The following is a 72,089-nucleotide window of genomic DNA, read 5'->3' as shown; positions in this document are numbered from 1 at the left end:
GAACGAGATTGCATCTCTTTCTCAGAGCTGGGAGGTGAAGAGGGGCTGCCCTGGTACAGAAAGAAAGAGTGAGGTTGGGAGACAGACTCCCTTCCCTCTCTATTATTCAGCAGTAAAGATGGGCACAGACAGTGATAGATTTGAAACCATAACAGCCCTTTAATGGGGCAGTCAGTGATCTATAAATTTTGAGGAGTACCTGGAAAATACAAAGCAGAAGTGATTGTATGGACAGGAAACATAAGAGAAAACAGCTGTTCATTCACTACAGTAAAAATGTCCTTGACATCTGTGAACTATTTGTCTTCTTGTTTTGGCAGCTATAATTTCCGTTTTGACACACACACCCAAAAAAATTTTTTGCTACTTCTTTAGTAGCATATTTGATGTTAACTTTCTTTATAGATTTTAAAAGAAGGGAAAATGAGATGAGTGACAAAATAAAAGGAAATTGGATATTAAGGAATAGCAATTCGGCACACATAGGGTGTCTGAGTCATTTAAAGCAGATTCTTTTTTTTCCCCATGTTTGGCAGGACTCTAGCTTTTTGACAGCTGTCGTTTTGTGGTAGCATCCAACCACTCATTCACCTAGTATTCTCTAGCTTATTGTTGAACCAAACTTTTGGCGATGGAGAGAAAAGATAAGTAGAGAAATCAGAGGGAAGACTTTTGGCTCCTTGTCCTAAAAACCTCACAGAAAATGAAGGAAACTAAAGCAATTTTTCCTCAGGCCTCTTATTTTCTTCTTCTTTTCCTGTTTTTCCATCTCTCAATAATAGTGGAAAATAGAAGCCAAGATGAAAAGTTTGTTAATATGGTGGCACACCTGTTGTTTTGAGTTTAGGGAATCCTATATGAAGTAGGCTGAATAATGGCTCCCAAAGATATCAGGTCCCAATCCCTGGAACCCGTAAATGTTACTTTATATGGCAAAAGTGTCTTTGCAGGCATGATTACACTAAGGATCTTGAAAGGGGAGATTACCTTGGATTATCTGGGTAGGCTCAATGTAATCACGTGTCCTTATAAAAGAAAGGCAGAGGGCGATTTCACACAGACAGAGAAGGCAATATGACCATGGAGACAGAGATTGGAGTGATGCTGCCACAAGCCAAGGAATGCTGGCAGCCATCAGAAGCTGGAAGAGGCAGGACAGATTCTTCCAGAGAGCCTCTGGAAAGAGCATTGCTCTGCCAACACCCTGATTTTGGTCCAGTGATATACTCATTTCCGACTTCTGGCCTCCAGAAGGGTGAAAGAATAAATTTCTGTCGTTTTAAGCCACCGAGTTTGTAGTAATTTGTTCCAACTACCGTCAGAAACTAATAGACTATGTAAACTTCTACTCTGCAAGCTGCCTTGAGCGGTTTTGAGCCTCATGAAGTTTAAATAGTGTAGCATTAAAATGAACATCTTGGATCACGTGTTTACTTCTCTCATGAGCAGGCTATGGAAAGAAACCAACAGAATCTGTATCTTGGAGGTGCCAGGAGTTGAACCTGAGGCCTCGTGCATGCAAAGCATGCGCTCTCCCACTGAGCTACACCCCCTTCCCATCAGCTTCACTGTGGCGGTTTTTCAGGAAATATCTTCCTATATTCTGTGGGCCCCTCTCCTCCCAATTCCTGTTTGTTGTTTCAGCAGAGTTGGGTGTAGGAACAGGATTTGCGACAGCTTTAAGATAGAAGACCCCAGGGTGCTGTGGGTGATACTGATTCTTTCAACAAACAAAGCTTAAAATGAAACACAAAATATTGAAAACATGCGTCAGAAAATTGATCAGCTTTTCCCTGAATAAAACACTATTTGCTGTTTGCGCCACAGGAATGTTAGGGGCAAGATTTTGATGGGAAAACCCGAAGTGAGAATAAAAACCAAAGGCAATTTGTTCCCAATTCATTATCAAGGATCTATTCATTTTTATTAAAGCCTGAAGGCAACTAAGAAGGTTTGTGAAAGAGTCCAGGAGAATAATGCTCAAGGCATAAACTAAACAGCGGATTCAGAGATGGAAAGAAGTGCGGAATTTTGAAATCAAGTTAATAGGTAGCTAGACATAGGTTGAAGAGACCTGTTGGATTTGTAGAGCAAGAAGGAAAGTGGGAGTGTTACCGCCAAAGCGTATGTCCACTCGCCGCAGGAAAAGGCAAACATTCGAGAGGCAGGGTGGTGAGAGAGAAGGGTTTTTTAGCTGCAGCTTGCTAGCAAGCGGAAGATGACTGGACTAATATCCGAACAAAAAAAACCCGTCTTACAGCTACAAAATCTTGAAACATTTGTATAGGGCAAATGGGCTGAAAAAGGGAGTCTTGAAATGTTGACCTTCTGGTGTAGTAGACCTTGAGACGTTAGCTCATCTCTTTTTTTCTGTCACTGGTGTTGGATATCGGCATAGGGCTCTTTCCCGAAGGTCGTTACCTTCCTGAGAAAACTTAAAGAACAAAGTTACTGCCGTATCGCAACAGGGAAGTTAATGACTAAGCCAGGGCTAGGAAAATAGTAGAGCATGCGTTATGTCTCCGGGAGCAAGTGCTTGCTTATCTAGGCTACTGCAAACTAAAGCATTACTGGAGCTAAGAGGAGGTTTGGTGAATCAGGGTCTGGCACAGTTTCAACAGGGCTCCCCTTATGCTAACTTATCTTAACCCTTGGCTGCATTTATCTCAACTGTTTTAGGCGTCACTGACAGGAGCATAAAAAATAGCCCAGTCATTCAACTGGAGGAAAACCCAAAAAGAGAGATTTGTCATTGTTTTCATTGTTCTGTGGGAGATTGTAAGAGAGATTAGGAGAAAGAGAGGGGTTTTGTTTTAGACATGTCAAATCTAACATATTTATCTATAGGATCCCACCTGTCAATGTAGCACAGTGAACTCAGCCCAGTAGTCTGATCTGAATACTTGGAGATGGGAGTGATCAGAAGGCACAAGTATATAGAGAGTGCATAGAATGAGAACTGAAAGTGTCCTTTGAGATTTAGAGATCAGGAACTCACTTACAGATAGTTGCGTAAAGCAAAAAAATGAACTTCTTTCTAGACTGATCTTGAGCCCTAGGATTCACACTGGTTAGCAACATGATCTTGAAACTTCCATATAAGACCCTGAAAAACTCATTTCCTGATACTAGACTCCTAGTAGTTGTTATCTCTTCCTCATTCATCTATGTCTTTGCCTATATCAGTAAGTATATCATTGAGTCTCTTTTGAAGTTGAGAGAACCTTATCGCTTTGGCAGCGTTTCTCTTTCAGTTGGCTCATAGGGCTGGTAGAATAGATAGGATGAAACAGAAGTGGCAGGTTTCAGTGAAACTGAGCTCTAGAGAAGTGGCCCCCACAAAAGTCTGCAAGGTCTGGTGTGTGTGTGTGTGTGTGTGCGTGTGCGTGTGTGTGTGTGTGTGTGTGTGTGTGAAAGTGCTGAGAGGATGAGTGGGAAATTGTCTAGGCTGTTTGATGGTGTGAGAGCACAATTACGAAAGTTTCCTGAGTTATCAAATAATTATCCTCTAAATTTCGCCTGGAGAAACCTAGCTCCCGGTTAGATTACCAGAAGCTCCTCATACAGAGGTTGTGTTTTGTTTCTGTTTGCCGTAACATACACTGAACACCAAAATTGTTTATTAATTTTCTGTGATAGCATTCAGACTCTCTGTCCATAGTATGCTTGAAATATCTATTCATGGGGAAATAGTAGGATGAGTTCCAAATATATAAGATTCTTCTGATGACAGAACCATTTATCTTGGGTGATAGAACTCATTCATACCCAATTACTCTATTCAGGAAATCTGCAGACATATGAAGTGCATTTCTAATGCCTCTAAGACCAGAAAGAAATTTGTAACTGGTTGGGTGCCATTTTTAAAAAGTTGACAGACCAGGATGAATGGATAAAGAAGATGCAGTATATACATATAATGGAATACTATTCAACGATGAGAAAAAAGGAAATCTTGTCATTTGCTACAACATGGATGGGCCTTGAAGACATTATGCTAAGTGAGATACGTCAGACAGAGAAAGACAAATACCATATGATATTCCTTATGTGTGGAATCCAAAAAAAAAAAAAAAACTGAACTGGAAAAAATAGAGAGTGGAATGGTGGGTACCAAAGCCTGAAGGGTGGGGGAATGGGAGAGATGTTGTTTAAGGGTACATACTTGCAACTAGTAGATAAATAAGTCATGGAAATCTAGTATGCAGTAGAAAGATTACAGATAACAAAATTGTATTATAAACATTAAACTTCTAAGAGACTAGATCTTAATTGTTCCCACCACTAGAAGAAATTATAATTATATGACGCGATAGAGGTGTTAACTAACACACACACACACACAAAGTTGACAGATGAAAAGGGGTGAAGTTTTCACATGAGGAGCTTTTATGTTATGCTCTGGAATTTGAATTCACATTCATGATTTTCTTTGGTGTTTACAGCATCTCAATTTGTTGATATGGACAGGAAGTTTTAGTTATATTGCTCTAACCTCCCACCTCGATTGAATATGAAGAAACTGTTCCCAAAGTCGGCAGTAAAAGATGAAGCAATCATTTTTCTCCTATTAAATATGTCTTTGCAAAAATAAAGTACTGCCTTTTGAGTGAGAATGACTGCATGGCCTAATGGATAGTGTCTGTTTCCACATTTCTGTGCAGCCAATGGTCCTGCCCAACTGCCACCTCTCACACATTCTCACCGGTCTCACACACATGGCCACATCTCCTTTCCCTCAGAGCTCCTTAATCTTTAATTTCTCCCTGAAGAAAGATAAACAAAAGACGAGCTTGTTGAAGGATAGAACCCCAAAATAAAACGTAGTTGACTTTTCAGAATTCCTCTACAATGTACTTTAAAATGAGTCTTTCTTGTCCTGGGTCAAAGTTATACACAGCTGGATCTCAAAGAAGTACCTCAGTTTGTCACATGTTTTTTTTTTTTTTTTGACATATAATTTTTTGAAATTTCCATCCTGTGGCTTTCTCATCCTAAGCTTTTCGCTTCTCCCGTAAGTTACAGAGGTAGATTTCCTTGGAGAAGTCTATGGTTGCAAGGGAAAAAAATTTCTATTGGGCCTGAGGCCTAATATAATACAGAAAAATAATGGCGATAATTTATGATGTTCTTTTTCATATTTTGTCTATTTTCCTTTTGCAACTTGATGAATTCCCTCAGTTGGAGCATGTGAATACTTTTCTCCTGACACAGTGGGTATAAGTGGCAAAAAGACATTGTGAAACTATACTTTGAAAACAAGGAGAGAGAAAATATGTCAACAGAACATAAAATGACCTATTGCTCCCATTAAGGAAAGTCTGGCTCCTGAGCACTAGTTCTGAATCTTTCTTTGAGGCAGTAAATCCCAAAGCCAAGACATCTTAACCTGGGAAAGATCTTATCCTGGTTAAAATGTTCCCGAGTGGAAACAAAGATACAAACTTCCCAGTTCATACTGGAAGTTAGCATGGTCTTGATTGCAAAACTTGCAAAATTTTTATTAAAAAGTAAAAGAAACGTCACATCAAATTCAATTGTGTATATTGATTCAAAAAATATTAAAAAATATATTGTCAAGGAGGGGCAACAATGTCAGATTAGAATGCAAAAATGGTTCAGGAATAGAAATACATTTTTTTGATTATTTTTTTCTACATTGGAATAGGAAATTGGAAAATTTTTAAATACAGCTATATGTTTATAATATATGCCCTCTTGATCCACGTTACAGCACTCAAACCGGTGGTTCTCAATCTTTAATGTGCAAAGGAATCACTTGGGGATCCTGTTGAAATGCTGGTCTGGTTCAGTAGGTCTGGGTTGGAGCTGACATTCTGCATTTCTAACAACATCTCAGGTGCCACTAGCTCGTTTGGTCCAAGGACCACACTGACAAGCGTCTGGAAAATTTCTTTCCGGTAGAGGGCGCAACTGTCTTAGGTAAAATTACTTCTGTAAATCATCTAAGTCATCTATTTAAGTCCAATTCTCGGGTAAGAGTAAAGACAGAACAAAACTGGAAATTAATCTGTGCATTTTGAGATCTTCAGCCGAATGTACTTCCCAATGGAACTATCGCGGCAGCAGTGTGGTTTCTCCACCTTCATTGATGAACATAAATTTCTCAATTTCCCAGTTTGGAAGGCTCCACTTTTCTCCTTGTTCAACCTGCAGTCTGATTACAGCAAACACGGCTCAGGAGACAAAAGAAACTAAGAAAAATTCTCTGAAAGCCTGTCGTTTTCTTTTGTTAAATCTTTCCATCCTTATCTTTTCTTTCTTGCTTTATTAATAATACTGCAAAATGGAACCAAAGGCAAAAGAGCTCGTCAGTTTGGTGACGTGCTCGTTGTTTCGGAATCTCGAGCTGCTGAGTGAGTCGCGTCTTTGTCTTCTCCTTCTGTCTTTTCCTCCTTTTGCTTACGCAGCCACACTCGGTGTTACCAAGCACGAGTTGTAGAAACGGGGCAGAAATAACACCAAAGGCAAATCGTTGTGAAATACGTTTACGTTCTTTCTGAGCAGGGAAGAGAGTAAGTGGAAAAGAAAAGCACAGCACGAAAATGGAGGTGCCGGGGATTGAACCCGGGGCCTCGTGCATGCTAAGCACGCGCTCTACCACTGAGCTACACCCCCTCGAACGGGTTGTCCCCTCGAGAATATATTCAAGATAGAATACAGCCATTTTGGCTGGGTTTTGCAAAAATTAGAATTAAGTCAAAATCCATTCTATTTAATTTCGTTATTTCCAAAATCTTAAATCTAAGCCTGTGTCACGTTTTGCTGAAAAAAAAAATAAACTGCATTCTAGACCGAAAGCTCCCATTGGTGATCCTGGGATCTTTCCGCCCCTGTCAGTCTAGAGTCACTTCCCTGCCGCCACTTTCTGTCGTGTCTTCACTCTCTCCCTTCCTCTCTCTCTCTGCTGCTTTAAAGAGCTGCGAGAAAGCCACAAAGTATAATGCAGGAGATATAAAAACAAAGACCATATTAGCTCCAGAAGGGGAGAGAAGACGGAAGGACAAATGCAGAGCTGTTAAGTGTCTGTCACCCGGGAGAGAGGGCGCGCGGGCTATGATCGGGCCCCGTCTCGGGCAGAATACTCTCCGCGGCAAGGAGTGTGTCTGGATGACCAGTTAAGCGCGGGGACTACACCACCGACGAGCATTAACCCTTTGTAAATCTCTCCTTGCAGCTGGACCGGTTCACCAAAAGCAGCCTTCTCTGAGGCTCTGAGTCTCTCCCTTCCAGCCCAACAAACCTACAGAGCCTCAGCTAACATGGGGAAGTCGCTTATATGGGCAAAAGACATAATAAGGTAATGTGGTAAATAATACTTCTTCAATCAGAAATTAAAAGGACGTTAGTAACAATGAAAAATACATGAATCAAATAACCAGCTCAAGATATTAGAAAATGAACAAAGTAAACCAAAAGAATGCATAAAGATGGGGTGATAAAGACAAACTCAGGAAATAATGAGTTAAAAAAAGTAGAAATAATTGACAAAAACCTGACTATTTGAAAAGTCAACAAAATAGACAAACCTCTAGCCAAACTACTCAAGAAAACAGAAAATAAGTGCAAATACACAAAATTAGATTTGACAGGAGGAAATAACCATCAAAACAGAAGAACTTTTTAAAAATCATAAGAAATCTTATAGCACAATTCAGCAAATGATTTGAAAACTTAGATGAAGTGGATTTTGTAAATACAGCATCCCCAAATTAATCCTTGTAGAGACAGAAAGTCTCAACAGACCATTACTCTAGAAAAATAGATAAAATAGTTGAATAGGCACACCCCAAAAAAGGGCACCAAGCACAAATACTTTCACAAGGAAATTCTGCCAAACTGCTAAATATCAGAAAATCATGATGTTACTTAAATTATTCAAAGCATAGAAAAAGAAGGAAACTTTCCAATTCATTTATAAAGTGAATATAACCACCATGAACTTTTTCAATCTGCACCAAAAATGAAAACTACAGGCCAATTTCACCTAATAAAGATGTCCAAGAAATTCCAGAAATGCAAAGATCAGTCTTTATTAAGGAAGATATTGACATAGACTTTCTCCTCTACCAAACTCTACTCAGAGTCCCCTGAATTCTTTTTCAACTAGGCCTTGACTTTTAGACTTCTGTTTTCATCTTTGTATTGTCCAATTTTAGCAAGAATCCTGCTAAGTTGGGTTAGGAGAATCCTCCATCCTCCGTATCTGATCACCCTCCATATCTAATTGGGTTCCTCATCCCCCACCATCCTCCAGGCGATCTCTGATCACCTTGGCCTGCTTTCAGCAAGAATCCCATGAGGTCTCTTTAGCTAGAATCGTTTCTTACCCCGATGTTTCCTCTTAGTAATTGTCTATCCACTGACACCATGCCTACCCCCTACCCCTGCTCCTTGGCTATAAATTCCCACTTGCCCATGCTGTATTTGCAATTGATCCCAGTTCTATACTGAGGCCTCTTCTCCTCTATTGCAATATTCCTGAAAGATATCTGCTTTGCTTTAGCTACTGTCCAGCTCTGGTTTTTCTTTAACAACATTAATATAATCCATCATACTGATAGAGGAAAGGAGAAAAAACATACGCGATTATCTCCATAGATGCAGAAAAGCTATTTGACAAAAATCAACAAATATTTAGTATTGTAGTGAGTTGAAGAGTGTCCCCCAAAACTCATGTCCACTTGGAACCTGAAAATGTGAAGTCATTTAGAAATAGGGTCATTGTAGTTGTAATTAGTTAAGAGGAGATCATACTGAATTAAAGTGAGCCCTAAATCCAATGACTGATATCTTTATAGGAAGAGGAAAATGTACAGAGACAGAGATACACAGAGGGAAGAAGGCCACATGACAATGGAGGCAGAGAATGGAGAGATGCAACCACAAACCAAGGATTGCTGGGAGCCATGAGAAACTAAGAGGACACAAAGAAGGATTCTTCCCTAGAGACTTCAAAGGGTGCATGACCCTCCTGACACCTTGGTTTTGGACTTCTGGCCTAGAGAACTGTGAGAGAATAAATTCCGGTTATTTTAAGCCACGCAGTTTGTGGTAATTCATTACGGCAGCCTTAATAAAATATGCTAAAAGCACTCAATAAAATAAAAGAGTTGATGGACACATCGCAACATGATAAAATACTTATATACTTCAGGCCAAAAACTAGCATTTTAGTTAACTGGGAAACACTAGTGTCTTCGCTACTAAAGGCAGGAACAAATAAGGATGCTCACTATTTCCACTGCTATTTAATATTATGTTGGAGACAGTGGTCAAAGCAATTAATAAGACTGTAAAAGGCATAAGAATTGAAAGAAGTAGGGGAAACTATGTTATGATTCAGAGTTATGATTAGATATCTAAAAGAATAAATGAAAAAACTACCACAAAACAATAAGAGATTTTAGTAAAGTGGTACATTAGAAAAATAACACACAAATGTCAATATCTTTCATATATATATACACAAAAAAAGTTAAAATATGTAATTCAGAAGTTCCATGCCAGGAGAGGGATGATGAAACCTGAGGCTATTGCTCCCTGCCAAACACCCAGCTAAAACAAGGGAGTCACTCAGAGAGAAATATGCCACTGTTTCTGCCCCCAGCTGAAATGCTGAACAGAATCCTTCAAGTTGAAGCACAAAGATGATAAACAGCAACACAAAACTGTATAAAAATGTAAAATTGTTTGGTAAAGGTAAACATATAGACAAATATAGAATCCTGTAGTATTGTAATGTAGGTGTACAAATCACTTTTAAATGTGGTATAGAATTTTAAAAAACAAAAGCATAAAAAGTAATTATAAGTCTATGTTAATGGTTACACAATATAAAAAAAGATTATTTGTGTCATCAAAAACATGAAATAGGAGAGGGCAGAGATATAAAAGATTAGAGTTTTTACATGCAATTGAAATTGTTATTGTCAATTTAAAACAGATTGTTATAACTTTAAGATGTTTTATGTAATGGCAATGGTAATGACAAGTAAAATATCTATAGAGTACACAAAAAGGGAAATGAGAAGAAAATCAAAACATGTCTGTCATAGTTGGGGCTGCTATAACAAAATACCATAGATTAGATGGCTTAAACAACAAGCATTTATTTCTCACAGTTGTAGAGGCTGGGAAGTCTGAGATCAGGGTGCCGGTAGATTGTTATCTGATGAGAGCCCACTTTCTGGCTTGTAGACACCCACCTTCTTGCTGTATTATCACATGGTGGGGAGAGAAAGAGAGCTCTGGTTCATTCATCTCCTTGCAAGAGCACTAATTCCATCATGGGATTCTGTCCTCACGTCCTTATCTAAACTTAATTACCTCCCACAGATCCCCCACCTCCAAATACCATCCCATTGAGGGTTAGGGTTTCAACATATGAATTTTGGGAGGACACAAACATGTAGTCCATAACAATATCACTATAAAAAAATCAATGAAACACAAAAGAAGGCAGCAAGGTAAGAAAAGAGGGACAAAAAAGCTGCAAGACATACAGAAAACAATTAACAAAATGGCAATAGTTAAGTCCTTCCTTGTCAATAATTACTTTAAATGTACATGAATAAAATACACACACAGCCTAAGCGTGAAATGATGGAAAAAGATATTCCATGCAAACTGGAACCTAAAGAGAGCAGGGGTGGCCATACTATATAAAACAAAGTAGACTTTAAGACAAAAACTGTCACAAGAGACAAAGAAGGACACTATAGAATGATATAAGAAAATCAATTTACTGGGGAGATATAATGATTATAAATATATATGCACCTAATATTAGATCTCCCAAATATATGCAGCAAATACTGACAGAACTGAAGAGAGAAATAGACAGCAACATGATAATAATAGGAGACTTTAATATCCCACTTTCAGTTATGGATAGAACAACTAGACTGAAGATCAATAAGGAAACAGAGTACTTGAACAACATTATAGACCTGTTGGACCTAACAGACATATACAGAACACTCCACCTAACAACAGCAGAATACACATTCTTCTCAAGTGTACATGGAACATTCTCCAAGATAGACCACGTTAGGTCACCAAAAAAGTCTTAACAAATTTAAGAAAACTGAAATTATACCAAATATCTCTCCAACCAGAATAAAGTGAAACTAGAAATCAATGGCAGAAGGGAAACTCATAAATATGAGGAAACTAAACAATTCATTCTTAAACAATCAATAGGTTAAAGAAGAAATCATGAGGGAATTTAGAAAATATCTGAAGACAAAAGAAAATAAAAATACAGCATACCAAAACTTATGGGATGCTGTGAAAACAGAACTAAGAGAAAGATTTATAGTGGTAAATACTTACATTAAAAAAGAAGAAAGATCTCAAATGAACAATCTAACTTTATGCTTCAAGGAACTAGAAAAAGAAGAACAAACTAAACTAAAAGTTAGCAGAAAGAAAGAAATAAAGATTAGAGCAGAGATAAAATATAAAGAATAGGAATACAAAAGAAAAGATCAATGAAATCAAGAGTTGGTTTTTTGAAAACATGAATAAAATTTACAAACTCAGGCAGACTAAGAAAAAAAGAGAGAAGACTCAAATAACTAAAATTAGAAATGAAAGAGGGGACAATACAACTGATATCATAGAAATAAAAAGGATCACAAGAGACAATTGTGAACAATTACATGCCAACAAATTGGATAATCTGTAAAAAAATAATAAATTCCTAGAAACATACAACCTACCAAAATTGAATAATAAAGGAATAAAAAATCTGAACAGACTCATAACTATTAAGGAGAGTGAAGCAGTAATCAAAACCTCCCAACAAAGAAAAGTCCACGAGAAGTCGACTTCATGGGAGAATTCTACCAAAGATTTCAAGCAAAATTAACACCAATACTCCTCACACTCCTCCAAAGAATTGAAGAAGAGTGAATGTCTCTGAACTTATTCAATGAGGCCAGCATTACCCTGATACCAAAAACAGACAAAGACACAACATGAAAAAAAAACTACTGACAAATGTTCTTGATGAATATCCATGCAAAAATCCTCAACAAAATACTAGCAAACTGAATTTAAATGCATATTAAAAGGATTATACACCATGACCAACTGAAATTTGTACCTGGAATGTTAGGATGGCTCAACATATGAAAATCAATGTAACACATCACATTTACAGAATGAAGGGCAAAAATCACATGATCATTTCAATTGCTGCAGAGAAAGCATTCGACAAAATCCAACACCCTTTCATGATAAAAACACTCGACAAAGTAGGAAGAAGTAAATTACCTTAACATAATAAAAAGCATATATGAAAAGCCAACAGTTAACATCATACTCAATGGTGAAAGACTGAAAGTGTTTCTTCTAAGATCAGGAACAAAGTAAAGATGCTCACTCTCACCACTACTCTTCAACATAGTAAAGAAATAGTCAAAGCACTTAGACAAGAAAAAGAAATAGAAGGCATACAAATTGGAAAAGAAGTAAAATTATCTGTTTACAGATGACATGATCTTCTATGTGAAAAACTCTCAACACTCCACCAAAAAACTGTCACAACTATTAAAAAATTTCAGCAAATTTGCAGAATACAAAAATCAACACACAAAAATCAGTTGCATTTCTATATGCTAACAAAGACTAATTCAAAAAGGAAATTAAGAAAACAATCTCATTTACTATAGCATCAAAAATGGTGAAAGACTTAGGAATAAACTTAACTGACGAGATGAAAGACTTGTACATTGAAAACTACAAAACATTGCTCAAAGAAATCAAAGAAGATACAAATAAACGGAAAGATATGCCCTGCTCCTGGATTAGAAAACTTAACATTGTCAAAATATCCATACTACCCAAAGCAATCTACAGATTCAATGCAATCCCTATCAAAATCCCAATGACAGTTTTTGCAGAAATAAAAAAAAAATTCTAAAATTCATATGGAATCTTAAGGAAACCTGAATAGCCAAAACAATCTTGAAAAAGAAAACAAAGTTGGAGGCATCACACTTCTTGATTTCAAAACATAGTACAAAGTAACAGTAACTAAGATGCTATGGTACTGGCATAAAGACAGATATATAAAACAATGGAAGAGAATCCAGAGCCCAAAAATAAATGCTTGCATATGTGACCAAATGATTTTTGACAAGAGTGCCAAGACTATACAATGGGGAAATGACTGTCACTTCAACAAATAGTATTGCATAAACTGGATATGCACATGCAAAAGAAAAAAGTTAGACCCTTACCTTACACTCACACAAAAATAATTCAAAATAGATTAAAGACCTAAAACTTCTAGGAGAAAGCTTCAGGACATTGAATTTGGCAAATATTTATTGGATATAATACCAAAAGCACAGGCAACGAAAGCAAAAACAGACAAGGGGGATTTCATCAAACTTAAAAAATTCTGTGCAGCAAAGGAAACAATCAACAGAGGGAACAGACAACCTATGAAATGGGAGAAAATATTTGCAAACCATATATCTGATAAGGGGTTAATATCTAGAATATATTACACACACACATATAAATATAATATACAACACAACAAAAACAAAACAAAAATAACCCAATTAAAAAATGAGCAAAGGACTTGAATAGACAGTTCTCCAAAGGTGATATACAAATGGCCAACAAACATATGAAAAGATGCTCAACATCACTAATCATAAAAGAAATGCAAATCAAAACCACAATAAAGGGCGGGCCCCACAGCTTAGCGGTTAAGTGTGCGTGCTCCACTGCTGGCGGCCCAGGTTCGGATCCCGGGCGCGCACCGATGCACTGCTTCTCTGGCCATGCTGAGGCCGCGTCCCACATACAGCAACTAGAAGGATGCGCAGCTATGACATACAACTATCTACTGGGGCTTTGGGGAAAATAAATAAATAAATAAAATTACAAAAAAAAAATCCACAATAAAGATATCACCTCACACCCAGTAAGATGGCCATTATCAAAAGAACAGAAAATAACAAGTGTTGGTGAGGATGTGGAGAAATTGCAACTCTTGTACACTGTTGGTGGATATGTAAAATGGTTCAGTCATTATGGAAAATATTATGGAGGTTTCTCAAAAAATTAAAAATTGAATTACTATATGATCCAGCGATTCCACTTCTGGGTATATATCCAAAAGAATTAAAAGCAGGATCTCAAAGAGATGTCTGCACATCTATGTTCATTGCAGTATTATTCACAATTGCCAAGAGGTGAAAGCAACCCAGATGTCCATTGACAGATGAATGGATTAAAAAAATGTGGTATACGGGGTCCAGCCCAGTGGCATAGCAATTGGGTTCCTATGCTCCGCTTCACCAGTTCAGATCCTGGGCATGGACCTACTCACTGCTCATCAAGCCATGCTGGGGCAGCGTCCCACATGGAAGAACTAGAACAACCTACAACTAGGATATAAAACCATGTACTGGAGCTTTGGGGAGAAAAAAGGAAGAAAACCAAAGAGGAAGATTGGCAACAGATGTTAGCTCAGGGCCAATCTTCCTTAAAAAAAAAAAAGTGGTATATATGTACAATGGAATATAATGAAGTCTTAAAAAACAATAAAATCTTGTCACATGCTACAACATCGATGAAACTCAGGGACATTATGCGAAGCAAAATAAGTCAGCCACAAAAGGAAAAATACTGTATGATTCTACTCATATGAAGTACGTAAAGTAGTCAAAATCACAGAAACAGAAAGTAGAAAGGTAGTTGTCAAGGGCTAGGTGGATAGGAGAAGGGGAATTAGTATCTAGTGAGCATACAGTTTCACAGTTGAAAGATGAAAAAGTTCTAGAAAGCCATTGCACAACAACATGAATATACTTAACACTACTGAATTCTGCACATAAAAATGGTTAGAGTGGTAAATTTAATGTTATGTTTTTTATCACAATAAAAAAAATGTTAAGTAAAATAAAGTGAGCACATAATACACAAAAACATATGGGTTGCAGCTAAAACAATGCTTAGAGGCAAAATTTACAGTTGTAAATGTCTATATTAAGAAAGAAGAATGATCTCAAATCAATAACCCTACCTTAAACCTTAAGAAACTATAAAAGGAAAAGCAAACCAAACCTAAAGCAAGTGGAAGGATGGAAATAATAAAAATTAAAATGGAAACTAATGAAGTGAAAATAGAAAAACAGTAGAGAAAATCAATAAAATCAAAAATTGGTTCTTTGCAAGATCAACAAAAATGGCAAACCTTTAGCTAGATCGACAAAGAAAAGAGAGAGAAGACCCAAATTACTAAAATCAGAAATGAAATAGAGACATCACTATTGACCCTACAGAAATAGAAAAGTATTATGAAAGAATACTATGAACAATTGTATGTCAAAATATTAGATAACTTAGATGAAATGGAAAAATTCCTAAAAAACATAAACTACTGAACCTGACTCAAGAAGATATAGAAAATCTAAATAAGCCTATAGCAAGTATAGAGATTGAATTAGCAATCATAATCTAACCTCAAAGAAAAGTTTAGGCCCTGATGGCCTCATTGGTGAATTCTACAAAACATTTAAAGAAAAATCAATACCAATTCTCCACAAACTCTTCCAAAAAATATAAGAGAAAGGAACACATTCAAACACATTTTTATAAAGTCAGTATTACCATAATGCCAAAACCAAACAAAGACATTACAAGAAAACTATTGACCAATATCTCTTATGAATATTAACATAAAAAAATCCTCATTAAATACTAGCAAACAGGATCCAGCAACATATGAAAAGAATCATATGCCATGACCAAGTGAGATTTATATCAGAAATGCAAGATTGGTTTAACATCTGAAAATCAATTAATGTAATACACCACGTCAAAAAATAAAGAAAAATCACATGATCATCTCAACAGACGCATAAAAAACATTTGACAAAAATCCAACATCCATTCATTAAAAAAAAAAAAATTTCAACAAACTAGGAGTAGAAGGAAACTTCCTCAACCTGGTAAAGAATATCTACAAAAAACCCAAAGCTAATATCATAATGCTTAAAGACCGAATGCTTCCCCCCTATGATCAGGAACAAGACAAGGATGTCCACTCTTATCTCTTCCATTCAAAAATGTATTGGAGGTTCTAGCCAGGCAATTATACAATACAATAAAATAAAAGGCATCCAGATTAGAAAGGAAAAAGTGAAACTACCTCTATTCACAGATGACATGATATATATAGAAAATCCTAAGGAACCCAGTAAAAACTTATTAGAACTAATAAAGGAGTTCAAAAAGTTACAGAGTCAGCATTAAAAAATCAATTGTATTTCTATATACTTACATTAAATAAGCCAAAAATGAAATTAATGGAAGAAAACCATTCCATTCACAGCAGCATCAAAAAGAATAAGGAATAAATTGAACAAGAGAAGTTCAAGACTTGTACACCAAAAACTACAAAAAAAATCATTGAAAGAAATTAAAGAAGATCTAAATAATTGGAAAGACATACTAAGTTCATGGATTGAAAGACTTAATAGTGTGAAGATGATAATATCACCCAAAATAATCTACAAATGCAAGACAATTCCTATCAAAATTTCCCCTGGCTTCCTCATATAACTTAACAAGCTGATCCTAGAATTCATATGGAATTGCAGGGATCCAGAGTACCCAAAATAGTCTTGAAAAAGAAGAACAAAGTTGGAAAACTTATACTTCCCAATTTCAAAACATACTACAAAGCAACAGTAACCAAACCAACGTGGTACTGACATATATATAGATATATATATATATATATCAATGGAGTAAACGTGGTAGTCCAGAAATAAATCCATCTATATATTATCAATTGATTTTCAGCAAGGGTACCAAAGCCATTCAATGAGGAAAGAATATTTTTTTCAACAATTGGTATTGGGGCAACTTGATATTCACATGCAAAAGGATGAAATTTTACCTATACCACACACTATGCGCAAAAATTAACTCAAAATGGATTAAAGACATAAATGTAAAAGCTAAAACTATAAAATTCTCAGGAGAAAACATAAGTGTAAATTATTCACTGTGACTTTCTGTTAGGCAATGTATTCATAGATATGACACCAAAAACAAGCAACACAAAAAAATAGATACATTGGATTTTATCAAAATTAAAAATATTTGTGTGTCAAAGACACTCCAGAAAATGAAAAGACAACCCACAACATAGGAGAAAATATTTGCAAGTATATAGTTGTTATAGTTGAGTGATGGAATGGGTACGTTCGGTTCATAATACTATTGCCTCCACTTGTGCTTATGTTTGAAACTAGAATAATAAAATTTTTTTCATAAAATACTATTTTTGCAGTTATGCAGGGTTCCTTTACACCTTTCATGGTAGACACCATGCCCCCTTGATCTCCTGGTTCCTTGTTTACACATCCCTTCTTCCCCATCCCATAGCCCCTCAGTGGTCGGCAGAGTCTTCTGTCCTCCCTTGGGTTTCTTCCTCTCATTTTATTCCCTTCTTTTGAAGGATGAGAAAAGATGGGAGACAGCCCAGGAAAACAAAACACCTCCTCTTGTTTTGTGGCCGGAATCCTACAGACTGAAGACTTGAGATGGATCGGTTTTATTAGACTATGAGGGTACTCTAATCACTACTTCCTTTTTCTTAATAAATTTGCAGATGAGGCAAAATCACAGAGTATATATAGTTTTAAAATATTAAACTTAACTATTCTCAATTGCCTACAGATTGGCAGAATTTGTGCTAGAGATACATAGATAAGTGGCACAAATATTTTTCATAAGAAGATCTTAGAACTCGCTGAGGATCAAATGCCATGGGTGACCAAAATTGGTCACACAGACACTATAAACTCAATCTATTTTCCTGACCCATAGCACAACGCTCAGTGTTTACACAAAAGTAACTTCAGTAAGCTATGTTTTATTCATTTGACTTTGTTAGTTGGTTAATTGATTGATTTGAAAGCTTCCTCCATCATTTTGTATAGTGTTCTTACACTGAGCTTCCGGATATGTGCTCCGTATCCTCTTGAATTATAGAATTGATTCCCCTCCAAGAAGTTCTCTTAGAAGAAAACTTAATATTTCCTTAGACCTGAGTCCTGATATATTCATTCATGGTTCTGACCCCTACTGTTGCTTTCATTTTGTGACAATTTTCCTTTTGTGACATGAAATATTTCCATGGTTTGAGCACTATGAATGAGACCGCCAACTGAAAAAGTGAGTTAAACCGTGATGCAGACCTACCAAAGTCTCAGTCAGCACGATAGGGAGCTCTGGAGTATATATGACCCAAGAGCAGTCCTGTGGTGGGACAAAATGGCAGGCCCTTATATCCCCACTGCAATCAGTTATTGGAGGTTCGCCACCCCAGGAAAAGTGCGAGATTGGGAGAAATGGCTCTCTGCAGCTCTCCCAGCAACTGAGGCAATTAAGTCCTTCCTTGAAAGAGGATCTTGGTGGCAGTTCTCCATGTCCTCCATATCTTAGTTATTATCTCCTCAAATATTACCTCTGCTTTATCCTCTCATTTCCATTAAGGACTCTAAATAAACAAATAATAAATCTTCTTACAGTATCCTCTACATCTAACCCTTTCTTTTATTAATACCATTATTTTATATCTCTATGCCTTCTTTTGGATATTTTCTTCTGAATTCTTCTCTAGTTCACTAATACTCTCTTCAGCTGTGTCTAATTTGCTCCCAATGCCTCCTTTGAGTTCTTAATTTTGGTTACTGTATATTTCAATTATAAATAACTTTTTGGTTTTTTGTTTCAAATCTGCTTTGTCAGCTTTTATAGTTTTCAATTCTCTCTTTCAAAATTTAAGCTTAGCTTTTGTTTCTCTGAACATAGTAAGCAGCTGTGATACACCTTCATCCAACATCTGGAGTCCTGGTGGTTCTATTTCTTTTTATAAAGAACACCTTTATTTCAAGTGTTCTGAAACACTTCTCTACACACATTACAAAATGAGTGCCACTTCCATATACCAATATAACACTCTTCTCAATATAGTAAGCATGTAGTGTTCTCAGAAACTTCTTTTTTTTTTTAATTTTATTTATTTGTTTTTCCCCCAAAGCCCCAGTAGATAGTTGTCTGTCATAGCTGCACATCCCTCCAGCTGCTGCACGTGGGACGCGGCCTCAGCATGGCCGGAGAAGCGGTGCGTCGGTGCGCGCCCGGGATCTGAACCCGGGCTGCCAGCAGCAGTGCATGCACACGTAACCACTAAGCCACAGGGCCGGTCCTCAGAAATGTCTTTATTACAAATGTTCTTATACAATTCTCTACATGCATTTCAGAATGAGTGTCACTTCCATATACTGAAAGAACACTGTTCTCAATGTAGATATCAAGTAGCATTGTTGCAGTGAGAGTAATGACATGACACAGTAACAATAAGCAATCTGCCATGTGTCCATTTTATTGTGACAAGGAGTCCAATATGGAATGATTCCATCATGACTGACTGTCTAGCAGCCTTCTTGAAGTAGCTAAAGAAGCACTCCTGCTTGTGAGGCCACTAGGTTTCCAGGGCCCCTGGCTACTGGTGCCCACTTCTTTTCCATAAGTGTTCTCTAAATGCATGTTTGCGTGTTTGTTATTGGGGGAAAAAATGTCCCATTTTTCGTGTCAGAATCCTTACCTATTCCCTCTAAAAACAATCCCCTCTCATTCCACTTTACATTGAGTCTGTTTGGCTCCAGGGGACTCTGTGGAGTTACGAGAAACAAAATTATGATATGGAACAGGTGAGAGACTTTGACAAAACGGGGACCAGATATTCAAGGGTCTGTTTCTCTGGGTCTGAGACTCCATGTCTCTGGGTCTGTACTGAAAATCAGGAATAAGTTAGAGGGTAAAATAATTTGGTTGAGGAAGAGCAAATCATTGATTCCATATACTGTACTTGGTGCTACTGTAGCTGTTTTAAACAAAAAAATGAAAGAAAAAAATGTTCCTAGATGACAAGAGTTTTGTTGTCTTTTTTGTTTTCTGGTTAAAGGACTAAAAGGAGATTCTGATTTCAATCCCAGGTGGTCCTCCTTAGACTTTTGCCCTGAAGCATGATTAAAGTAGGTGGGGAACTGCTTTAATGCACTAGGTCCCTCTGAAGTCCCTGAGATGGAGACCAAAGCAGTCATATTCATTGAGAACTAATAGTGCATTTGTTAGTCTCAGCAGTCGTCCCTCTGTGCTGTAGGTAGCACTCGGTTCTCTTTCATGGTAAGGATAGTGCACTTAGTGGTTCTCCCTAAGGAAAGCTTGTAGTTAAACCTAGCCCAGAGGAGAGGATGAGGGAAATACTGAGGCAAAGAAGAAAAGCTTTCTCTGCTTCATTACTTTTCATAAGCTATGAAGAGACATGGATGATATGATCAAGAATACATAAAAGTGGAAATTCTAAAACAGAATCCTGTTAGGATCCAGGCTAGAGCAGACTGTTGCCTGTGCTGACTGCCAAGCTTTTCAGAGGTAAAAGGTCTGGTGAGGTCAGGCATGAGTGTATTTAAAAGCTGGTGAAGAAGACTGAGGTGACCAGAATTATCTATTGATATGAATGTAGTAATGAGCTTCCTTTGATGTCTTTATCAGATAGATACAGGGGGACTATATCCTGACTGCCACCGACTGACTGATATTCCCCCTAGACAACTTTGGTTTGTTGATGGCTCAAATCCTTAAACATTCAAGGTATACTTTGTGCTGAATATGCTGCAACATCTTAACTCTGTAAAGGAAGCTACTCCTTTGCCTACATTTGCTCAGATGACTGGACTAATAGTTCTAATGTGAGCAGGACACCTTGCTAAAGGTTTAAGGGTTAACATCTACACTGAGAGTACATATGACTTCAGGTTGTTTGCGACTTTGGAATGCTGTGATATGGAAACGCTGAGATTTTTAACTGTCCTGGGAACCTCAATTAAAAATTGGAAAAGTACAATTTACTAGAGGAAAATCAACATCTGAAAAAAAGCTCCATTGTGAATATTGAAGCCCATTCTAAAGAACTTTTGAAGCAAAAGAAAATGCCCTAGATAACTACTATTGGTATTGTAAAAACAGTTTTCAATATGATTTTGAGAATCCAGAAGGGCACATTCAAAAACAACAATCTACCGTTACGAAAAGATATTGGCCATCTCAAAACTCAGCAACGGACTTTGGTGTTCCCAAGATGGCCATTAGGTGGTGCCTAAGTCATTCTCCGGACTTTTGATGCTTCTATTACAGGAAAGCACTCATAATGGCAAGGACAAATTTCTGAACTTTCCAAAGTTACTGTTAGGAAAACTTTACCCAAGAAGCTCTATGGATGGCTGATTCTTTTCCATCTGTATTTATCATAACCCCCCCAAAACTAAAGCTATGGCCAGGCTTCAATTCTCCACCTCAGGGACCATTTGGACATCTACAAATGGATTTCATTCAGTTGTCCAAATTTTTAAAAAACTGAATATGTTTCAATAATATCTTCAAAAGTAAAATTATATAGTTTTTAGTTGGATTGAAGCCTTCTCTTCCAAAAAACTAATACTTGAACTTAGTATTATCCAATGGAACTTTTTACAACAATGGAAATATTCTGTAACTGTGCTTCCAAATGGTAGTGATTAGCCACATGTGGCTGTTGAGCACTTGAAATGTGACTTGTGCAACAGCTCTATTACCAAAAAATAATAATAAATAATTTAAACGTTTACAGATTTGCTTTTTCTACTTAGGAAATACCTTTAGCACTCTTAATTGACAGAGAAATCCACTTTAGAGGTGAAATTCTTAAGATTCTCCCATTAAAATATACACATCATTGTCCTTATCATTATCAAAACTCTAAGAAAGTACTACAAATTTATGGAGTTTTTTTATTTTTGTTTCTGTGAGGAAGATCAGCCCTGAGCTAACATCTATGCTAATCCTCCTCTTCTTGCTGAGGAAGACCAGCTCTGAGCTAACATCTATTGCCAATCCTCCTCCTTTTTTTTCCCCCCCAAAGCCCCAGTAGATAGTTGTATGTCATAGTTGCACATCCTTCTAGTTGCTGTATGTGGAACGCGGCCTCAGCATGGCTGGAGAAGCGGTGCATCGATGCGCACCCGGGATCTGAGCCCGGGGCCGCCAGTAGCGGAGCGCATGCACTTAACCGCTAAGCCACGGGGCCCGCCCCTATGGAGTTTTTTTAATCAACATTTTCAAATTTTCAGAAGAGCTTTCTTTAGCCTAAAATTCTACCATTAGTTCTAAGATAATATGATCTATGCCACAAAATCCCTATAAATCTTTACCATGTAACATTGTTAGAGAAATTTATAAAGTTTCGATTGATTCTTCCGCTGACAGATTCTACCTTTTTACTGTTGAGGTTCAGGACATGTTACCCCAAAATATGGCACTTTGGCATATTGAATATTTTAAGCTGAAAGAGTTTGAGAAAATGGCAGAAGCAGGAAGGTCACTCTGACTTCCCCCCTTTGCCCTTCTTCTCTGAAGCAAGTCATAAAAGGTGACCTGTGAGAGGCGCCCTCCCTATGGAGAGAAGGAACATCCTTATCCCTGAAGACAGAAGGATGCCAAGAATACCCCTAATAAACAGTTTCCCCCAGTTTATTACAATTGCCTCATCCTCCTTAGTCTATCATATTCCTCCACGACTGTCCTCTCTTCATGAACCTAGCATAAAATACTCAGGTCTAACTGTTTCTTTGGGTCTTCATTTCCCTATGAAGGTTCCCATGTCACATAAAACTTTGATTAGACATATTTGTATCCTTTTCTCCTGTTACTCTATGTCATTTTAATTTTCAGACCCAGCCAGTGACCCTAAGAGGGTGGAGGAACCCCCACCCCACAGACACACATTACTATCTAATTTTGCAAGTATTGTCAAAATCTAATGTCAAGTATACAGTCCTATGCCCAACAGGTACAAGTTGCATTGCCAAAAGAGATACTACTAGACCCACACATACATGAGTCAGAAAACAGCATTTTGGAAAAGACAGCATGGAAGGTTAACCTTAGAACTACATCGGAAAGGATCATTTCAGATATTGTTAAACACAAATATCCACTTAAACTCTGGAGCATACACCCAGTATCACGTTTAACCCTGCTTATGCCCTGGGGCCGGTCCTGGCCAGGTATCTTCCTATGGATATGGAGTCCACACTATTTACCAGGGCTCCATATCCATAGGAAGAATTCTCTGCCCAAACAGTCCTGATCCTCTCTTCTTCCAGGGCCTGCACAGGCCTCTTTCCTGACCCATCCTTCTGAGGGCAGATCATGCCGTTAGTGTGCATGCTCCCAGGCCTCGGAGGTGGCCCTGGAGTGGCTCTTTGCCAGGGATGTGTGTGATGCTTGGAACTGTTCACCTGCATGTGTGAGGCCCTTCAGATCCAACAGTGCTAAGAAAAGTGGTGGTGGTGGGGGGGGTATCTTTATTTTGATTCCCCTCCTTAACTCATCTTTTAAAATTAGGCAAGCAAGTGCTGCTTCAAGTCAGCCAGTTAAGAAGCCTAGAACTTATTTAACACAGTAAGAACTTCTCTCTAATCTGAAGCTCACATCACACTTTAAAAGTTATTCTAATTAGAGTCAGGAACAATGAGGCAAAGAAATGTATATAGAGTATAAAAACGGAGGGAGGGGACAGGAAAAAAGGATGGAGAAAAGAAGAAGGGGGAGGCTATAATGGGAAGAGAGTGGTAGGGAAATCCACAGGAAAGCTTTCCACCCCTCCGGTCTGTTCCTTGACCCTGGAACAGCTCAGAAAACGAAGAGATCTACAGAAAACTTCCTGTTGACTTCGCATTTGTTTTTGTCTTCTGGGTTTTTTTCTTTCTGTGTGTCTTACTCTTCGACACTACTGCGAAATGTAATTATTGTGATTGTGCTTGTTTATTTGGTGCCTCGCTTGTTTTTCGGGTTTTGGAGCGGGTCGGTCCTTCCCCAGCCTTTTATCTCGTCTATCGCCTGTTGACGCATCACCCAGGGCGGCGCCAAGTACCTACCGCAGAAATGCGTCGATGTTAAAAGCAAAATACAGTCGGCTTGTTCCCCTTGTTTTTCGTGTGAGTTAAAAGAACTAAAAGTGAACGAAAGAACCAGAAATAGAGGCCAGCAGCGGACATGTTTCTGCAAATGACCAGGGGAGGATTTAGAGCAAAAGTGAATTTTAAGGGCAAAAAAAACAAAAGTGGAGGTGCCGGGGATTGAACCCGGGGCCTCGTGCATGCTAAGCACGCGCTCTACCACTGAGCTACACCCCCTCACATTAAAGGAAGCTCAGAAATAATTTTATGACCCGATATACCATTCTCCATAGCGACAATAGAAATTTTATTTTGTCAAATTCAATTTTTGAACTTTCTATAGTGGATACTGTCTCGCGGCTAAGCTGGAAAAAAGAAAACTAAACATTATACCGAAAGTCCCTGTCTGGTCCTGAGATCTCCCACTATCGGTCACCCTCTCGCGGACATCACCTCGACGGCCACTGGCCGGTGGGGGAGGGGGCAGTACCGCCTGGCCGACCCCAGGGAGAGGTCTGGGATAAAGCCTCTCTGCTTAAAAAGGTCGCCAGAAAACCGAGAATATAACACAGGAGGATTAAAAAGAAGAAAGGCCTAAACGCTGCCATGGGGATTTAGGTCCAGGTGGGAGAGAAGACTGGAGGGGAATTGCAGAGCGCCTCGCGTCGGTCGCAGCCCCCACTCCGCGAGGCTCCCGCGCTCCAGCCTCCTATTCGAGAACCCGCGCAGCCAACGCGTCTCCCGGGCTCCGAGACTCCGGGCGTGAGAACCACCGAGACGCGCACCGGGAAAAGAGGACGAAAAGGATGGAGCCGCCTTTATAGCGCCCCCTTTCGGGTGGAGGCCTCCACGGACTGAAAACGCAGAAGAAAGGCGTTTTAAGCCCTAGGCTTGATCCGCAAAACGAATTAACTGTATAAACCCTCCGCGCGCCTTCAGTCTTTAGACCCCTTCCGCTCCGAGGCGCAACCATCCAGCGCTTCCCGCCGTTCGCCGATCTCTGCTACAACGGTCAACCCAGAAATGAGTATTTGGAGGCAATCCCAAATCCTTTTCTGTCTTAAGTTTTCTTCTGGTTGTCTCTCACCCCTGTGAGACCCTTGCAGAGCTGAAAACGCCATCTCCTCCCCAGCTCCGGGTCTGGCGCTCCCGCCGGATCAGACCCTACCGAGACCTGGGGCACCTTTGCGGCGGGGGGCGGCGGGGGGCGGCGGGGCAACGAAGAAACGGGGTATACAATGCATGGGCCACGGGCGACCCTCAGACGCAGAGAGTAAAGGGACATAGAAGTCCTTAGTATAAGTGCTTTTTAGACAACACTGCAGGGGTCCCTAAATGTGGTGTAGGGAGAGGGGAAATTGCCCGCTTACCCTCCTGTAGTTATGGCTGGAGTAATACACATGAACAGATTAACAGGGGAAAACCAATTTAATACATACTACTGGATCATAAAAATGATGCTCAGAGAATGAACGAAGCAAGTAGTTTATATATGTTTTTACACAAAGAAACAAGTTTGTGAGGATTTGACAGGACAAAGAAATTTAGGTTTAAGGTAGTAATTAGCGAGGAACTGGAGCAGTTTAGGCTTGAGATAGTAAATTAGTAAAAGTAACAGGGTTTGTTTATATAGGTGTTAAATGTTATAAGAGAAAATGGACTCTCTGCCTTGCTAACTGAGGCATAAATTCTTTTCCGTTGACCCCAGGTCAGTTTCTCAGGAGAAATGGAAACTTGAGCAATGTATATGTAACCATTAATCCGTAGCTTGTGACATTCTGTTTTACAACCCACACTTAATCAGTGTTCCTGATATGCTGGTTAAGATAAAGACAAAGACAGACTGACGCCAGGGGTCAGATCACCAGACCGAGTCTGCGGGCCCTGTTTTTCCTAAATAGTCGCCATGGAATTTGAACTGACACCAACATCCTGCCTTTTCAGCCTATTATAATCTTTTGCCTACTCTTGCCCTTCTGAACAACCACACAGGACCTCCTTGGGTCAGTGCTTTCCCAGCCTGCAGACTGTAACTGGATGAAATAAACTTCAACTTTCCTTGAACCTCTGACTGTTAATGTTTCCTTCCAGCTTAACATAGGCTTCTCTGTCCTGAATTCTCTAGTTCTGGTGATAAGAATGTCTCTATCTCCTGGGGGGAGAGGAGGGTACCTTTCCCAGGACAGATTTACTTCCTGCTTTCAGGGAGAACAGAGAGAGGAGTGTCAAAACTTTAAGTCAGGGCCGGCCCTGTGGCTTAGCGGTGAAGTGCGCGCCCCCCGCTGCTGGCGGCCAGGGGTTCGCATCCTGGGTGCGCCCTGATGCACCGCTTCTCTGGCCATGATGAGGCCTTGTCCCACATACAGCAACTAGAAGGATGTGCAGCTATGACATACAACTATCTACTGGGGCTTTGGGGGAAAATAAATAAATAAAATATTAAAAAAAAAAATTTAAGTCAAACAAGTAACTTTAATTCAAAATAATATGTCATTGTGGGGTATTTTGGGGTTGTTACCACCCAAAAGGGGGTTCGTCTGCCCGCTGCAAGACATGCCAATAGTCAAGAGGCAAGGTGGTAGGAGAAAAAGGACTTTTTATTATCACTTGCCAGCAAGATGGAAGATGGTCAACTAATGTCAGAAAAAAACATACAGAACAAAGACTACAGGCCAGTTATACACCAGGCTGGTCTCCGAGTGGTGGAGGCAGCTGGTCTCGGCATGAGGGCATCCATCTGATCTCCAGGTGGGATCTGGTATTAGTTCCTGACAGTCTTTTGTTTTACTTGATATGCATCAGAGACTGGAGCAACGCCCTATACCTTGATCTTTCAGTTGTCATTGATGATGGCTATCAGCATAGACTCTGCCCGGGGGTCATCACATTCCTAAGGAACTCAAAAGAACAAAGTTATCAGCATATAGCAGCTGGGAGGGGCCAGAAAGTCCAGAGTTAGCCAGAGGCCATCCAAAGTTACAATGTGGTTTCTTTTCTACAATATGGCTTCCCTTATGTCAACCCTGTGTTAGGCTGGTGTCAGGGTGGCCTGCCTTGGGTCCCAAAATTGGAAAATCATCTAGGGGAGCTTAATAAAAATATGATTCCTGCGTCCCACCATGGAGACACTGAGCGCTCTCAGAATCTCAGGTTTGAGAATCCTGTGTTAATTAAATCTTCCTCAGTTGAATCTGTGGAATAAAATGAAATCAAAAAGACCTCTGAGAACCAGATGGACTCTATGTGGAAAAACCACAGAATGCACTCTTAGGCTTTGAGTCTACCAAAATTCCTGATTTTACAAAAACCCTTAACAGCCACCTGGAACTCACCAATAAAACTGTGACCTACACCAACCAATCAGGACTAAGCAAGCTGGCATCTCTCATTTGCATAAGCAGACCTGAGTGGGAACCTGGGGGGAACTTTTTCTTTAAAAGATCCCCTTTCTACACATCTATGGACAGCTAATCTTTGACAAAGGAGCCAAGAACATACAATGGGGAAAAGAAAGTCTCTTCAACAAATGGTGTTGGGAAAACTGGAGAGCCATATGCAAAAAAATGAAAGTAGACCCTTACCTTACACCATACACAAAAATTAACTCCAAATGGATTAAAGACTTGAATGTAAGACCTGAAACTGTGAAACTTCTAGAAGAAAACATAGGCAGTATGCTCTTCGACATCGGTCTTAGCAACATCTTCTCAAACACCACGTCTGACCGGGCAAGAGAAATAATAGAAAAAATAAACAAATGGGACTACATCAAACTAAAAAGCTTCTGCACAGCAAAGGAAACCATCAACAAAATGAAAAGACAACCTAACAATTGGGAGAAGATATTTGCAAACCATACTTCTGATAAGGGCTTAATCTCCAAAATATATAAAGAACTCATGCATCTTACCAACAAAAAAACTACCAACCCCATTAAAAAATGGGCAAAGGACCTGAACAGACATTTCTCCAAAGAAGATATACAGATGGCCAACAGACACATGAAAAGATGTTTAAAATCATTAACTATCAGGGAAATGCAAATCAAAACTACAATGAGATATCACCTGATGCCCGTCAGAATGGCTATAATTAACAAGACAGGAAACAACATGTGTTGGAGAGGATGTGGAGAGAAGGAAACTCTCATACACTGCTGGTGGGAGTGCAAACTGGTACAGCCACTATGGAAAACAGTATGGAGATTCCTCAAAAAATCAAGGATAGAACTACCGTATGATCCAGCCATCCCACTGCTGGGTATTTATGCAAAGAACTTGAAAACACCAATTTGTAAAGGTACATGCACCCATGTGTTCATTGCAGCGTTATTCACAATAGCCAAGACTTGGAAGCAACCTAAGTGCCCATCAAGGGACGAATGGATAAAGAAGCTGTGGTATATATACACAATGGAATACTACTCAGCCATAAGAAACGATGAAATCCAGCCATTTGTGACATCATGGATGGACATTGAGGATATAATGCAAAGTGAAATAAGTCAGAGAGAGAAGGTCAAATACCACATGATTTCCTTCATTAAGTAGTAGATAATAACAACAATAAACAAACACATAGGGATAGAGATTGGATTGGTGGTTACCAGAGGGGAAGGGGGGAGGGAGGAGGGTGAAAGGGATAATTCGGTACATGTGCGTGGCGATGGGTTGTAATTAGTATTTTGGTGGTGAACATGATGTCATCTATGCAGAAATAGAAGTACAATGATGTACACCTGAAATTTTTACAATGTTATAAACCAATGTTACTGCAATAAACAAAAAATTAAAAAAAAAAATAAAATAAAAAAAATAAAAAAAAGATCCCCTTTCTTTGTTCTCCCAGAGGATACTTTTAGTTTGCTGCAAAGGCCACATCTCTCCAGTTTGCAAACTGTATGAGCACTAAAGCTTTCCTAACTAAATTCTTGTATTCCAGATATTTTTGTTGACAAATCCGATAATCTAACCAGTGTGGGAACCACTGGGCCTGAAAAATCTAGTGACAGAAATGGAAATGAACTAGGATCTCAGGAAAGTTAACACAGGGCGAGAAGAAAGACAAGATGGGAAGAGAGGAGACTTGGGAGCAGGAGGCAGCAGAGGTGGGAGGAAGAGTACTAGGGAGTGGCTCCTTCAAGATGGCCAGGATTCGGATACACAGAGCAGTAGGACATGTCCCAGATCCCTACTGTTGCTGAACCAAAGTGGGTTCACTTCCTGGCAAGTTAAAATCAGACTCTCCAACAGAAATAGTTGTCACACAAAGTAGGGTTTATTTGGAGCAAATAGGAGACCACATAGAATCATTTTCAAGGTCATGGTTCTCCCCAAGCAGGGGACAGCAGGAGCATTTTATTTCAGATGAGGAATGAATATTCAAAAGGGTTTGGGGGATCAGAATTGGCCACCTCAAAATGTGTCTCTTTGGCTTGATTATTTTTAAGAACAAAAGACTCTGAAAGAAACTTTGACCTTCCCCCTAACTGCCTAAAAGAATTTAAGATGGAAGGCCTGTTCCAGGAAGGAGCTAATACCATAAGATAATATTGTCTATAGCTGGCCCAGCAAACACTTGTTTAACAAACATTTGCATTTTCATCTCCATGTAAATTGCCTTCCTCCCCTTTGAAGCCCCAAAAAATTACCCCCAACATCCTTCTTTATCTTTAGCTGAAGATGGCATTTAAGGTGACGACCTCCACCGTTCTGGCAAGTTACTCAGTTTTTCTGGGTTTCTCCCATATATACATGTTACAAAGCTTTGTTTGATTTTCTCCTGTTATTCTGTCTCATGTCAATTTAATTCTTAGGCCAGCTAGAAGGACCTAGAGGGTAGAGGAACTGTCTTCCTCCCCTACAACCGAAAGGTAGGTATTCACTTGTGTAGGCTCAGTTGGCTCATCTGGCAAGCACTGCTCTCCTGGTGGGGCTTGGTCTGGTTCAAGGTGGTTGGTGATTGCATCTCTTAACATAACAAAAAAGAAAAAAAAAACAATTTGGAGAAACAGTTAAGTGTTTTCAAAACCCCCTTGAGTTCCTCGGGGCAATTAGTTGGTGACACTATTGCTCCTGCACTTTCTCTAGGTATGAGACAAAAAAAGAAGCCCCCTTGCTCTAAGCTGAGGGAGCAGAACATGTTGGTCCTTCTAGTCCAGTTGTTCACAAACCTTAGGTGCATCAAAATCATCTAGAGGGTCTGTTGAAATATAAATTGGGGACATCATCCCCAGAATTTCTGATTCACTGGGTCTGAGGTGGAGCCTGAGAATTTTCAGTTCTAACAGGTCTCCAGATTATGCTGATGGTGATCCTGGGACCAAATTTCAGAACCTCTGTATGAAAGATCTGGCCCATTTTCCCCAAGACTGTCATGGCTTTGAGATCATCTGGCTGCACACTTTCCATCACTGGATGGGCTCAGCTTTTTCTTGTCTGCATCTACTAGAGTATTTGTTTTATAGCAGGCCAGAAAATGCTACCTCAAAAGATGCCTCTTTGGCATAAGTTTTACTTTGAATTGATTATTTTGAGAAACAAATGACAGAGGAGAACCTCTGAAAACAGAGTAGAAGTTACCCTTCTGCAAGGGAAATTTACACTTAAAAGGAAATCTCCATTTGTAAGGGTGTCTTCCTTTCAGTATCAGGAAGAGAAAGTTGACTCTAAATCGCAAGCAAATGTCATCAATGGAGAAGGCCCTGATTTAAATCTGGATAGCAAACCTTAACTTTGTTTACTGTGCTTTTCCAAGTCAACTCCCCACATGGTTACCATTATGGCCCTGAAACTTCCTTAGAAGACCCAAAGAAGTGCCATTTCCTCCTAACAGATTCCTATTCAATGTTATTTTCCAGACTCCCTCTGCTCATATGGACTATTTGATTTACACAGGAATTTCTTGGAGTCCTCTTTGAACTTGGGAAGACCTTCATGGGTCGGGAAGAACTTCTGAGACTTCTCAGAAGCCAACCCAGAAGAAGGACCCTCACCGGTAGACAAATAACAGGGAACGGAAAAGTAACATGTCTCACCATGAAAGAGCACTAGGTAGATGTCACAACTAAAGGTGTGCAGGTATTTGTATGTCAACAGTGGGACAGACCTCTTAAGTTGTGGAATGACCTCTTAAGTTGTAGTATTCTCCTGAGGATTTAAACATTTAACTCAGGAGACAGAATACACACATGCCCAATATCTTGAGAAAACTTCAAAATATATGAAGTGTATAATCCTACTCATCAGGTCTTTAGGGAAGATGAAAGCCAAGCAGGTGACCCAAGGCAGTGTATTAGGAATGTGATTTGGAGACAAGTGAGTTAATATCATGTTCTGAAGATTGCAGAGACATTTTCATGTATGAGCTCCTTTGATCTTTTTTTTTTTTTTTGTGAGGAAGATCAGCCCTGAGCTAACATCCATGCTAATCCTCCTCTTTTTGCTGCGGAAGACCGGCTCTGATCTAACATCTGTTGCCAATCCTCCTCCTTTTTTTTTCCCCAAAGCCCCAGTAGATAGTTGTATGTCATAGTTGCACATCCTTCTAGTTGCTGTATGAGGGACACCGCCTCAGAATGGCCGGAGAAGCGGTGCGTCAGCGCGCGCCCAGGATCAGAACCCGGGCCGCCAGTAGCAGAGCGTGAGCACTTAACCGCTAAACCACGAGGCCGGCCCCTCCTTTGATCTTTATAAAAAGCAATACGCGTAATCATGGCTGGTCCTGCTTTACAGATATGGGATGAAAGATTCAATGATGTTCATCAAATTTCTATGAAGCATAAACCTGGGTTATGTGACTGCAATCTTGAATTATTTTCTCTTAATATCATGTGATACACACATATGTGTGCACACACACATGCACATACACACATACTTGGTTGATCATTCTTATGTCAGGCCCTTTGTTAGAAGGCAAGGTTGCAAAATGCAAGTTAGGACCTCAACAAATCCTATATGACTGTTATTAGCTACTACATTGTCAAGTTATATCAGTCTATTGTCATTTCTCCCAGTGAGAATTCAGTGAGAAAAGTCACCTTTCTTCTTTCTCCTCAGCTCTATTTCCCTCTAGGAGTAAGTAGTAGTCTGTAAGTCCTGAGTAGTGTGGACTTGGTAATGTTCCCATTACTTTCCAGCCTGAATAAACAATCCATTGGGCCTTTCCATAGTGATGGGAATACTGTGCTACGTTTTTCCCATGTAAAAAGGCCCTAAGTCTCAACATCTCTGATGAACTACTCCTTTTTTCCCTCTCTTGTTTATTAAATATGGGTGGTATAGATGGCAAGCTGTTCCATCAGTAAAAATATTGTGCAAGAATCTCCCCAGTGCACTGAAATTTTATAATGCTATGTCTTGGTATGGATCCTTTTCATTAATTTTACTTGGCATTTGTTAGATCCTCTTGTGGTAGAAACTGGCTAGCTATTCACCGAAATGGCCTCTCTTCTTCCTGGGCACACAAGTAGGCTTCATTTCCCAGACTCCCTTGGAGTTAGATGTGGTCATGTGACTGAGTTCTAACCAATGGAATGTGAACAGACATGATTTGTACCTCTTCCAGGGCTGAATCATAAAAATATTTCTTAGCCAGTCCTCCAAGTTATTTCTCCATCTACTGTCTTAATGCAGATGAGCAGGCAAACTTGGAAATCATATGTTGAAGATCGTGAGCCACACATTGAAAGGACCTGGGTCCCTGACTCATGCTTGAAGGAATGCCCCTACTGATCAGGAACTCCCAATCTCTGCTGCATGTGAACAGGAAATAAATTTCTTTTTTGCTTAAGCCATCATATATTTGGGGGGTTGTTTTGGTTTTACAGCAATTAGCATGATCTTAACTAATTTATCTTTTAATCCATAAATTCTAGAAAATTTTTAAGAATATTTCTTTGATAAATTTTCTTTCCTTTGTTCTTTCTTCTCCTCTTGTTTAGAGTTTCTGTTAGTTGGTTGTTGAACTACCTGGAATTATCTTCTAATTTTCTTAACTTTCCATTTCTTTGTCTTTTTTTTTATTCTCGGAGAGATTTCCTGAGCTTTAGAGAGTCATCACCACATGGAACTTCCTCAGGGAAAGCTCCTTGAAAAGGCCTGAAGGAGGAAAATGGCAGGTAATGATTCCATCCTACCTGGTCCTCCAGTGCTGTAGCTCCAGGTTAAGGGAACAGAGAAGTTGCTATCCAGATAACTAGTTTATTTCTGACTTGATTGGTTTTAACTCTTTTTCTGTATCTGTAAATATATCCAGCAAGTATTGAAGGAACTGACGGGATTCAAAGCAACCTGGAATTCTCCCAAGTGACCTCTTTATGATTTCCCTCTTCTTACATAAACACCAGAGAATCAAGAATTAGATACCATCTTGAGTAAAGCAAAAGCATATGGAGCTCTCAGCCTTCAGGTTCTAGCAAGCTTCCATTCACACTTTCCTCATTCTCCACTGTCTCTTCACATGATGCAGTGGAAGAGTGGAAAGGGCAGAAGTTTTTGGACTTCAAAAGGAGGATTCTTTGGGAATCTACTGAAATTCCATTATTTTCCCTTCTAATGACAGACCTATTTTTGTCTAGAGGCAGTGAAAATGAGAAAATAAGAATAAGAGAATAAGATGCAAAAGAGGTTGTGCTTAGTTTAGCACATATTTCTGGGTATGTTTTGCAGAAGACACAGGATGCAAAGTATAATTGGAAAAGAGGATCGAAATGAAGCCAAAGTCAATACAAAAAAGGGAGCAGAAGTAAAGGAAGGAAAATGGGCTAAATCAGGAATTGCCTGTCTCTGAGCAGAAGAGAGTGTAGAGGACAGTTCTGGATGATAAGCAAGTAAAGGGAGTCAGAAACGGAGTGAGACAGTTAGGAGGCTTAGCATTCTCAGGTTAGCAAGATGAGATTAAAAAGGATAGAAGAATTCTCAATGAACTTCCCATCTTTCTTTTTTATTTTAGGATTAGAGCCCTATGAGAAAGCTGTCAATTGGATTTTAATTCACAGAGATCTCAAACCCTAATATTATCACTATTCAGGATCTAAACATTTTAGCTCTTCTCTGGCCTTTTTGGAGAAAGGATTAGGACCATGAATCATGGTATCAACCACATCTGTCCTTCTGTAGTCCAAGGGGGTGCTCCAAGCCCCAGGTGGCCCAATTCTAATTCATTAAAAAGGTGAGCCATGGGGCCCACCTGGTAGCATAGTGGTTAGGTTCACACGCTCTGCTTTGGCGGCCTGGGGTTCACAGGTTCAGATCCTGGGCATGGACCTACACACCGCTCATCAAGCCATGCTACGGTGGTGTCCCACATTTAAAATAGAGGAATATTGGCACAGATGTTAGCTCAGGGACAATCTTCCTCAAGCAAAAAGGGGGGAACGGGCAGCAGATGTTAGCTCAGGGACGATCTTCCTCACCAAAAAGAAAAGGAAGAAACCGAGGCTTAGAGATTTTAAGTAACATTCCCAAGACCCCCACAACTAGTACTATTAAGGCAAAGCCTTGATGCCAATCACAGTGATTTGCCTCCAAAGCCAGTGATCTTACTCACCAGAACATATTACCTTCAGAGAAATCAACCCCAGAGAGAAGCAAGCCTGAACTTGTAGCTAGTGCAATAAATGACATAAGACATTGAGAAGATATTATAAATGAAAATAGGGGCAGGGGACGGTGGAGCAGAGAAAGGCATTTGGGACTTGGGAAAGCAGAATGAGAAAAATGAGGTTGAAATGGCAGAGACGGAAGAAGCTAATGAAGCTTAAGCATCTGGTCCCTCACTTGCCCCAGCCTTTTCCAAGGCCTCAAATGTATTCACATGGTCAATTTCTGTATAAAGTTTTCAAAAATAAGATATTTTAACTGTATATGTTAATATTGCTATTTTTTTTTCCACTCTAACTTCCCTAGCATTTCATTTTCTCTCATATCCAATAGCATTGGAGTAGGATCAGGTATTTTGGGGATCCAGCTGAAAAAATGTTGATTGGGGATAAATTTAGTTTCAGTTTAAAGGGATATTATATGTGCTTCAAGATCTTTTCCACATATGGCTAAGTCATTGCTAGCCCCACCAACTTGATATGGCCTCCAATCATATTTCCACTTCTCATTGTGCCAATTTACCTTCCATACTTGGCCCTGTAAGTAATGTGAGTAATAAGGAGAAATAATGTTTGAAATGGTGGAGTCTGAAATCTTACAGTTCATACATGAAGAAATTTCAAGGATTTCCCAAATTTAAAAACAATTTGAAAAAATATGCTTGGCATTGCCAACAATTAGTTGTGAAGCTGAAAGAAACTTTTCTAAACTGTGTTTTAAAAAATCATTCCAGGGCTGGCCCCTTGGCTTAGCGGTTGGGTGCGCGCGCTCTGCTGCTGGCAGCCCACGTTGGGATCCTGGGCGCGCACCGACGCACCGCTTCTCCGGCCATGCTGAGGCTGCATCCCACATACAGCAACTAGAAGGATGTGCAGCTATGACGTACAACTATCTACTGAGGCTTTGGGGAAAAAAAATTTTTTAAAAGATTAATAAAAAATCATTCCATCATATTAGATGAAAGGCTGAATTATCTACTTCTCTCTATAGAAAATAATATTAAAAATTATTGTCATATGAAAGGTAATCAAAGATAGTGCACCTAAATAATATAGGAGAAATGTATTACAGAGGTATATCAGTAAGTTAATCTTTAATTATGTTTTTGTAATGTTTATGGAATTCATCAGCTTTTTAAAATTTGTAATTGGTTTTGATTTATTTTCTCATTCTAAATAAATATTTACTTTCATGTCTGATTTTGTAGTCATACTTTTGTATTTTTTTCTGAAAGAGGATCACAATACTATATAAACTTTAGGCCCCATAAAACGTAGATCGGCCCCTGCAACTGAATTAAGAAAAAAAAACACACCTGTTTCTCAACGTATGCTATGGTTATGTTCCTTGAACTGGGTGGATTATGGAAAAAATGAAACAAAAGTAATTTTCCCTTGGGTCCAATACCCACTTTTCCACACAGGGAATAGCCTTTCTTTCACCACTCTTTGTTTTACCCCAGGTATCCCTCTAAGTATTTTCTCTGGAGTTAAGAAAAAACACAGATATTTTATTTCATGTTTTGAATGGTATGTTTGAGTACATGATGACTAACATTATTTTTTGAGACTGAGAACTTAAAATACATGAAGGAAACTGTAGAATCTTCGTTGTCTTTAAAATGCAAACATCTCACCCAAGTTTCATATCTAAGGGTTCAGGGATCACATCTCTTTCTTTCACTGTCTTTTCTAGAGGCAATGCCCTTCCATCCACACCCAGGTTTAAGACTCTAGGCAGAAGGAGCTTGCTAGTCAGGTTTCCCACAGATCAGAAGCAGAGAGAACAGAGCAGCCTGTCTTGAGAGTGAACAGACAAGATGAACTCTGAGGAAAGTTCCAGAAGAGGGCTCTTGCTCCTTTAGCACAAATCTAGTGCTGAATATCAGATTTCCAATCTCTTATAACTTGGCAGAGAAAAATATGAGGCAGTGATACCTTCTTTCTTTACCTGAGAGTCTTTCATTCTCTATTCCAGAACATTGTTTTTCTCATGTTTTCTGTTTTTCAGACCTAGTAGCCTATTAATTTTAAACTTGCAAAACCCAAAACATTGTGATCTTGAAGCAGAACGTTATGGCTGATATAGATGTATAAGGAAAGAAAAAAAAAACTACTTTGGCTGTTGTGATGGTCAAGTGGTTAAGGCATTGGACTTGAAACTCAATGAGGTTTTCCCATACAGGTTCAAATCCTGCTCACAAGAGCTTTGCTTTCTGACGGACTCTTGTGAAGAGTCATTTGTGGCAAAGCTGCCATTGGGGGAAAAAAAGACACCCCTTCCTTGTGCCAGGTACTGCTTAGCAAGACAAGGATATATAACACACGAAATCAAATCTCAGCATTCTTGACTTTTGCTGGAGAAGAAAATTCCCAAAGCTGAGGTACTCCAACCTTGAAATAATTCCTTCACTTTGACAATTCTGTAACCACAACCCAGGGAGAAAGTATGTTCCAAACGACCTGCTTTCAGGGAATGTGAACTGCTCCTAATTAGGCCCAGCTCATTCACTCAGCAGTTTTGGAGTGCCTCATTGACTGTGAGTCAGCAGTTATGGCAAGTCTTTTCAAAGACTGTTGGAGCAGTCTTCAGTGTCTTGCACAGAATCTGAAACATATTCAGGATAGAGCAACAATTTCCAGAAATCCTTGAGCAGCTGGTGAAAGAAAAGCAGCATGGTGATGTCGATGTAAATAATCCATAAACAATCTATAAATAGAAATTGGAGTGAGTTTATTATGAACACAGTGGGTCGGTGGTCTCAAGGTAGGTGGTCACAAGGTGGGTGGTCTCAAGGTGGGTGGTCGCAAGACGAGTGCAGCAGGTCAGCAATCAATCCTTAGTTTAGGGAGAGATGCTTATCCTTAAGGAAATGCTGATGTGGGGGAAGTTACATCCTTATCTTTAAGGGCATTCTTCTTGTCTTTGGGACATAGTAAATACTTAAAGCAGATATACAGTGCATGCTCAAGGGCCATGTCAGGCCCTTTTGGAAAAACAAGTTCAGGCTGAATTAGTTTTACACCAAATGTCTTCCTCATATGCTCCAATATATCCTATTGCTTGTCATTTATTTATCAGTGACCTAAAATGAGGACAGGTTTGGAATAACATATGTACACTTCCAATGCCATTTAAACTGTTTTGCAGCATAGAAAAAAATCTAAGTTTCCCAATTCATTTTAAGAAGCTAGTGTAACATTGACTCCAAAACTTTCCAAAGCTGAAGGAAAAGGAAACCAAAGACCAACCTCATTCATGTGTATTATTGCAAAAAATTATTAGTAAAATGTTGACATGTTAAATTGAACACTATATTGACTGAAACAAATGATTTTTCCAGGAATATAAGCATGATTTATCATCAGAAAAAAAATCTATCATTAAGATGAATTAATAGCTTGAAGGAGAAAATGAAATTATCTCAGTAGGTTTCAAAAGGAATTTGGAAAAATTCAAAATCCAATCTAGATTTTCAATTCATATACTAGTAGAATCTGTGGAGTAAAACACATTTAACTGACTGACTGGATAACACTACCCTCTCCATTCTCTCTGTAAATATGCTGAAAGATGCCCATAGGACCTGAATGCTCATGCATTCACACCCCAATCCTGTTGCCACGAATTTAGTTGTATACCTACCAAGAGCCTAGCAAGTTTGTTCTAAAACCTGTATTTCAGTTGTACATGTTGTTGGAAACTAGACATTCTAATTATTTATCAGGTTAACTGATAAATATAAGTACCCCCAAAAAAAGAGTAGCTTTATGCTAAGTAAAATTTTGAAATGACTTTATAAAAGAAAGTTGATGGGAAAATAGATGCTTTCAAATCAGGTGCAGGAGATATAACTGGAAAAGATTAGAGGAACATGAAAGCATCTAAAAAGATGCTATGTTCAAATTTGGGAGTGTGTAAACTTCACATCACCTTAAAGCAGTGGGAGCTGGTGTGCTTTAGGGAAGAAACACACAATAGACCAATGTACAAGGAGAAAGCTGTCTCAGAAAGGTCAGTGTCTTTGAAGTAAGACTATAGCTTTGTTTACAAATGGTGTGATTTTCTTCCATGAAAAACCAAGAGAATGGACTTAACTCAGGTTCCAAAAGTTTAGAATTGTCTCCTCTTGAATATAATTATCAACCTTCCAATCTTGGCCACTAAATGGTCATGTAAAACTCTTTCCATCTTAGTTCTTTAGTCTGGCTCAAATTTTCTAAATTTGTTTGCCATAAAGGATGTTAATAAACTCGCTGACTCTAGCCAAATCTTTATCTTGCAATTTCTATTCAAAAGGTTTTGCTTCTACTGTTTGGCTTCGTTTGATCAAACACCCTGTACAGGCTAGGGGGCGGGACATCACCTCCTTCCTGATACAAGAGGTACCCAGCTCACAGAAACAGAAGTCATGTCTGCCACCCTCAAACAATCTTTAGCCATGATCCTTATGTGGAGCTGCTGGACAGAGTTTAAAGTGATTAAACGATTTCTCTGCTTAGAATCATTTTGGGCAAAAAATCAACTGCTCCATGTTGCCAGCCCATGTTGGGAAAATGAATTCTCTAGAGCACGGAGACTAGGACACCTCCACAATGCTAGTGTCCCATGCCAGCACACACTTTCACAATAGCTACTCCAGCTAATAATTGTCACTTGTGAATTCATCAACCAAAGAACTATCAGACTAATTCCTTAAAATGTCTCCAATTTTTGAAGAAATTAAAATTTGGGGATGTGAGAGATGGAGAAAGAGAGAGTAAGGAAGGTGCAGGCTAGAGAAAGAAGGTTGGCAGCTAGGCATGACTTCTCCCCCTCCAAGGACCCGTGGAAATGACAGAAAAGAGATGTATTTGGAAGAATAAAAACATAACTGTCCTTGAAAAAGAAAGAAGTTTTACATAAAATGGACCAATAGGTAAAAGATCAGAATGACAGAAAAAGAGGACAGATATTGCTATTCTATCTGTAGCAGGTGTAAGGTAAGGATGCTCTTTCTCTCTGGGTATAGGGAGGGCACCTCTCACCTAAGGGTTTTATAACCTGTTTCAGGAGAGAAGGATGGCGGGGGAGGTCGGAGTGACCTTCCTGCTTCTACTGTTTTCTCAACCTCCTTCAGCTTAAAATAGTCAATGTGCCAAAGTGCCATGTTTTGGAGTAGCATGTCCTGAACCCCATCAGTAGCTTAACCTTGATTCTAAAAGCTGTAAAGATTGCATAAAAATGCAGCAATTATTAATAAAACACAATATCACCATAAACAAATATGGGAGGAAATGTAAAAATCTAAAAGGATTCTTCACTCAGATTCAAAACATCTTGAAGTTCTCACTCCTTTTAAATAAATGGAAACTGGAATCTGTACAAGACACATTCTGTGTTTGTTTAATGAAAGAAATGTACAAGGAATTTCCCCTCCCCTTTTCCAAAAAATTGGTGATGTTTCACTTAAAGAAAAATATTTGAAGTTATATCATTATTTTTGGATCTCCATTTTGACTCACTCTTAAAAAAAACCAATCAATAAAATACCTAGGAATAGATTTAACCAAGGATGTGAAAGACCTATACACTGAAAACTATAAGACGTTGATGAAAGAAATTGAAGAAGACACAATGAATGGAAAGATATGCCATGCTCACGGATTGGAACAATTAATATTGTTAAAATATCCATACTACCCAAGCAATCTATAGATTCAATGCAATTCCTATCAAAATTCCAATGGCAGTTTTCACAGAAAAAGAACAAACAATCCTAAAATTTGTATGGAACAATAAAAGACCCTGAATAGCCAAAGCATTCTTGAGACAGAAGAACAAAGCTAGAGGCATCACACTTCCTGATTTCAAACTATGTTACAAAGCTATAGTACCCAAAACAGTATGGTATTGGCCTAAAAACAGACACATAGATCAAGGGAACAGAATAGAGAGCCCAGAAATAAACCCACGAATATGTGAGCAAATTAATTTACAACAGAGGAGCCAAAAATACATAATGGGTAAAGGATAGCTCTTTGATAAATGGTGATGGGAAAACTGGACAGCCACATGCAAAAGAATGAAACTGGACCACTATCTTATACCATTCACAAAAATTAAGTCAAAATGGATTGAAGATTTGTACGTAAGACCTGAAACCATAAAATTCCTAGAAGAAAACTTGGGGAGTAATCTCCTAGACATCACTCTTGGTGATGAGTTTTTGGATTTGACACCAAAAGCAAAGGCAACAAGAGAAAAAATAAACAAATGGGACAAACCAAAAAGCTTCTGCTCAGCAAAGGAAACCATCAACAAAGTGAGAAGCCAACCAACAGAAGGGGAGAAAATATTTGCCTATCATATATCTGATAAGGGGTTAATATCCAAAATATATAAAGAACTTATACAACTCAACAGGAAAAAAAAAACAATCCAATTAAAAAAATGCACACAGGATCTGAATGGACATTTTTCCAAAGAAGACATCCAAATAGTCTACAGGTACATGAAAAAGTGCTCATCATCAGGGAAGAAAGAAAAGTGCTCAACATCACTAATCATCAGGGGAATGCAAATCAAAACCACAATGAGATATTACTTCACACCTGCTAAAATAACTATTATCAAAAAGACAAGAAATAAGAAGAGTTGGTGAGGATGTAGATAAAAGTGAACCCTTGTGCACTGTTGGTGGGAATGTAAATTGGTGCAGCCACTATGGAAACAGTATAGAAGTTCCTCAAAATATTAAAAATATAACTACCATATGATCCAGTAATTCCATTTCTGGGTATTTATCTGAAGAAAGTGAAATCACTATCTTGAAAAGATATCTGCACCTCCATGTATATTGTGGCATTATTCACAATAGTCAAGATACAGAAACAACCTAAGCGTCCATTGATGGATGAATGGATAAAGAAAATGTGGTATATATGCTCAATGGAGTATTATTCAGCCACAAAAAAGGAAGGAAATCCTGTCATTTGTGACAACATGGGTGGACCTTGAGGGCTAAGTGAAATAAATCAGACAGAGAAAGACAAATGTTATACGATCTCACTTATATATGGAACCTAAAAAAAAAAAAAAACTCCCATACTCATAGACACAGAGAACAGATTGGTGGTTGTCAGAGGTCGGGAGTGGGGGAGTCAAAATGGGTGAAGGTGGTCAAAAGGTACAAACTTTCAGTTATAAGATAAATAAGTCCTGGGGATGCAATGTATAACTTGGTAACTGAAAAAAAAAAAAAAGCTATCCCCATCAGATTGAAGAAGATTGCTTCGATGCTTCTATTAGATCCTAAAACTAAAAAGCAAATGTTTTCTTAATAGAATCAAGATCATCTATGTGAATCCAAAACAAACATGTTTAACGAATAATCTATAGTCAGTCTAGTCTAATCAGGTACAAGAACAATGAAGAAGAGAAAGAAATAAAAAGTACAAAATTGGGTTAGGGGACTCCAATTTTTATTTGCAAATGGTATGGATGTCAAGATGAAAATCCAAGAGAATCCATTAAAGAGTTCAGACTTCAAAAGTTTAATGTTATCTCCTCTGGAATGTAACGTCCTATGTCCAAAGAGTGCTACTTAATTGTCATGCAAAATTTATTCCCAGCTAGGATCCGTAGTCCACCCACAAATTTCTAAATTTGTTTGCTAGAGTGTAGTAAGATTCCTTCTATCTGTATTTTCGTTCTTTGGCCAAAGGATTATTAATAAAATCATGAACTCTAACATGTTCTTTGTCTTTAAACTATATGTCAAAATGTTTTCATTTCTGCAATTTGGTCCATGACAGAACTGGAAGCAGCAGATCTGTAGTTTGTTAACTTTATCAGTCCTCCTCCTCTCCCCATCCCTTCAAAGAAAAGCTCCCAGATTTGAAACCTAGGTTTCCATGGAAAGCAGCATTCCCTGACCTACCTAAGGACTGAGGGGCATGTCATGGTCAACAATGATGGTCAACAGAAACTTTTGCAGCCATGGGATTTATCAAATTGAGATGAGATAGAGAGATAGCTATAGATGTAAATATTATTATGTAGGAATGCTTTCCTTTTTTTCTTTCTTTTCATTTCATTTTTCTCCTCTCTGAAGCGTAAATTCTAAGATGAATCCTAAAGTTACTTTTAAGGCAGTGCAAATGTGTTGATTTCTAAATATGAATGGAGGAAGGGAAATCTGTTAAGCCTTCAAAGGAGGGGAGGGCAAGGGGAGAGAGTGAAAGAAGTTAGGGTCCAATCGATTTATAGAGAATGTGTGAAGATTCTTTTCTGTGAGGTTTGGGGCAAGTAGGTGCAACCATTACCTAGGTCCCTGAAAACAGAAGATGTATTCATTCTTCTCTGTTAAGTCAGCCCGGCCCAGGGCTCAGGGGGCTTTCCCTAATCATGACTAGCAGTTTGGGAAGCCCATCCACCAAAACATTGCCTCATGCAAAGAATTCATAAAATGTTCTTGATAACCAAAATAGTTCAGTTGGCAGAGCATTAGACTGAAGGGTTAAGACTTCGTGGTTAGATCTTGGGTTTAGTTGAAATTATTTTCTGTGGCCCTATTCCAAAGCTAATTTGATGAAAGATCCCCACACTTTGCATAGATAAATCTTAAGAATGACAACGCTGGGTGAATAGGATTGTAAATCTTTCACGTTTTACCCAAGGGATATATGATGGGGTTCAGGACATGCTACTCCAAAATATGGCATCTTGGCATATTGAATATTTTAAGCTGACGGAGTTTGAGAAAACGGCAGAAGCAGGGAGGTCACTCTGACCTTTCCCCCACCCTTCTCCCTTAAAACAGGTCATAAAACACTCAAGGGAGAGGTGCTCTCCCTATACCCGGAGGAAAGGACCATCCTTATCTCAGAAGATAAAGAGACACCAAGAAGAATCCCAACAAACAGGCCTTGCTAAGCTTCCCCAGTTTACTATACTTATCTCATACTTTTTGACCTATCATATTTCTCCATGACTGTCCACTCTTCATCAAACTCAATTTAAAAATACTCAGGTTTCACTGTTTCTTAAGGTCTTCATTTTCTTATGAAGATTCCCATGTCATGTAAAACTGATATTAAATAAATTTGTATGCTTTTCTCCCGTTAATCTGTCTTTGTCATTTTAATTTTCAGACACAGCCAGAGATCCTAAGAGGGTTCAGGAAAACTTTTTCCTCCCCTACACTACCTTCCTAAAATGAATTAGGATTATTTTTGTCCTTTTTTGTGCTCTGCAACAGTTTACATAATCCTGTATTGGAATGACAGGGAAGCATACTGTGCTATTACCCCAAATCTTGTGCTTTTCTGGGACACCCTCCACCCCACTCTGTGGTCTCTCTCTCTCAATGTCCCTAAATTCCAGCCCTGAGCAAGATGCCAAAGTCTGCAGTAGGCACTCCAAAAATGTTGACTGAAGGATTCCTAGATAATTTGAGTTTTGCTTTAAACGCAAGAGAAGATACTATAGGAGGAAATAGTAGAAGAAATGGGAAAAGTTGGTGGTAAAGACTCTTTTTGTGAGACAGGGTAGGATGCCTGAGGGGAGAAATTATGCTTTGATTTGGTTTTGTTTCAAATAAGTCGTCGTTTTCAATGAACCAAAACCATTGAGTTAATAGATAGACAGATGTTACTGCTTTACTTCTAGGCGTCTGTTTCGCATCTTTCCTATTCCACTCGTACTTTTGGTGACCATCAGGTTCTTTCAGAAAACCTTATTGCTCTGTGGATTAACCCACAAATAAACGAATGGACATCTTCTTGTCAAGAATAAGTCAAACTTGAGATGTCTCCAAGTCAAGCATGGAAGTGTGGGAGATCAAGATTTGGCCACCCTGAAATATATCTCTTTACCTTGATTGTTTTCTCTGAGGGACATTTGACCTCCCCCACTAACTGCCTAAAGAATTTGACATGGTGGCTCCTTCCTGGAACAGATCTTCTATCATGATGGCTATAAAGATAATGTAGGATAGAGGTTACAATAGGAAAGGCACCAAGCCCCTTTTATCAAAAACTCTCTCTCTCCCTGACCACATTATCTATAGATGACCCTGAAAAGAATTGTCTTCCTGCCCTCTGAAGTCCCAGGCCACTACCCACCCCCAACACCTTCCTCGCCTTTAGCTACAATACTTAAGCAGGCAACTTAGACAGAGGGACGAGTTGCTCATTTCTGAGTTTCTCCCATGTATACATTTTATTAAACTTGGTATTATTTTCTGCTGCTAACCTGTCTTGTTAATTATTTGGCCAGCCATAAGAACCTTAAGGAAAAGGGCAGAGGGAGATTCTCCCTCTCTCCCGACAGAAGTCACCAAGTTCCAGGACAGCACCCATTCACTCCATTCTTTTTAAACCTACAGTATATATGAACTGAAAAACCTACTTTTTTCCAGGCTTAAACCAACCTCGCACTTCCAGCAGAACATTTTATGAAGCATCCAGGCCATCACTGCCCTTCCTCCAGCACCGCCACCATCCGTTGAGACTCCCACTCTCCGTGTGTATCATCTGTCTGCGCTCTCTCTCTCCTCTCTGCTCTTTTTCGTGCGGGTTGCAGCCTCAGCTCCCTACTCAGTCTTCCTCCCTATCCTGCTCCTCAAGGTAATTAATCCAAGACTTCGACAGCGTTGACATTGATGAACCATCTAACAGTCACTAACATCTATGTATTAGATTTTGCAAATTTTAGAGGGTGCTGTAAATAGTTCTTACCTGTTAGTGAATTTCAGTCTTAAACAAAGAACTCTTTATTAAGCTGGATCTTTAGAATTAGCGATAGGAAAGCCCCTCTCCCCAACCTCTCTACATACCTTTTGTAACTTACGTGGGAAGAGTTGTTCGCTGACCGGCCGCGTGGCCTAATGGATAAGGCGTCTGATTCCGGATCAGAAGATTGAGGGTTCGAGTCCCTTCGTGGTCGCTGTTGCTTTTTCTCGGCTACTCTGACTCCCCGCCGGCTTGGATGCAGTTTAGAAAATGCTTAAAATTTGATTTTCAGCATTTTCTTTCTTGTTGCTGTCGTCTGGTTGCCAGCTCACACATAAAAGGTAAAAGTCTTACTTAACAAGTATACGTGGCATGCTTGCTGTGTGACAAGTACTTTACCAATGAGCTAGGTGGAAATAGCACGTGTCCTCAAAGAGCTTACTTTCTGCTGGCCCCGACCGGTGAAATCAAGTAAACGCAGAAACAAAATGACTAAAATTTGTCTCAAGTCCTATGAAAGACGTAAGCAACGGGCTGAGATCAAAAATGAGGGATGGGAGCTCCTTTAGAGTATTACCGGCAGAAGAAATAGCAGTGCTAACTCTCTGCAAACCTGAAGGCATTTTTTGATCTTCTCCAGATTTTCATTAGCTACCATAAATGTAACTGCCACTACTTCCCAAATAGTGATCTCAGAGAGAAGCATAAAGGCAGAATCTACCAAAGGCTTTTATCCTAAACTGCACTGCCCTCTGGAACAACTTCTATTAGGGTAGTCATGAGAGGTTCAGTTTTAGCAAGAGTGCAAATGCCATAAATGGATCTGAAGAGTTCAGAGGTTCCTCAAAAAATTAAAATTAGAAGTACCATAGGATCCAGCAATTCTATTTCTGGGTATATATCCGAAAGAATTGAAAGCAGTGTCTCAAAGAGATATTTGCACACCCATGGTCACAGCAGCATCATTCACAATAGCCAAGAGGTGGAAAAAACCCAAATATCCTTGGACAGATAAATGGATAAACAAAATGTGGTATATACATACAATGGAACATTATTCAGTCTTAAAAAGGAAGGAAATCCTGTTACATGCTACAACATGGATAAACTCTGAAGGACATTATGCTAAGTGAAATGAGCCAGTCACAAAAAGACAAATACTGTATAATTCCACTTATACAAAGTATCTAAAGTAGTCAAATTCATAGAAACAGCAAGTAGAATGGTGGTTACCAGTCTGTGGGGGAGAGGGAAATGAGGAGTTGTTTAATGGGTATAGTGTTTCAATTTTGCTAAATAAAGAGAGTTCTGGAGATCTGTTCCACGACGATATGAATATATTTAACACTACTGAACTGTACACTTAAAAATGGTTAAGATGGGTTTTTTTCCCCACAATTAAAAATATACTTAAATAAATAGACACACATCTTTTAAAAAAATCAGTTGGCCATAAACGTATGAGCTTATTTCTGGACTCGCGAATTTATTACATCGGTTTATATGTCTGTCTTTTTCCAGTACCATACTGTTTTGGTTACTGTAGCTCTATACTAAGTTTTGAAATTGGGAAGTGTGAGTCCTCCTTCATTCTTCTTTTTCGGAATTGTTTTGGCTATTCAGGTCCCCTTGCAATTCAGCATGAATTTGAGGAATGGCTTTTTCTTTTCTGAAAATGCTGTTGGAATTTTGATAGGGATTATATTGAATCTGTAGATCACTTTGGGTAGTATTAACATCTTAACGTTTAATTAACTACTTAGTATTAAGTCTTCCTGTTTAAGAACACAGGATATCTTTCCATTTATTTGGGTCCTCTTTAATTTCTTTCAGCAAAGTTTTATATATTTCAGTGTACAAGTCTTTCACCTCCTTGGTTAAATCCATTCTCAGGTATTTTATTTATTTTAGATGACATTATAATTGGAATTGTTTTCATAATTTTCTTGTTGGATTGTTCTTTGCTGTTGTATAGAAACGCAAATGATTTTTGTGTTGATCTTACTATACTCTGCAACATTGCTGTATTAGCTGTAGTCGTTTTCTTATGGATCCTTTGGATTGTCTATATATAGGATCATGTCATCTGTGAAGAGAAACAGTATTACTTCTTCCTTTCCAATTTGGATGACTTTTATTGATTCTTCATGTCTAATTGCTCTGGCTAGAACATCCAATATAATGTTGAATAACAGTGGTGAAACAGGCATTTTTGTCTCATTCCTGATCTTAGAGGGAAAGCTTTTAAGCTTTCAATATTGAGGATGATATTAGCTGTGGGTTTTTCATAAATGCCCTTTATCATGTTGAAGGAGAGAATGATGTTTTAAGTGGTGAAGCACAGTCTATTTCTCACCTCCTTTTCCATGAAAGGGGGATATCTGTAATAAAAATGGATAACATGGGGTTAAAAATAGGAGTATTGTGTATCACTTTAAATAAAATGCCACCCTTTTACATCAAATTTATAAAAAATGGAAGGATCCTAGAGCAGATGAGTTAAATGAATTCTCTACTAAAGAATCCTGGCCTAATGATGTTTCAGAGAGAAATCAGATTTGGAGACTTGTACTATGACTTTTCCAGGATCCCTCTGCTGGTGGACCACAGGCATCTCATTTACATCTACTCATCAATGGAGAGATCAGGCCTGTGTTGTAGTGGTTATGGTTGGGTCACCCACCTTCTGAACCTACTTTCCACACTGGGTATTCTGCATTTTTTTAAAAAGATTTTTATTTTTTAAAAGTCATTTTTATTTCAGCTAGAGCCATCCACAATTTAGCTGAATTTTAACTTCATTTTTTAAATCTTAGACATGCTTTACACTAAGGAGTATTGGTTTAGGTCAATTATATGAACTCAATTGCTAGGATGAAATTTACCACTCTGAGAACAGCTTAGTCAACCCTCATTTATTCCTTGATTTTTTAATTTTTTCTTTTAAAACTATGGAATGTTTCACAAATTTGCGTGTCACCCTTGCACAGGGCCACGCTAATCTCTGTATCATTCCAATTTTAGTATATGTGCTGCCAAAGCCAGCACTATTCTGCATTATTTTACTCACACTTTAAAAGCCAAAAAAGTCAGGTGCTCACTTTCTATTACCCTCCAGTTTTTAGCTAGCACACAATCATGTGACCTTGGCTCAGTCCATCAGATTCACTTACAAGCAAGTTGCTATGTGTAAAGGCCTAAGGAAAGGCACAGAATCCATCTCCTGGGAATTGAACATTGGTGGGGACAGTGAAGTAATGACCTTCAGAGAGAACTATGACTACTTCTTTCACAATATATGGGTTGTCCTAAAGCCTGTCTATCTGCTTTCTTTCTCAGTTTTTATTGTGCCAAGAGGTCTATTCTTCCTAAAGGATGAGAAAGAAGTGAGATGGAGGGAAGGGTGAAAAATTCTATCAGCAGGTGACAGTGGTTCTTAAATGCAAACCAAAAATGCATGTGCTAATGTTTTCACTTCTCTGTAATGAAAGGAGAAAAATGCAGACTAGGTAATGAGTTTTCCACAAAATTAGATATACCTAGTTTAAGGATTTTTATTCTTTGATCACCTATTTTTCAGTTCTGATATTTAAAATGTGTTTTCTTTTGTTTTGATACTTTAGACCGTAATGATTATTAATAATAATAAAAGTTGTAGTTTCAGACCAAAAGCTTTATATTCAATTAAAACATATAAAATCCTATTTAAAATAGCTGGTTGCAAAATAGTCTGATATTATACAGAACAAAAGTCACTCAAAATAGGCGTTATTTGGTAGAAAAGTAAGGACCCAGCTTTCTGCCTTTTTGGGGCTTCTCACCAAATAAGAGAGATGATTTCTAGTACTCTCCAATATTTGGCATTCCAATATCCACACACAATATTTTAAATAAAATATGTAATTACGTTTTGCTGCCTCCACAACTTCGGGCCTACAATCCGACTGTGAGCTTCTTTTTGGCAGGAAAATTTTATTTGTAATCAGTTTGTATTGTATGAAATTGTAATTAAGCTGGGTAGGGGTCAGATTCCAAACAAGCAGGTTAGAATAAGTTTCCAAAGATTTAGAACAAATAGGTTGTTAAGGGGACAACATCCTCCCAATGTGCTGGCTTTGCGGAGGCGAGGTGGGGGATAATCAGGTGCAGGAGTTGACACTGAAAATCAAAGCTAACTAGGGATACTGTGACTCTAATGTAATTCCAGAAAGCACCAAGATGCAAGGGGTAGAGGAGAGACAGAATTTAAAAAAACCAAGAGAGGAATAGAAATTCAGGACCACAGGGTTACAAGCAGAGCTTTCATATTCATGTTTATTGGTACTATTTTTCAGGTAGTATGCTTAGCACTGATAATTTGAAGATGAATAAAAAATACAATTTCTCCTTCAAGGAGATTAACCTAGAGAGGAAGAGAGCCAAATAGACAACAGCAGAGTGCAAGGCAAATAAAATTATGACAGTAGCACCCAGAGGGGAGTATGGGGGACACACAGAGGAGGATCTGGAATAGACTTCAGGGTCAGGTTGTGTGTGTGTGTGTGTGTGTGTGTATAAAACTAACTAAAACAGCAGTGTTTTACACACACACACAGAAATATATAGATTACATATGTGTGCATTTGTGTGTAAACTCTGCTGTTTTAGTTAACACTAGACAAAAAGTGAAGGACAGAAAGCAACAGAATCTCAGGACACATATTTGCCAACATTCTCCTCATCCTCGTCCTGCTCACCAAGGTGTCTTTAAAAGAGGCGAGGCAGTGCAGTAATGGGTATTTTTACAACTATCGTCACAGAGAACCTTCAAATGATTACAACAAGCTAGTAGGCCAAGGGGGATAAATGGTTCTCTTTCCTATTTGCAGACTTCCTGATGCTTCACTGTGCCTGTGACTGAGGCATGAGGAGAGCATGGGTCCCTGGGCTGTAAGGGAGACCAAGCAAGTGTCAGAGGGATGACAGGATGATAAATTATAAACAAAGTTCTGCTTTATGTGTAAGTTTTGATTCTGTCCAAAGCATTTTTATTTTTACCACTGCAGAGAGGAGTCATGCAGCTGATGTTTCTAACACCAGAAATTATATTGTCTGAAATTGATGGTGGTAGAACAATGAATGTAGCTTTTGCCTGGAAAATAATTTAAGAAACCTCACTAAACTCATTTTAAGTTGAGTTTATCAAAAGAGAAAAATTATGTTAATAATTGATTAACAACAATCATCCAATGAACAATAACCATCACTGACGCATGCTTTAACTTTCCACAATTATTACAAATCTTGATATTTATACAGACATAACAGTTTTACATTTCAGGTGGAGAAAACAAGTAATATTATCTCTTTACACTTGTTCAAAGATAAACTTAGGCATATTAAAAGTTTTAAGAGTTTATTTGAGCAAACATTGATTTCAATCTGGCAGCACCAAACCTGAAGTGTTGAGGAGCACTCCACCAACAGGAGCTCAGGGAGAGACTTTAATTTAAAGTAAAGGCAGAAGCACAGCAAGGAAGCTATTGATTGGCTACAGCTTAAAGCCTGGTTGGCTGTTTGTGATTGGTTGTCCTTAGGTTTTGATTTCATAACCTTGAGGCATTTACAGGCTTAGATTTTGGTTTGCTTACGTAGGCTGCTACGTAAGGTGGCACCTACCAGCTATGTAGGTGGCTATAGAGCCACCTCAGGCTAATGGCCTCCTCATTTAATTAATTTAACACACTACATGGTATTAAAAGAAATATGTCACTTTTGATAAAGAAGAAAGTACAGTTTAGTCTTATTTGTAACTTAGCTTAATTTAAGTAACAAACATTCTTTATTTAATTCCCTGCGTTGGAAATATTCCATATTCTTTAGTTTAACATTTTCCAAAAGGGATATTATTGGCATTTTGATGGAAGAATTCTTTCTTTATACTCTACTACAATACATTCTCCTCTATTTTATATAATATATCGCACAATACAGTATATACTATAAATTCTGTCTATACTATATACTATAATATATACCGTAAAATAAACTATAATGTTTATAATTTATGGACCCCAGCCACAAAATATAAGTGGCACACCCCAGTCATTGTGACAATCAAAAATGTTCCCAAATATATTTCCAAATGTGGATTAGAAGGTAGCAACGCCCTGGCTTGAGAACCACTGCATATTGGCACAGATAAAGAATTAGCAAAGATAAAGTTTATTCATTCCTTGAATATATCAAGTATTTTAAGTCTCAAGTGATTTGCTCCATAGTTTCCTTTTAATTAAAAGTTGATTCCTTTTTTTTTTTTATAATTTTATTTTATTTATTTTTCCCCCAAAGCCCCAGTAGATAGTTGTATGTCGTAGCTGCACATCCTTCTAGTTGCTGCACGTGGGACGCGGCCTCAGCATGGCCAGACAAGCGGTGCATCGGTGCACGCCCTGGATCCGAACCCGTGCCGCCAGCAGTGGAGTGCGCGCCCTTAACCACCAGGCCACGGGGCCGGCCCCAAGCTGATTCCTTTTTTTGAAGGGAGATTCATATTTCTTAGTTTCTTTTAAAAGAAGTTTATATTAGTTTGTTTCCACAGTAGTAAGTGAAGAAAGGCCATTTCACAAATAAGTTGAGTACAATGATTGCATCTCATAGACAAAGGAAACTTTGAAAAGTTTAACACTATATCATAGTTTTATATAGAACAGAATAATTACATTAACAAGTACATTGTACTTACAGAATTGATGTTACCTTTTTTTTTTTTTTTTAATTTAAGAGCATAACTTAAAAATAGTCCCACTTGGTCAGGGCTACGGTCCTCCCAGCCCAGTATTGTATGATTCTAAAATTGTGGGAGGGAACAATGCTCTCCTAGACATCAATTCATGAGTTATATATACACCTTCAAAAGATCAAAGACTCCTACTGTAGTCATCCCACCAATATTTCTAAATGTGTTTAAAATATTTTTATTTTCCCTTTATGCCACTTCTTAAGAGTAAATTTCAATAACTATACTATATAACTCTGGGATCTATCACTTGAATTTATTTTAACTTAACTCATTTGAATAAACATTTATGGAACTCAAGCGCCAGGCACTATGCCAGGTACAAGCATACAAAAGATGAGGTACAGTCTGGCTGCCTTTCTCTGAATCTGCTCCAACATCTTTAGATCTTTGTGGCAGTTTGGGAACAGAACCAACTGGATTGGTGTCTGAAGTGGGGGATAGGGAGGGGTGCAGTCTCGTGAGACTGAGTCCTAAACCTGTGGGATCTGACACTATCACCGGATAAATAGTGTCAGGATGGAGTTAATTGCTTGGTAGTGTTGGAAAAAACACATTGGAGTGGAGATAAGAAGCTACCATTGAAACATTTCACAATTATATTCATGGTATTTCCCCTCAACATGTCTAAATGTCAATCACAAGGGAAATCTAAAGTTTTACACACATTCATCAGAGTTATGTCTTTTTCTCTCTCTGATATGTTTTTTTTAATATTTAAAAAAGTTTGCGTTATTACGAAAAGCTTTCCCACATTCATCATATTTATAAGGTCTCTCTCCAGTGTGGATTTTCTGATGTGAAACAAGACCTTTGCTCTCAGTAAAGCATTTCCCACATTCAGCACACTGATAAAGTCTCCACTCCTCACTCCCATTTGAATTCTGGGATGTTTAATGAGGTGTGAGTTCTCTCCCAAGGCGTTCCCAAACTCTTTACACCTATAAGATCTCTCTCTTGTGTGCAGCCTTTGATGTGATGTCAGACCTACATTCTGACTAAAGCTTTCATCACATTCTTTACAGTGACAGAGCTCTCCAGTGTGTGTTCTCGGATGCTTAATGAAGAGTGGACTCTGAAGAAAAAGCTGAAAAAAAAAAAAAAAGGGCTCTGATTAAAAGCTTTCCCACACATATGACATTTGTAGGATTTTTCTCCTGTGTGTATTCGCTGGTGTTTAAGTAGGTCAGAATTGAAGGCCTTGTTGCACACATTATGTTCATGGGGCTTTTCTCCAGTATGAAGTCTCTGATGCTAAGATCTGAGCTCTAGCTGAAGGTCTGACCCTATTGATCACATTCATACAGTCTGTCTAGGGTATGGACTCTACAATGCAGGATCAGATTGGAGCTCATGGTGAAGATTCTCCCACATTCATCAGGTTTATAAGGTTTCATCAAAATTACAAGGTTTCTCCCCAGCGTGGATGTTCTGATGGAGACAAAAGTTGGTGCTCCCACTGAAGGCTTTCCCACAAACTTTAAATTTATAGGGTCTCTCCCTAGTATGAATTATTTGATGTCAAATAAAATTTGAATTCTTAGTGAAGAACTTTCCACATTCATCACATTAATGACATCTCTGTCTCCTAAGTATTTTCTTTGGTATAACTTTCATGACTACTCTGTGATCTCTTTCTTGGGGTGAAGATTTCCTCTCCCTCACCAATAAAGTTTTTTTTTTAATGTCTTTCATACCTGCCCTTAGGGTCACAAGTGTGTTCAACTGTAGGCTTCTGGGGATCATCACCTTTTCATCTTCCTGGGAACAATGAGTGAGATGCTACTTCTTCAGAACTTTTCTTCTCTGAAGTCAATTTTACATTTCTAAACCTAAACTCACCTTCTGAAACAAAACAACAACAAAAAATTATCTAAATTTCACTGCTAATGAAGAAACATGCTTTTCAAATAAGAAGAAATTCTATTTTCCTTTGATCAACAGATTTGTAAAACCAGCTATAGATGAAGGATATGAACACACAAAAATTCACACTAAATTCTAATTTCTTTTCTTTCTGTCTCATTGTCCGTGTAACCTTAGGTAGGTCATGTCACTTCTCTGTGCTACTGTTTCCTCATCTACAAAATGTGGACAACAATAGTCCCAACCTCACAGGATTGTAGAAACACAGAAAACTGTGCGGTGACACACTGTAAACATTATGTAAGTGTTAGCTGCTATTGTTATCACTGTTGTTGTTATATCCTAGTATCCCAAAATTTTGCTTACATTAAATTAGAAAAGATTAAGAAATGTAACTCGATATTTCTAGAAATTTTCTCATGGTTTTTAGAATGTCACTCTCTTTAAATTATTCAGGTCACATACTGAATAGTGGTTTGTGTCAAGCTTTGTGTATAGTTCCCTGTTATATACTTGGTATACAGATGAATAAGATGCCCTCTTGGAGGTCACAATCTAGAATGAGACATACAAGCAAATATGGGGTTACAATGCAATGTGGTAAATGCTATATAGTAAAGGTGAAGCAGAAGAGCTGTAGGGGCACAGTGAAAGAGAATCTAACCCTGAGAGGATGAAACAGAAGGCTTTACAGATGACAGGGTGATTGAGCTATCTTAAGACAGGAGTACAGATGGTCAGAAAAAGGGAAGGGCAGGTAAGTAAGAACTTTTCAGATGGAATATATATACAAAGTTACTGAAGCACTTTTTTTAAAGTAGATTTTATTTTTTTAGAACAGTTTTCAGTTTACAGCACAATTGAGTGAAAGATACAGAGCATTCCCTTTATTTTTTGTGAGGAAGATCAGCCCTGAGCTAACCTCCATGCCAATCCTCCTCTTTTTGCTGAGGAAGATTGGCCCTGGGCTAACACCTGTGCCCATCTTCCTCTACTTTATACGGGATGCTGCCACAGCATGGCTTTACAAGTGGTGCATTGGTGTGCACCCCGGATCCAAACCTGGAAACCCGGGGCTGCTGAAGCAGAGCGTGAGCACTTAACCACTATGCCACCAGGACGGCCCTGAGGCATTTTTTTAAATGGTACTTTTGGACAACTGAAAACAGTTTGATCTGGCTGAGTGCAGATTGAGTATGAAGATAAAAAGGAGATGAGGCTGGAAAAGCAGGCTAGATCATCAAGAGTCTTGTCGCCAGGCTCAAGAGTTGAACCATTAGCCAATGCCAAGCAGGTGCCTGATATTAGCTTCGGGTTTTATGAAAGTCACTATGGCGATAGTGTGGAAGACGGACTTACAGGAGAAAATGGATAAGACTGAAGGCAAGGAGACCAGTTCTGAGTCTAGGAGACCAGTCTGAGTCACATAAACAGTCTAGGAGAGACTGAAGGAAATAGTGATGAGAGCAGAGGAGAGGCAAGCGTAAAAACATGAGGAGGAGGCAGGTAGAACTTGCTAATTGATTGGCTATGGGGATTGACCGAGATGAAGGAAGTTCCCTTGAAATGACTCTTGTGCTTTTGACCAGATGGCTGACGTTCCTGTAATCTCTCTAAATCGTCCCCTTTGACTTTTTCTATGTTCAGACAGAGCTTAGTCCACTAACAACTACATTTTTCTTTCTGTTAACTTGGCTAGCTTGCAAACGTTATAGTTTAATTTTTCTTGCCTAAATATCCACAAATACACATCTCTGGTTCTAATGTTGTTTAAACTCAAGTTTTCTATTTTGGCAGAGGTTTAAAGCTCAATTTCACTTGGATGTTCCACTAGTATTTTCTTCACACTCTGTTTAAAATCCAATTATCACATTCCCCCAAATCAGCTTCTTTTCTCAACTCTTTCTTTGGAGATAGAACCAACCTTTCCTCCACCTTACAGGCTGGAAATTCTTAGTTCAAAGATTTCCTAGGCTCAAAACTCTTTGATATATATGAATCACAAAATGAGCCTGTAGTCGGGTGAAAAGTAGACTTGTATATATGATATGGGGAAGATGAGGCAGCCATCAGGGGAAGCCTGGGTGACTTGGGCATCACATATGTAAGAGCATCATGTGCAGGAATCATATTATAGAGACAAAGCAAGAGTTATCTAAAATGGTAGGAAGAATGATTAAAAAATAAGATTATAAGTTTTTTGTTGTTGTTAAGCTTATCACTCTGCCAAACCCTTGGTTAGCTACAGTGCACTTTCTTCAAAAACCCATCTCCCTTGAAGACCTGTGTGGCTCAAAGGGCTTTTTGCCTACCCTTCTACTTTAAGTAACAACTGATGTTCCCTGCCTCCAATTCACATGCCACTCTTCAGATAACCTTCAGACCCCTGCAAAGACCTCTCTTTCTTCTCTACGTAATGAACAAGTACCTTCTCATTTCTTCCAGCGCAAAGCCCTGAGGTCACTGTACTGAGTATGGGTCTTATACATGTGTTCCTCAGGATTTTTCTGGGTACCTAGAAGACCCAGAATGCAAAACTCTTTCCCTTGATATGGCTACTACCAAAGTAGGTTTAGAAATTGGAAATCTTGCTCTGGGAGAAAAAAAATAAGACAGATTAATAAAAAATTACCAGCCCTTATAACTTTTAGAGACAACGGAAAGAAGTAAATGATGTATACGACATTTAAGAAAGCAATGGACAAACAATCTAACAGAAAAATGAGTAAAAATCCTGAATAGTCATGTTACAAAAGAAGATTCCAAAGGGCCAATGAATATGTGAAAAAGTGCTCATCCTCATTAGTCATCAAGAAAATGTGTATTAAAACTATAAAAAGATACTACTAGATACTCATGGGAATGGCTAAAATTAAAAAGACTGACAAAACCAATTGTTGATAAGGATGTAAAGAAACTAGAACTATCAAGTACTGCTGGTAGTACAACCACTTTGGAAAATTCTTTGACAACAGCTACTAAGCTGAACATACACATCACACATGACCCAGCTCTTCTACTCCAAAGTGTGTAGCCAAAAGAAATGCATATATATGCGCACCAAAAGAATGTTCATAGCAGTACTATCCATAATAGCCCCAAAGTTGAAACAACCTAAGATCTTAGATTCTTTGTCCACTATTGGTTGACTTATTTTTGCCATTCAACCATTTTGCTGATTTATCACTGAAATTCATAGCTAGCACCACATGCCAGTCTAACTAAAAACTGGGGCTAGAGAGGAATTTTAGCTCCATAAGGGTAGAGACTCCGTTATAGATTACTCTTTCTTGAAGCACATAGCACGGAGTGTCTTATACATTCAATGAACTTCAACAGACATCTGCTGAACTGACCAGAGTTAAGGAAAATTTCTGTATTAGGAGCCTTGAGGACCAAGAAAATGGTCTTATCACTGACAGAAATAGAGAAGTTGGAAAAGGGAGCTGGTTTAGATTAAAAGAGAGCTATTCTCTTGAGTCATGGGAAAATTTAAGAGGTTCACTATCAACGGTCTTCCTCTGAAGCTTGTGCTTGGTTGTAAATCATATAGGAAAAGAGTGAAGAAAGTACTGATGTCAACAAACAGCTGAATGAAGGAGAGTACATGACCACAAAGTCAATAAGAAGATCAAAGCAAGATTTGTGATAATGCAGATAATTTTCCTGGACAAGAGAGTTATATGCTCATAATTACATTGGGAATTTTTAATATATACCCTAACCCATTAAATTCTCCACTGTGTGCCTGTGCCTCTCCTGGAACAAAGATGAAAAACAGAGCAGTGCTGAAAATAGTAAAAACACTGCAACTAACACTTATACTTTTAAAACCAAGGACATTCTCACTGCTTTCAGCTGAAACCCTTGCCTCCACTTGCTCCTCAGGAGACACTCTGCTTCTCACCTCCATCCTGTGGAAAGGCTCTCATGGGCTGAGTCTCAAAGGACTGGAACTGACTGTTTGACTGCTCCTTTGACTGCTCCTGGGGGTTCTGTCTCTTCAACGAGCTCTTTCTGTTCTTTTGTATGGCCTGGAACCTGAAAGCAATTAAGCAGATGGGCTTCAAAAGGAATCCTGTGGCTAAATGAACTCCCAGGACAGAAAGCATCAGAAGCCTAACCCAATCCCAGGACACAATCCACCAAAACTCATACAAGGAGAGATAATCTGAACAGGCCTATAACTATTAAAGAAATTGAATCAATAATTAATAAACTTACAAAAAGAAAGCACCAGGCCTGGGTGGTTTCGCTGGTGAATTCTACCCAACATTTAAGGAAGAAATGATACCAATTCTTTATAACCTCTTCCAGAAGATAGAAGCAGAGGGAATACTTCCTAACTCATTCTAAGAGGCCAGCATTACCCTAATACCAAAACCAGATGAAGACATCATAAGCAAGGAAAACTACAGACCAATATCTCTCATGAACATAGACGCAAAAATTCTCAACAAGATACCAGCAAATCGAATCCAACAATGTATACATTGTTGGATACACCAACAATACACCACAGCCAAGTAGGATTTCTTCCAGGAATACAAGGCTGGTTCAACATTTGAAAATCAGTTAATATAATCCATCACACTAACAGGCTAAAGAAGAAAAATAATATGATCACATCAATAGATGCAGAAAAAGCATTTGAAAAAACTCAACACTCATTCATGATAAAAACTCTCAACAAACTAGGAATAGAAGGGAACTTGCTCAATTTGATAACAAACATCTATTTAAAAAAAGCCTTAGGCTTATATCATACTTAACGGTGAGAAACTAGATGTTCTCCCACTAAGATCAGGAACAAGACGGGCCGGCCCTGTGGCTTAGCGGTTAAGTGTGCATGCTCCGCTACTGGCAGCCCGGGTTCGGATCCCGGGCGCGCACCAACGCACCGCTTCTCCGGCCATGCTGAGGCCGGGTCCCACATACAGCAACTAGAAGGATGTGCAACTATGACAAACAACTATCTACTGGGGCTTTGAGGAAACAAAAGGAGGAGGATTGGCAATAGATATTAGCTCAGAGCCGGTCTTCCTCAGCAAAAAGAGGAGGATTAGCACAGATGTTAGCTCAGGGCTGATCTTCCTCACAAAAAAAAAAAAAAAGGAACAAGGCAAGGATGTCCCCTCTTACCACTCTTATTCAACACTGCCCTAACTAATGCAACAAGACAAGAAAAGGAAATAAAAGGTATACAGATTGGAAAGAAAGAAATAAAACTGTCCATGTTCACAGATGACATGATAGTCTATATAGACAATCCAAAAGAATCAACAAAAAGAAAACCACTCTGGGACCTAAGAAGTGATTATAGCAAGGTCGAAGGATCCAGGTTAATCTACAAAAGTCAATCACTTTCATATATCTGTGATGAACAACTAGAATTTGAAGTTAAAAACACAATACCATTTACATCTGTACTAAAAATATGAAATACTTAGGTACAAATCTACCAAAGTATGTACAATACCTATATAAGGACTGATGAAAGAAATCAAAGAAGATCTAAATAAATGGAGAGGTAGTCCATGTTCATGAATAGGAAGACTCAATACTATTTTAAGATGTCAGTTCTTCCCAGTTCAGTCCATACATTTAACACAATCTCAATCAAAATCCCGAGAAGTTACTTTGTGAATATCAAAAGTTATTCTAAAGTTTATATAGAAAGGCAAAAGACCTAGAATATCCAACACAATCCTGAAGAACAAAGTTGGAGGACTGACTCTACTCAACTTCGAGACTTACCAGAAAGTTACAGAAATCAAGACAGAGTTGTACAAAACAACAGACAGATCAATGGAATAAAATGGCAAAAAAACAGACAGATCAATGCAATAGAATAAAGAGCACAGTAATAGACCCACACAAATATAGTCAGCTGACCTTTGACAAAAAAGCAAAGGCAATTCAATGGAGAAAGAACAGTCTTTTCAAACAATGGTGTTGGAACAACAAGATACCCATATGCAAAAAAAGAAAAAAGGAAGAAGAAGAATCTAGACACGGACTTTACATCTTGCACAAAAATTAACTCAAAATGGATCATCGATCTAAACATGAAATGCAAAACTATAAATTTCTAGAAGAGAATATAGGGGAAAATCTAGGTGACCTTAGCCTTGGTGATGACTTTTTAGATACAACACCAAAAGCATGATCTGAGAAAGAAAAAATTGACAAGTTCATTAAAATTAACAACTTCTGCTTAAGGAAGTCACTGCTAAGACAATGAAAAGACAAGCCACAGCCTGGGAGAAAATATTTGCGAAATCCCTTATCTGATAAAGGACCTGTATCCAAATTATACAAAGAACTCTTAAAACTCAACAATAAGAAACAAACAACCCAATTTAAAAATCAGCAAAAGATCTAAACAACAAAAAAAAAGATCTAAACAGACACTTCACCAAAGAAGATATATAGACAGCAAGTAAGCACATGAAAAAGTGCTCAGCATCACATGTCATTTGAGAATTGTAAATTAAAATGAAATACCACTACACATCTATTAGAATGGCTAAAATCAAAAAAACTGACAATACGAAATGCTATCAAGGATGTGGAGCAAAAGAAACTCTCATTCACTGCTTGTAGAAGTGCAAAATGGTACAGCCACTGTGGAAGCGAGTTTGGAAGTTTCTTACAAAGTTAAATATAATCTTACCAAATGATCCAGCAATTGTACTCCTGGATATTTAGCCAAATGAGTTGAAAACACATAACCTGCACACAAATATTTATAGCAGCTTTATTCATAATTGCCAAAACCTGGAAGCAACCAAGATGTGCCTCAATAGGTGAATGGATAAACAAACTGTGGTACATCCATACAATGGAATATTATTCAGTGATAAAAAGAAAGGAGTTATCAAGCCATGAAAAGAGATGCAGGTACGTTAAATGCATATAGCTAAGTGAAAGAAGCCAGTCTGAAAAAGCTACATACTGTATGATTCCAACTATATGACATACTGAAAAGCAAAACTATAGAGACAATAAAAAGATCAGTTTTGCCATGGGTTTAGAAGAGAAGGGGAGAGAGTGTGGCCAGGGGATTTTTAGGGTAGAGGAACTACTCTGTATGGTACTTTAATGGTGGATACATGACATTCTGCATTTGTCAAAACCTATAGAATTGTACAGCACAAAGTGTCAGCCCTAATGTAAACTAACTTTAGTTAATAATGTATCAATAGGGCCGGCCCCGTGGCTTAGCGGTTAAGTGCGCGCACTGACGCACCGCTTATCCGGCCATGCTGAGGCTGCATCTCACATGCAGCAACTAGAAGGATGTGCAGCTATGACATACAACTATCTACTGGGGCTTTGGGGGGAAATAAATAAATAAATCTTTAAAAAAAAATAATGTATCAATATTGGCATCAATTTTAACAAATATATGACACTAATGCAAGATGTTAATAATAGGGGAAACTGTACGGGGAAGAGGAGGAAGGTGGTATATGGGAATTCTCTATTAACTGTTCAATTTTTCTGTAAACCTAAAACTGTTCTAAAATATAAAGCCTATTAGTTAAAAGAGAAAAAGCTAATTGGAAGCTCTGAGTATATGAATGGGGCTTTTTACCATGGCCTGCACATAAGATCACAATTGGGTGATCTGGTGAGCTATTTCATCGTTGGTATCTAAGTCTTTCCTCTTGGCATGGTCAGATTCCCCAGAGAAGGCTTTTCCAGTCGCCTGCCTAGAGAATAAAGGCCTGGCTACCAGCATTCTAGGAGCTGAGTAAGAGAAGAGGACCGGAAGGTAGCACAGAGGAGGGGGGCCATCTTAGCATTCATTGTGAATAAACTCACTTAATCCCATTTCAGTGTGGCACTCTTACCCTTTACTGTGCCTAACGTCTCTCAGTATAGCCATCCTCTCCAGAGAAAAATCTCCAATATTCATCTCCGATGGAGAAGCAATCACACCCATCAGCATGGAACAGGCTGGAAACCTCAGAATCCAAGTGCTTCTTAAACAACTTAAAACCAACTTTCCTTATTTTAGCTCTCCACTGCACTCTCATTCCCAGAAATAACTGGTGATGCCTCTGGGGATTCCACTATACGAACCGAGTTTTCTCACGGACAAAGAGTTTGTAAAATCAATTAGCCCTAGTCCATCTGCTGTCCTGCTTCCAAAACTTTGCTATTGCCCTTCTATTTTCCTTGCCATTGTGGGTATATGCAGTTTTAAAATCTTTTTACTCTTATTTGGGAAGGAATTAAATTAGTGGCTGTGGTCACTGTTGTCTTGACTCACATGTTCACATCTCTAGTAACAACAAATAGCATGACGTGTGTTTTAAAAATTTACAGGAACGATAGCATACATTCAGCAACTTCTTTTTTTACCTAACATTGTGCTTCTGAGTCCTATCCATGTCAATAGCTATAGACATAGTTTACTTTCTTCAACTGCCATATTGCATTCTATTGTATAACTGTAATAATTTTATTTATTTCCATATTTGACACTCATTTTTTAAAATGTTTTCAGTTTTTATTTTGTACATCAGCATTTGGAGCCCTGTCAGCCTTCCTGTACATGCAACAGACATACAAGTGTGTGTGAGTGAAAGAGAACATAGAAAAAGCTAGAGGGAATGGGAAAGAGGTAGGAATGGACAGTAAAAAAGCCCTCAAATTGCAGTTAATACAATATGATATAGGCAAAAAGACAGAATAATTCCCACAGGATCATGAACATTCTATAACTGACTCAAAACCTTATCCTGAAGACAGTTATATGCATTTGTAATCAAACAAGCTGACCAAAACCTGGAATCCAGCCTGATCCTTGCTTTTCTCTTTAAAGTCATTAAATATGAACAATTTTCTTTGCTCTTGAAGAGTCCTATTAGAGCAATAGGATCCCATCCAAGGGGAATTCCAACTCTGCAAGGACACTGCCTTCTTAGGTTCCCTTCAGATCCTGCATTAGAGCAAAGCCCACAGCTACCATGTATTCCAGTGGCTGCTAGAGATACAGAGCCCCTCAGCATTAGGATCACACTGAGAGCTTTTCTGCTTGGAGCAGGCACTGAACGTCCTACTCCAACCACATACTGTAGTAATGTTGGACACACCTGACTTTATGGCTGGACAAATGCGCTACCACCACCACCACATGCAGCATGGATGTCACAGTCACTTGGTGTCCCATGATCAAACATTCAGTATCTGTGATAGGTGGCCCTGAAAGAGAGCAGAGTATTTTATCTATATAAGATATAAAATAATTGTAACCAAATTCTCCTGTATGACATATTCCTATGCGGGAATCTAAAAAGTAGAAGATTAAAGGAAGGCACTGAATCTTGATCCCTCACTGAGATTTGAAGGATTCAAAAAAACTTAGAAAGCCTACCCATTCCCCACAGGATTATTATTACCTGCGCTTCTAAAATTTACCCAGGAAAATCATTTTTCTGACAAATTCTGGCTTTTAAAAAAAAACAAAAATTGAAAAAAGGGAGCTTGAAAGTTTACAATCTCTGAACTTGGGCATAATACAAACTATAGGATATGAATTTATGAAAATCCTTCTGATATCAGTGGTGTACCTATAATGGATAATTGGGTAGTGCGTCCTTTCTTGCATTTTTCTGTGTAACTTCACTCATGATCCACACCAGAGTCAAAACTTGCACAATCACTGAGTCTGCTGATAGTTCTTAAAAATGTTAGAATGTGTAATGGGAAAACAGTCTCTTTTATAATAATAAATTTTTTAAAAAAACTTAAGAATGTGGAGGGTCTCTATTGAGATGTTTTTTAAGCTGCTGAGTTATAAAAAAGAAGACTTTAATAAATATTAATATATGCTTTGCTCTTAACCTAGGAATTTAATGCAAACCAAATATAAACATGAAAAGATACCGGAGGGACAGAGAGAGATAACAGAATGGTACTAACATTCATCTGGAAAAATAAACACATAATAATCAGAAAAGCATTAGAAGAGAGCAGTGATGAGGACTAGCCCTGCTAGATATTAATAATATATTTTAGGGCCAGCCCCAGTGGCCTAGTGGTTAAGTTCCATGTGCTCCACTTCGGCAGACGGGGTTTGGATCCTGGGCATGGATCTACACCACTCATCTGTTAGTGGCCATGCTGTGGTGGTGGCTCATATTAAAAAAAAGAAAAAAAGAGGAAGATTGGCAACAGATGTTAGCTCAGTGTGAATCTTCCTCAGCGAAAAAATATATATATATTTTAAAGCTACAGTGATTAAAATATATTAGTACTGGAGAAGAAATGGACCAATAGAAAGAAATGAAGTCCACATGCACTCCTCCAATATTTTTCCCCACCACTCCTCACTACCAACCTAGAATCACCTTGGACTGTTACATGACAGTGTTAAGCCATTTCATTTTGAGTCTATGATCTATTCATTACACAAGTTTAGTCTTCCCTAAATTCTATCACCCACCTAGGGTGAGGATAATTGGAGCACCATGACCTCACTGATCTAACTCTATTTAACTCAATCAGTCTAGGACTGTAGGTTTTTCTGTAATTAGGAAAGCATATGTTTCCTTGCAATATGTATTTACAAGTAGAATAAAATCATTCAGACTGGCTTTTTAAAACTGAAAAACCAAATATGTCACTATATTTACATGATCCCCTGATGAATATTTAGGGCAATAAATTTTCTTGATGAAAAGCAAATACCAATGGAAATGCAAAATGGCACAGCCAGTTTAGAAAATGGTTTGTCAGTTTTCTTGTAAAGTTAAACTACACTTACAATCCAATTCAGCAGTACCACTCCTAGGTACTTACCCAAGAGAAATAAAAGCATATTTTCATACAATGACTTTATTTATAATAGCCTAAAACTGGAAAGAACCCAAATGTCTATTAATGAGTGAATGAATAAACAAATTATAGTATATCCATATGTTGGAATTCTACTCATCAATGAAAGGGGAAGAATTACTGACATGCAACAACATGGATGTATCTCAAAAGCATTATCGCTAAGTGAAAGAAGCCAGATACAAAAGGCTACATAATGTATGATTCTATTAAACTCTAGAAAAGTAAACTATAGTGATAGAAAGCAAATTGGTGGTTGCCAGAGGTCTGAGGTGGGGAGACGATTAACAAACAGAAGCACAAAGGAACGTTTTTAGGGTATGAAAACATTCTATGATTGTACAGATATTTTATGGACAATTTACTTGTCAAAATTCCTCAAACATACTCTTAACATTGTTGAATTTTATCATATGCAAATTACACCTGATTAAATCAAGCTGATTAAAAAAAAAAAGAAGTTCTAACTAGGGTTTGTGGTGGCTAAACTTCTGGCTACACAGACTCTTTGTCCTTCCTAACAGCACCAAGTCTATCTGAGCCTCTGCTCCAGCACACATTCTAGGAGTTACTGGGTACTAGAACACCCTATTCAGAAAGTTGACCTTGAGCCTAGGAATATGCAATGGCACAATAGCAATGGAGATGTTCATTTCTATGCTGAAAAGGTCATTTTCTGTATTTATTTTGGTAGCCAGGTATTTGCTCAAGCAACGCTCCACTAATTGCCTCTCTTAAAGGATCTGGTAAAAACCCAGTTGTCATAGCACTCAACTTTTTGTCCAGATGTTAAGTCTCCCTGATTAACTGTGGCCACTAGTAATGCTTCTTAGAGCTGGTGGGATCCAGATGCCTCCCTTTGTGAATATTCCACAGCCCTATTGTGCCTGCAGCCCCAAGCTTTCTAAATTGAGTCCTGCTAGGGCCTCCTCCCTTTCCTATCACATAATTTGCTGTTATTTCACAGAAATGACAGTGAACATAAGCAATTCCTTCAGTCTGGTTCCATGTGTTTTATATCCAGTAGATATTCCTTCAAGCTTCTGGTGTGAGAATGTAACCCTTTCTTAGTTTCTGGAGCTAATTCAGATTTGCCCCTGATGCTTCATGTTGTTGGACATTTCAGCTGGAAAAGATGTGTGTGTGGGGGGTAGTGAGCTTGATGTGTGTGTTAGGTTACCAGCTCATCCAGAAATCCCACCCTACAAAAGTCTTGAGTCTACTTTGAGACATACATCCCAGTGATCATTAGCTGAGCGGGAACAGTCAAAATTGGTACCAATTTTGGTACCACAAATCTCACAAATTTGGTACCCAATCTCAGTTCCACAACAGATCCCACTCTTCACTGCACAACTCTTGGGAAGCTCTCTAAATGTGTTATGGGTTGAATTGTGTCCTCCAAAAAACATATGTTGAGTTCTAATCCCCAGTACCTCAATGTGACCTTATTTGGAGATAGGGTCTTAGAGTTAATGAAGTTAAAATGAGGTTATTAGGGTGGGCCACGATCCAATACTACTAGTGTCCTTATAAAAAGGTGGAAATTTGGACACAGAGACAGAAGGCACACAGGGAGAATGTCATGTGAAGATGGAGCAAGAGATCAGGGTGATGCTTCTGCAAGCCAAGGAACAACAAAGATTGCCAGCAAACCACCAGAAGCTAGGAGAGGCAAGGAACAGGGTCTCACAGCCTGCAGAAGGAACCAGTCCTGCTGACTCCTTGACCTTGGACTTAGCCTCCAGAGCTGTGAGGCAATGAATTGCTGTTGTAATAAATTTCTGTTCTGTAAGCCATCCAGTTTGTGGTACTTTGTTATAGAAGTCCTAGCAAACTAATACAACATATATTTCTTCTTGATTTACTTAAATACTCAATATTATGTGGGCTACACATACTACATATATACAAATAAATATACACGTGGACTCTTTCCTCTTCTCACCTTTTAAACCCGTGAAAGTTATTTCCTATAGATAATAATTTTTTAAAAATCCTATGTCTCATCTCAAGAGAGGGTCTATTTGTCTGAATGGACAGTCCATGGGGCTGAGCTCTGAGCATGTAACATATTGACTTTTTATCTCCAGATAATACCAATGAAAGTAAAATAGCTTGTTGTATCCATGAGTGAATAAATGAAAATTTCAATGAATGAATAATGGCTAGTATTTATTAAGTGCTTATTATTATGCAGCACTGTTCCACTTATTACTGTTATTTCATTAAATCCAAGAAGTTTTTAATTCTCAGAAGCATCTTTATCTTATGTATCACTAAGAAAAATGTTTTGAATTGACAAGACTATAAGATGCATTTCAATTCCAGAAAGTAAAAATAGAGAAAATTGTGAGTCTTGGAATGGATGAAATATGGTAATTTATTTAATCCTAACAGTACTTTATGAAGTACGTGCTATTTTATTTCCATTTTACAGATGAACCTCTAGGGTTAGGGTATAAGCTGAACTAGAAAAGGATGTTATTGTTGGCCGTTAAAAGTTCAAATTGTATGCTTCAATTTGCAGGAAATATTGAATCAAGTAGCTAGAAGTTTTGGCTCCCCAAATAAAAGAGAAACCCTAAACTAACTGATGACGGAAACTAAATTCCAGGAAAAGGACAGGACTCTCGGGTTAAGGGAGTGCGGGTACCTTCTGAGCTAAGGCTAGCAAAATCCTCACGGCTTCGACGGCTGCAGAATTCGACAAGTGCTGCAGAGTTAGAGGAACGGTTGTCAAAGTGTGGCTCTGGATCAGCAGCAACCGCAGAGAACCTGTTAGAAAAGCAAATTATTGGTCCCACCCCAGACCTCCTGAAATCTGAAACTCGGGGTAAAGCCGGGCGATCTGAATTTTGGCTAGCTTTCTAGGAGATTCTAACGCACACTAAACTCTCAGAACTGCCGGGTTAGAGAAAAGAGTCTGTGACCCAGAGGTAAGACATTACAAACAGAAGTAAACGGGAAGGAGCAGCAAGCCTCTTCCCCGAGGCGGTTTCCCCCTCCGCCCCCCGCCCGGATGCTGAGTCTGCAGCGGACTGGGGAGACCTCCAACAACCCGTGCGGAGGTGCTTCTTCGGCTCGTTCCGTCTCTACACATCCTCCTTTTCTCTCTGCGCTAGACACACCAGCCCTGGCCTCCAGACTGCCCCACGCCGACCTGGGCCGGCTTCCTTCTCCGCCTCATTCTAGACGCGCTGCGCAGAAGGCAGAGGACGCAGGCGCGAGCGCCCGGGGCGGGGCCACAGGGAAGGAGGGAAGCCGCGCTCCGCCCCTCCAGGCAGGATGGCAAGTGACGTCACCGCGGGATTCAGTGCTCTCCTAGTCCCCGCCCGGAGGTTCCCCTGGCCACTGGGGACCCGGCTTCTCCCATTGGGCCTCACACCTGCGGGAAAATCTTGCGGGTATCATTTCCAAAGAAGCCCTGCAGCTACTCCTCAGGACGCGGCCTGTTTTCAGAACCCTGTTCTTTCTTCCTGCCAACCGTGTAGCCGCAACCATGAGCTCAATGGTGTAAGTAAGGAACAAGAAACTGTAATCAAGATGTTGGAACATTTTACTTCTCTTTATCTCCGAGAAACAGAGAGAGTTAGGAGGGATCTTGCTAGCATGAATCTGTCTGATACAGAAAAACTTTATTTAGCTGCTCGTGCTAACCATCCCTACATCTTTCTAATCAATGAAAATAACAACAAAATACTGGATATTCTTTACAAGGAAAACGCTAGGATGAATAAAGCACTAAGACGTAAACCACGTGGTTGCCATTCAGGAAAATTAAGTTTCCAATCTTCAACTTCAATGGAAGATACTTATTGTGCACCCATAATTAGAAGGCTTTTATTTTGCTCACATTTTTTAGGATGAAATCTTATATAAAGTTCATATTAATGAGGTACCCCACATTTATTATATCCATAGGGTTTTCTCTCAGAGTTCACTTTTCTGAGTATTTATAGTGATCAAATGATTGTCCCACACATGCTGTTAGGGATTTTTTCCTCTCTCTGGTGTAGGGCTGTCTTAGTCAGCTTGGGCTGCTATAACAAAACACCACAGACTGGGCAGCTTAAACAACAAACCTTTGTCTCTCACAGTTCAGGAAGCAAGAAGTCCCAGATCAGGGTGCCGGCAAGATCAGACTCTGGTGACAGCCCTCCTTCGGGTTGCAGATGGCAGTGAGAGGAATTTCATGGTATGGGGGGTGGGGGGAGCTAGCTCTCTGACCTCTTCTTATAAGGGCTCTAATCCCATTCATGAGGGCTCCACCTTCACGATCTAATTACCTCTCCACAGCCGCACCTCCATACACCATCATATTGACATTCAGTTTGCTCAAGGATTATATCATCAGTAAGCAATGGAAACAAGATTAGAACCCAGACTTGTGATTTCTAGTTTAGTGTTCTTTGTACAAAGCACCTCCAACCTTCATCCCCTGAACACCTTCAACATTTCACATCCCCCTTCTCTGCTTTTTTTCCTCCTTAGCACGCCTCTATATGTAATAGATGGTATCTTTATTGTCTTGTCTGTTCCCAGTAGAATGTAATCTCCATAAAGGCCGAGATTTTTTTTTTTTTTGCTGAGGGAGATTCACCCTGAGCTAACATCCGTTGCCAATCCTCCTCTTTTTGCTTAAGGAAGATGCGCCCTGAGCTAACATTTGTGCCAGTCTTCCTCTATTTTGTATGTGGGTTGCCACCACTGCATGGCTGATGATTGGTGTATTTCCACACCTGGGAACCGAACCTGCAAACCCAGGCCACTGAAGCAGAGCACACCAAACTGAACCACTAGGCCACCGGGCTGGCCCCAAGGGGGCAGGGATTTTTGCTTGTTTTATTCATTACTGCCACATAGTAGGCACTAACATGTTTGCTAAATGAATGAATATACATTTGTATTTATTCACTCTTGAAAATGCACAAACCTGAAAAGTTGACAAAGAATCAAAACTCAATGTGGAACCAAATTGGCTGTTATCAGAGGGGCCACAGGAAACAGGCTAGGAAGAAAAACAGAATAAACAGAAAGACATTCCTAGTCAATTGGCAAAATCAGATGGAAATTTTGAGTAGAAGCAAGTTTTCAGGGGAGGAAAAGCAGATATTAAATTCTTTCTGCCTGGTTTCCTAATGGTGGCTGAGAATCATGTACTTGAATACCTTCCAGTTAAAAGCGGAGACCTGAGGCCCCTACTGTCTTGTGATGCTGAGTGGGAAGGAGGGTAGATTCATATGCTATTGTGAAACACCTAAAGCAAGAGTCAGGAATCCAGAGTTCCTACACCATTAGTAAATCACAATTCTAAATACTGCTTTTACTTCCAAGGTCAGATAAAGGAAAATCTCTATTTTCTTCCCATTCTTGCCCTTCACAATGGATTGAATCCTGCTCCTTACCCTTCTCTTGTAAGCAATGGCTGGACTATGGAGATTCACTTTTTAACTGTGTTGCCAAGGACAGGAACTTGAAACATGGCGACCTCTGTGCTGTTTCCATGGGTTCTGTCTCCTTCCAGGGCATTTCCTGGGTATAACAGGAACCCAGGAAAAACGGGGTAGGGATGGGCCCCTGAGAGAATCAATATGAAAACTGGAGTGAAAAATCTTAGAAGTAGGAGAAAAATCCATGAAAATCCTACCAGGGAGAGGCAAACTTTTTCATCCCCAAAGATAAAGACAAAATCAGAAGCTAGTAGCTTTATACTTGTTTAGAGAAAAAACTGAAATTTGCTGGGTAAAAGCCTCCCCACAGACCAGAGATCTAAACCCCTTCCCTGAGGAGCTCACATTCTCTCTCCCACCTGTTCTCTTTGCTCATCCCGCTTTCTCTAAATCCTCCAGCGCTGTCACCACCTCTTCTCTGCTCTCGGGATGCTGCTCCTGAACCCAGGCTTGGAGCTCCTCAGGCAGGATGCTCAGGAACTGCTCCAGCACCAGCAGCTCCAGGATCTGCTGCTTAGTGCGCATGTCAGACTTCAGCCACTGGTGGCAGAGCTGGCAGAGCTGCCAGAGCCTACTCAGAGCCTCACCGCTCCCAGGTGTCTCTTGATAACAAAACTGTCTGACATGCTGGCGAAAGATGTCCCTGGTATGGGGTTTCTTCCTTTGAAGATATGTTCTATCTTCCTCTACCTTCAGGATCACAAGCCCCACAGGCTCCTTTGGAACTTGGAGGGACAAAGCTCCCGCTTCGCTTGGCTTCACGGTCTGCTGGGTTGAAATAACCCCCAAAAAGGACGTATTAAACTCTCTCCGTTGAGACATACTTCCCTTAAGGTTCTTTCCTGTGCGGCAAGGAAGTCGGACACTGCTATGATGGACAGAACATCTGACCGAGATGTCAGATACATTCTAATTTAGGAAACGGCATAAGAAATCACTATTAGAAAGAAAATGCTAAATTTACATGCTCCCAAAAGACAACTTCCAGAATAGCTGCCCATAAGCAAAGAGAGCCTGTAAGAGACAACAGATCACAAATCCAAATTCCCAGATAATGAAAGATTCTTGCTTTTCCTGCTTCTCCAAGAATTAGCTGCCCCTTCCTCTGTGATTCCACAGCATTTGTTCATCTCCACCACAGTACCTACCAGGTGATGCTGGTACTAATCGTTTATAAGTCTGTCTCCACCACAGGAGCTGATTTTCCCCCCTTCTACATAACAATCTTACATTTATACAGTCCCTTACAGTTTAAGAAGTGCTTTCACAAACATTTTCTTGATGTCACATCAAAACAACAGGATGAGAGCTAAAAACACCAATAATATGTATTTCCAAATAACTCTAGGGCTCTGAAAAACAATAAACAGAAAAATCTTCTCTTGCTTAAACTTCTTCCGTGTGACAGACGCTCCGAGCCCCTGCGAAAGTGCGCGGCCCAGCGGCGACAGCAGGTGGTCAGCCAGGACCCGAGTCTGACCTGCGCGGAGGAGCACCAAGGAGTCCCCAGTGTGAAACTTCCCAGGGCTCCAGACAATAAAAGGGGGCCCGGACAGGAGTTCCACTGAGCCCCACAGCCGCTCCCTCCGCGGAGCACAGAGAACCTCACCCCCACCCTTCCAGCCAGCGAATGCGACATTCCCACCCGGCGTCCCAGGTTGCGGAGGAGGTGGTAAAAATTAGCTTCTAACTGACCTTAAAGAGACCGGTGCTAGAGCCAGCCGAGCCTACACAAACCAAGGTTACTTCCGGGTCCT

General features: G+C 39.0%; 1 long non-coding RNA gene and 5 other non-coding genes across 9 annotated transcripts; 1 reads left to right on the top strand and 5 right to left on the bottom strand.

Moving 5' to 3' along the window:
- Positions 1-1,481: 1,481 nt before the first annotated feature.
- TRNAA-UGC (transfer RNA alanine (anticodon UGC)) lies at positions 1,482-1,553 on the bottom strand. The gene has a single exon. It is a non-coding gene; the product is annotated as a tRNA-Ala (tRNA).
- Positions 1,554-6,567: 5,014 nt separating this feature from the next.
- Positions 6,568-6,639, bottom strand: TRNAA-AGC (transfer RNA alanine (anticodon AGC)). The gene has a single exon. It is a non-coding gene; the product is annotated as a tRNA-Ala (tRNA).
- A 17,591-nt stretch (positions 6,640-24,230) lies between these two features.
- On the bottom strand, positions 24,231-24,302 carry TRNAA-AGC (transfer RNA alanine (anticodon AGC)). Its single transcript has one exon. It is a non-coding gene; the product is annotated as a tRNA-Ala (tRNA).
- A 21,223-nt stretch (positions 24,303-45,525) lies between these two features.
- Positions 45,526-45,598, top strand: TRNAR-CCG (transfer RNA arginine (anticodon CCG)). Its single transcript has one exon. It is a non-coding gene; the product is annotated as a tRNA-Arg (tRNA).
- A 2,731-nt stretch (positions 45,599-48,329) lies between these two features.
- On the bottom strand, positions 48,330-48,432 carry LOC131414277 (U6 spliceosomal RNA). The gene has a single exon (XR_009222168.1). It is a non-coding gene; the product is annotated as a U6 spliceosomal RNA (small nuclear RNA).
- A 1,856-nt stretch (positions 48,433-50,288) lies between these two features.
- LOC131413981 (uncharacterized) lies at positions 50,289-71,857 on the bottom strand. Of its 4 annotated transcripts, XR_009222083.1 has the most exons (7): positions 70,692-71,857; positions 70,288-70,459; positions 69,816-69,890; positions 63,136-63,244; positions 57,936-58,069; positions 53,860-54,007; positions 50,289-53,249 (listed from the first exon to the last, which is right to left on the bottom strand). It is a non-coding gene; the product is annotated as an uncharacterized LOC131413981 (long non-coding RNA). The 4 variants fall into 4 exon arrangements; XR_009222082.1 differs by lacking the exon at positions 69,816-69,890; XR_009222085.1 differs by lacking the exons at positions 57,936-58,069; positions 69,816-69,890.
- Positions 71,858-72,089: the final 232 nt, after the last annotated feature.

Source organism: Diceros bicornis, chromosome 14, assembly GCF_020826845.1.
Source record: "Diceros bicornis minor isolate mBicDic1 chromosome 14, mDicBic1.mat.cur, whole genome shotgun sequence".
Classification (NCBI taxonomy): domain Eukaryota; kingdom Metazoa; phylum Chordata; class Mammalia; order Perissodactyla; family Rhinocerotidae; genus Diceros; species Diceros bicornis.
Note: the sequence above shows the minus strand (reverse complement) of the source record. Positions and strands in the feature narration are given on the sequence as shown.